Source organism: Rhipicephalus sanguineus, chromosome 1, assembly GCF_013339695.2.
Source record: "Rhipicephalus sanguineus isolate Rsan-2018 chromosome 1, BIME_Rsan_1.4, whole genome shotgun sequence".
Classification (NCBI taxonomy): domain Eukaryota; kingdom Metazoa; phylum Arthropoda; class Arachnida; order Ixodida; family Ixodidae; genus Rhipicephalus; species Rhipicephalus sanguineus.
Window position 1 is genome coordinate 267390009 of NC_051176.1, and position 72089 is coordinate 267462097.

Genomic DNA, 72089 nt, shown 5'->3' on the forward strand with positions numbered 1-72089 from the left:
CGTAAGTAATCACCATGGTTTAGCACAAACGCAGCCACTCAGAAGTTTTGCATTTCGAGCCGTATATATGGTGCAAACCCACACTTTCGTGCTATAGTGAACATTGGACAACTACAAACACACATGCTGACATTTCGACAGTGGCAAGTACGACGTTGGTTAGATTTAGTCACACACACACACACACACACACACACACACACACACACACACACACACACACACACACACACACACACACACACACACACACACACACACACACACACACACACACACACACACACACACACACACACACACACACACACACACACACACACGCGCACGCACGCACGCACGCGCGCGCACACACACACACGCACGCACGCGCACGCACACACGCACACACACACGCACGCACGCACGCACGCACACAGTGTTTTTAAACAAGTTCTTCGTTCTTTAGATCGTTATTCTCCTGCTTGCTCCTACTCATACGCGTATATATCTAAATGCACAGCCCTACAAAGTGGGCTCTTAAATGTGTGTTGGCGGAATTTCACTGTAATCAACGTAACGACCATAACCATAACCTAGCTTTTATTTTATTAGCAGTCCAGCTCCGTTTCAAGAATATTTTGCTGCCTGAACCCAAACACGCTTCAGGTTCTCTGCACTTGAGTTTCTCGAAAGAGTTAGAGAGAATGAAAATAGACTCATTTTACTGTTTACAGTCCAGGAACAACTCCTTCCGACAATGATTCTGATGTAGATGCACGAAGGCCATTAGTCGTCGTGTACTTAGGCTCTTGGTACGTAAATGGCCTTTCCTTGGCGTCACTTTTGCGCCGTCGGTAAACCGCGTCCTTGTCAAATTTAGCAGCTCAAAGCGGTTAAGAGGCTGGTTGGTTAGCGTGTGATATTTTTCTTCTTTGTCTGGCTTTCCTCTCATTACTCGCCGCTGCAACAAAATAAGTTAGCACTGTGAACGAAGGCCATATTTTACAAAGTTCGGCTAACCGACGTTCGCAATCAAATTAACCAGTATCTAACTTCAAGCCAGGCGACTAGGAAATGCTCCGGCCAGGCTACCAACGATTTTCCACTATTCACAGAAGCCCGGAAATTGTCATTTGGTCGCAAAGCCTGCGAACGAGAGCTGTTCAGTGCGCAGTGTGTTTGTTGTTGCGCCATAGTGCTCTGCCCAAGAATAAGCACAAGAATAGCGACATACAGCGAGCTGCTAGCGATTGTTATTGTACGCGGAAGCCGTATGGTGTAGCTGACGGGATAAGCTTGCCTGTCGAAACGCTGCTAGAAGCACTAAGAAATCTAGCAGCTTAACACTTACCATTAAAATGTATGCAATCAATATTGGCTCATCGTTTATGCAGAGTCAACGGATAGAATAATACGGTTCAACCTCCTGGGTTCGTTTCTCTGATGTCAGAACCTTTAAGTGGATATTTCTGACGTTTCACTTTGTGTTTACTCATATAAGGTATCTTCAGGAGGCTGCCTTTAAGAATGTGGTATTTCCAAGAAAGCACCAGCTCCCCCATTACGACAGCAGGGCCAGGGGTTTTATGTGCGGTTACTCATATCTCATTGTGACACAAGCGTGCTAGCGTCCCTTCCTCCCTCATCGTTTTATTTGTTTTTCGATCAATTATAACAACGATGCAAGCCGTTGGGGTGGGTTTTGTATAAACAAGTCATACCGAGAACAACAAAAGTGCTCTTGCAGTCAAACGGGCGGTTGGGTAGTGGTGGATGGTTATAGTTATCTACCTGGCAGGCATAATTCGTTGCATGGCTGGGCAATAACCTGTGAGGTATATTCTTTGTAACTTATCTGTTATAGAGCTCTTCGCGTGTCATATGGGACGCTGTGACGCTCATACAACTAACATGGGTGAGTCTAAGAGAGGGAAAGTGACTTACTTTGAACAGGTACTGAGTACGCAGTAAGAGTGACGCGTTCGGGTACAAAGACTAACACGTAAGAAAGAGGACACCGGCATTTCGCACATGTTGTTCAGGGTTACAATACTTTACGGTGTATCGCACTGAAATAATGGCGCAATCGCCATCTCCGCATGACGGAATGCGTTGCCTAATGTATATAATTACTGTACTGCGCGTGAGAGCGCGGTCATCCTGTTAAACGGCCAAGTTCCGATATAGTCAACGCCCATATAGCCCCTTCCGCTATAGTCAACGCCCATATTTTCAAGGAATCCACCGCTTGCTTTAATGAACATCTTTTTTTATCATACTCGCTGTATTCACTGGGTATTGTACGCCCAAGTGCGCACATGCACGTGTACTTTTTCATTTTTTTTTTCAGTCGGTATTTGCGCATATTAAAACCAGTTGGGATGTTACATGCATTTATCGAATTATATCCTTTATTTGTGCGGTATTTTGATAGCGTCATTATTAATAGTAGTAGTATTAGTTTAACAGAGCTAATATAAAGGGTAGCCGGTGCCACGAAAAGGTAATGGAGTATACGTATGCTTGCTTTCATTTTGAGAGAGCAAGAAAACGAAAACAGGCTTCATTGTGCTATAGACAAGCAAGAGCACACAGTTATGCATATGTTCGTTCCTTTATGACACATCGACAAATTTCATTCAGCAGCAATCGTAATTATTCTGATCATAAGACGACAGAAAGTTGGGCTTGCTGTTAGTGACTCATCATGAATGAAGGCAAGGCGCGAAGACAGCGACGCAAGATAACCAGGCAATATGAACACCTTTATTATGACCGGTTCGTGGGTTAAACCTCTCAGCGCAGGTGTCTCGTTCTTCGCTACAGTGGAATAGTTATTTTGTCATTGCATTATTTTTTTTAACGCGACAGCGTTAAAGAGCTCGTTTCGCAGAAATTCCGGCGTCGGCGTCATTGGTTGTGAGCGAAAAACCTGCGTTGTGTGTGAGGAAAAATTCGAGATAGATGGAAATAAATAAATAATAAAATAACTTCGGTTCAAGTGGTAATCGAACCCAGGACTGATGAGTGGCAACCTGATGTTGTACCACAGAGCCATGCCGGTGCATGATACAGTCTCGAAAAGAAAAAAACAAAACCTATAAGAATGTCATATAGTGCGAGTAGTCTCCTTAACGCATGCAGTGTTGCGTCGCAGAAGCGTGGAATCGCACCAGGCGTCAAAACACGTGAATTGTGTAACGAGTGGTTGGTTTAAAGGCACACCAAACAAAGCGCACTGGCATAATTTATCATCATTATCAGCAACAGCATCAACAAAGTGCTCAGCTGCGCAGTTGCGCGTGTATACGGACGTGTAGTCGGTACTTTGCCCATTCGCAGAAGGAAGAATTATGGCGTAGTGGGCACTTCGCAACTGTACTTGCAGTAGGCATTCTAGGATAGGATAGCGAAGCTAGGCTGACGATTAAGAAGGGGCTGCGAACGGGGCCAAACTACGCTATCGCGTTCCACTTTTGAAGGCGAAGCTCAAGTGTCCTCTATGTTTTTCTACCTTTAACTGCAAAACACACACACATTTGCATGATCGTGGCAAGTTCAAAGTTAGATTGCCACGGTAGGCTACAGTGTATCTAGGTCCAAGTGGACCGAACTTTAAAGGACTGCTACTAGCACCGAAATGTTTTTAAAGGGTTGTATCCAGGGGTTGCATTACGGGATTGCTCGCTTGTGGGGATACTTTCATTTTCACTCGACTTCACATCCTGTCCGACTTCTCAATACACCGCCCGACATCCTGTCCATTGAGTTCGAATCTATGTCGCGGGAAAATAGGGCCCATGATATATGTGCCGTTTCCTTACTCGCAGTGCACCTCCTCTTTCTATGACTAAAGTGATCAGTAGTGAATAAGGCCTCATATCATGCGCTTAAGCTGCTGTTCGGCGAATGACGGATTTGACTCGGCATCATCGGTGGCTTGGGTACCGCTTGAAGTAATTTGCTGAATATTGGCATCAAAGAGAACGCCATTGTACATAGGACTCAGATGACGTACTGATCAATATTGGCGCTTCATCAGTGATTCGAACGACATTCCGCCAGCGCTATCGCCGGGATCAGTCACCCATGAACAATGGTGGATAAGAAAGGAATATAATTAAGTGCTCGAAGTTGGAGCAATTGTATCTCAAAGTGCGACTAGCGGAGAGATGATTCTCACTGGTGTGATGCAATCTTTCAGTAAGCAACGTGTTCAAAGTTCTACTTCTGATAACCACAGGAGCTACAGCAGCTCTCATTAGAGTGCTAAAAGTAAACCAGTAGACAAAGGTTTTGGGAGGAAAGTAACAACTTCGTGGAGGTCATAAGTTACAGTAAGTTGCACTAGGTTACATTATCATGTGCTAGGAGGGGAAACTAACGCAAGAAGCCAAGAACAGACCCTGCCCTGCAGGGGCGTAGCCAGAAATTTTTTTCCGGGGGGGGGGGGGGTTCAACCATACTTTATGTATGTTTGTGCGTGCGTTTGTATGTGTGCGTGTATATATACGCAAGCAAAACTGAAAAATTTCGGGGGGGGAGTTGAACCCCCCAACCCCCCCCCCCCCCCTTGGCTATGCCCCTGCTGCCCTGGGCTCAGTGCGCCATTTTGAAGACTCTGAATCATGATAACTACAGTCTTGGGCTGACTCATGTGATTTCTGGCAGCGTAATTTTCTGCGCTTTGACAATGCGTCAAAAGCATGAATTTACCCTTTAATTTCTGACATTTCGGATTCTTCTGACAGGTGCGGATGTTTTGTTAAGGTCTGCATTGACGTCGTAGCAAAGGATTGTGTTATCTGACTTATTCCGTCCTACCTCAGTCATTGCTCTCTCAGATATTTCGTTTGGAGAATTCCGGATTTCAAGTTAGCTGCACACAAATGAAAACACGAAGAACGTCATGGCTCGAACAGGCATAAACGTAGAAAGGGGTCGGAACCATTTGTTCGCCTATTCATTCTCATTGGTTTGTTGGCCTAGGGGGTGTGTTGATAATGTGGCAGGGCGTTCCAGCTTTCTTGAATGGTGACATTTTCTTGCTTTTCAGAAATCTTCCGAGGCCGCTTATCGACATCACGATGACGTGTTTGAGTACATGGAATCTCATGGTACTACCGTTGTAATCATGTAGAATGCGGGAATAACTCCCAAAAGTCATGACATTGAGCCCGTGGAAAAATATGCCCGCGAAACACACACGTGTGCACATGCGCATCTTCCAACTATGGGCATCGTTTACACTGGGAAACACTGTAAAATACATATTGGAACTGTTTAGCGCTTCGCTGTGAGCACACGATGGAGCGCAAGTTTCCTTAGGCAATGTTAGCATCCAAACAGCGTCGATAAACGGCTTGTAAACAGTAGGTCATCGGCACGAAGCAAGCGGCGATGCGTGCGATGCCACCAAATCGTCCCGGCTGCTTCTCCAAAAGCAAGCTCTTTCTTACGATTTTTTCCCTTTAAGAGGGTGCAACTGAGCGTCAAAACCTGGCATACCAAATTTTTTTTTCTTTATTGCTTGAAGCAAGATGACTGAAGAGCTGATTAGTAAAATTTTGTGAAAACCTCGCTGTTAATTACATCGCTTCGCTTCGCTGTTCGTAACACTATTAAATTCTGAACCTTTACGTGCCAAAACCAGCATCTAATTATGAAGACTGTGGAATAATCGATCGTTTGTGAACGTATCGGATATGTATCTGTTTCTTTTTTTTTTCGTTTGTTTACGTGAAAACTGTTGATGCGTTTGCGAAGGCTTTAATTAGTTATTACGATTCTTTTTAACATAAAAACTGCTACTGCTCAAAGGAGGCAGAGGCCTCCACGGGAGTATGTCCTCGCTTCGCCTTGCCTTAAGAGCAAGCATTGCAGTTTCTGTATTTACACAATTATCAATTATAACGCGTTTTCTTTTGTAAATAATTATTTTGAGAACGTACCTCGCGTTGCACTCGTAACCATGCTACAAACGTGAGTAATGCGATTTTTGTTTTATATTTTGACGCGTCAGCGGCGACATCACGGCGGCGAGGTTAATGTAGCCAAGTGCATCTGCTTCCATAGTCGCGAAGTGGATTGTGAAGGCATGATAGGCACTGGCGCTCTCCATCGTGTAGCGCGCTTTGCTGAAGTTCCTTCCTGTTAAACAGCATCAACAGCACACAAGGCTACGAGGTGTTCGTAGACAGCGATTAGGAATCAGTCTAGGGATGACGAATAAATACAGGTATTTCTGTTCCTCACGAGATTTGCGTGTGCCGTCTCCATCTTTTGCACCGTAGACTATGAAGCCTTTAAATGTGTCGAGCTCGCGTTATAATCGCTATATTACTATCTTCTTTCTTTTTCTTAAGGGCGCATTCTCACCTTTAGTGTTATAGCCAAAGTTGTGTACTCGCCAATTAAACGAAATTAAAAAAAGAGACCACCTGAAATTTTTGAGCATGGACCTCAATGTTAATATACGACCGTTCTTGCATTTCGCCGCCACCGATGCCGGAGTCGTACCTACGACCTCCAGCTCAACCGCGCAGTGCCAAATCCAAATTTTGTTTGTGCGTAAGCAAGTAATCACGCTTTCCCACGCCCTCACATTCAATGCCAGTGCCTTTCTAATAATTAATGCCGGCATCCATAGTGCATCTCAAGCGATATGCAGATGTTACGCGCTTCTGTTAGACGTTAATTTTTTTTGCGGAGTTCATTCTTTTGTTCACTTCATTGAGCTTTCTTTCCTTTTGTCAGACCCGCAGCCGTGGTATATATACGCCCCCTGAACTTTCGTTCTTGTATTGGTGCACTTTTCACCCTCGTAGCACAGTGCGAACAAGGTCATCCGCTTGCGGTGCCAGGAACTTGATCTGTTATTTACGGGAACATTTCGTTAATAGTAACCTCATTAAGCTGGGGTAACAGTGATGATAGGAAATGAAAAGCTAGCAAGGACTGTATGCCGGCACTAAGAATAAGTAAAGGCGAAAGGGAATTTTCACATGACTGGTGATACGAAATAACCTTAAAGCTAAAGGCTCAGCGGCCGAACTTTTAAAACGCAAGCGTTACGACGGCTTTATGCACAGAGAACGTGCAAGACGCTTCAGCTTTTTACGAATATATTACTTCTTAGATATTCTTTTATCTCGACTTATGTATACGTAAGGTGAGCTATTAGAAAAGAAGCAGATGTTCCTTTTGAGACCGACAGAGCAGCTGTTCTTGCGGCGCATGTATCTCTACCCAGAAAGAACTGTTTAAACAAGAATTAAGTTATCAACTTTCCACTGTCAGTGATAAACCAGTAGTCAGTCGTGAAGAACTGTTATGTGCCATATGGCACCAGTGGCGCACATATTATATTTCGTTCGTTAGCGATTTTGGTTTTAGTAATCAGTTAGTTGACTAATGTAACATATCGTACAGAGATGATGAGACGGTATTCTGCATATTCCATCACTTGATTGTACACTATAATAACGCCGCTTGATAATGGCTGTTACTCTGAAGAAGACTCGCAAGATTTAGTGCGTCCTACAGCTGCTTAAAAAAAATGGAACACGGTGTTTGCAATGGTATCGTCGCTATTACTTAGAAAAGTGGTGGCTCTCGGTGTTTGAGTTCATTATTACAGTGCATTACTTAGGAATAGGCAGGCTACAATAACGTTCACAGAAGGGCTTATTTCTCACACTGTAAGGGTTTCACGCGCATATCTGGCATATTCAGTGACACCGTGAGAAGTCTAGGATCGTCTCGCAAATTTAAAACATGCTGTGTAAAAACGAGTTCCATGTGCATTACGGAGATTTCACTTTTTTCAGCAAGATAATAATTCGCACCTCAGGATCAAACCTTCTTTTCTGTTTTGTCGTTTCTTTTTTACTAATGGACTTTAGGTGCTATCTACAAGTGGAAAATCAGCTGCAGAATGCTGCGATGCCTCATTAGCTGTTACATCTTTTACGCGGTAGCTGTTGCATGTCAAAATTTCTGTCATACGGAGACCACCTTTTGTATGCATTTTTCTTATGTTCTTACGCTTATTCGCGATTTCTTTAGAAACAGAGAATGATGGGTATGTAAAGATGGACGCTTTAACTCCTCAGGAAAACGCTCATTGCACACTGACATAAAGGAAGGACAAATACAAACTAATTAAGACAGAAGTGCACGGGAAGATGGAGGCTTGGAAGGATGACTAATCGCCAAAACCAGGAGCAGGACGTACATACATCACACGCAAAATTTTAATTCTAGGACACGGCGAGAATTACACACGCCGCGTATTACGTCAATGGACGCATAAATGTCTCAAAAGGCTTACAATTTAACGTAAACAGCGCAAACATGGCGCCTTTTTTTTTTCTGGCGTATTCCTAACCCACGCGTAAAAATGTCCGCGACCGAATCCACATTGCTTTTTGTTCATAAATTTGATTTGCTACCGAATGACTGCCTTCGCTAACAATATGTCCAATGGTGTGTACGATTGGCTGTCATCTCCGGTTACGAATGGTTTACGTGTAAGAATATTTTTGTAAACACCTGATATATTGTTCTTGTTTTTGTTTTGTTTTCTGTTTTTTTTTTTTTTTTTTTTTACGGCGACAGAGAAGGCTTACTAACGCATACACCATCTTAAAGAAGAAACGAAATGAAATAACGCCGACCAAATGAAATGTTTTATAAACAATAAAAAGACGTTTTGAAATAACGCCAACCAAATGAAATGTTTATAAAACCTTTCATTTGGTCGGCGTTATTTCATTTCGTTTCTTCTTCATGCTCCTTCCCGACGACACGATGATTCGGCAAACCATCGATTTCGTACACCATCTTACTTCTCAATATACACACTTTATATTCGTTTTTTTTTTTTCTTTTTCCGAGGTTGGTGGTGTCGCCAAAGTAGATATGACAGCCACACTTTCCACAATGAAGGGCAGTGTAAGTATTGGGAGGTTTTCCTGGATGTTCTTGGCTAGTTGCGCTTTGTTGAAGGAATGCGTGGTGGCATACCGCAAAGCCCACAACGGAAACTTCGTTATAAACTCCGCCTTTTTGAAGAAGTGGCGTTTTCAGAAATGTGCTGGTGAACGTTACCATTGGAATATCGGGCAAATGTATATTTCCACAGGTGAAGCTCGTTCGTCAAAAGCCTGGCCTGCGAATCGGACATACACAGAACTTTGTTTTAAGCTATCGCTTTTGGCATGTGGCTCATCAGCCTGCAAAAATAACGTTCTCGACTGTTTTCCACGGACTGTAGCGTGCAAAAAGACATCTTCAGGTAATGCATATATAACTAATGACACAAGCAAAAGAGATATATAAGGAGCGAAAAATGGTCAAATTTCTCGCTGCCCGACAAGCACAGATCGAACGCCTAAACTAAGACGTTGTACCTAGGATTCGGGGTAAATTCGTTTTATTTTGTTGGCGACTGTATACCTTGGTACTTTTCTATGCTGCATCTATACGTGCATGTCAGTTTTGCTTTCACGACATTGGAATGTGAAAACGCTTTCACGAAAACGCCAACCATACGCGTCTTGATGCGAGGCAAACTCTTGTCTACAACAAGATTTCAATGAGCGCAGCTACCCCTGTTCTATGTTTGTTATTAAGTGATCATGTATTTTACGGTTAGTTGATTTTATAGCGGGTTCTTACAGCGGCATAGAATGCGGTATACTAATACCTGAGGAATCGGTTGCACTACCGCTTGATACATTCTCATCAGTCGCAGCACAATGTCTAGAGACGGCTATGCTACCGCATACTGCAGCTGCAGGTCCGTGTAGCTTCCCTGCTGCGCAATTTTCGATGTTTGGAATGCTGTCACCGTGGTACATTTGATTCTTGTAACATTGATACCTGATATAAAGACGCCGGTCCTTAAAGAGCCATGAACATCCTTTCTACTTATGTTCGTTGGAATGATGGAATAACATTTTTTGCAATTATACTGCCATACATGACATGTTTACGTAGCCTTGACTACGACATGTTAAAAATGTCGTTATCAGCGTGGATCTTGTAATATGTCTTGCGCATTTGTTTGGTTGCGCCATATTCTGGCTCCTTGGCCATGTTGATACCGTTATTCTTGCGTGTGCTGTATTTTGAATAGAAACAGCGCTAAGGTGCAGTACACATGAAAGGCACATACAACGGTGCCCGTTGTAGGTCTTTTATCAAGTCCCTTTGCGCTGTTCCTATTCTAGTCATACACCAACCAGCCGAAATGCGCACGCTTATTTCTGCTGCGCGTTGTTGATGTTGACAAAATTTATTTTAAAGGGCTACGGGCTCTTAGAGTTCTGTGGGTGTGCAGATTTTACCTGCTGCGTTACAATCACTAATTCCTGCAAACATTGGCAAAATTAACTAATTTGAATGAGTTAATGTTGACACCAAATAACTTTTAAGACAGTTCCCTTTCGCGAAGGTGGTTTTGTCCTAAACATTGAAACTGAATCTAAAAAAAAAAAAATTGCAAGTAATCACACCTAGTGATCGTGTTCGTACACGCAATAGATGAATTTCATTATGTCACCTGGAAGCGACAATAAGCCTCTACACCAAGCCTCTACAGGAACTGCGTGTATTTCCTCAGCGCATAACCAAGCGACGAAAAGTGTGCTAAAGCTTTACTTACCGTGTGCTTTAGGAGCAACATCGGCCATTTAAGATTTGTGTACGCAGCACTGTACGTTATGTATGGCGTGGGCACTGCTTGTCACTTTTGTTTTTCAGCCTTGTGCACTTTTTAAAGGGACACTGAAGTAATGCTAAATTAGCCTCGGTATCTGTAGTATTCCTTCAAAACTATACATTCATTTATTTACGGAACAAGGGTAACAAGGGTACACAACAAAAAGGACAAACTCCTTTTTTTTTCGTTGTGATACCGCGAGGCTTTCACCTAGAAGTGAGGTAACATTTCAATGTAATTTTACGTGTGTCAACCGTTTCGCCGTAGGAAATGTTCTCGAAGTTTACTAGAGTGAGTCCCTCGTTCCTCTGGAATGCAATGCTGCCTTTTTTTTACTAATTAGTGAACTAAACTTGAGCGGACTCTGTCGAAGTTTATGACGCTCACGGCGATGAGGTGCGGGTGCTTCAGGGCAGCATCGCCAATTGTATTTCCTCCCATTGCCCTTCCTCTCTTACCAAGCCTCTTCTCACGGCAAGAGTGGTCTTCCTGCTATTGTAGGTGCATAAGTTACTAATATAGCTCAAGTTATTGTCCTTCTTTAGGTGCGCCTTTAATAATTAATGTCATAGTGAGCACCATAACGTATGGTCTATGAATTAAAGGTTGTACCGCTTATGGCAAATTTCTTAACGACTTAATAAGGATGAACAATCGCAGCATTAATAGAGAACAAAGGGAAGGTGTCAGTGCTCCGGCGTCAATTTTATCGGTGCATGCTCGAGCAGCATTGATCGCGAAGGTAACTGAAGCCCTTACGCCAAAAGCCTCACAGTTTTCATTCGGAGCATGCAGATGCAAGTGAATGTTCTAATAGCGACAAATCACCTGCCTCTGCACAAGTTGCAAGTATTCGAGCTTCAGGCAGCGTCGCATGGAACAAAATGCACGCTGGAAACACATCAAAGTAGGTAGAAAAGGCTGACAAAGGTGTCACTACTTGGTGATTATAGTTTCTGCGTTTATCACCATCTAAACTTCTGAGTCTCGGGAACCTACTAAACTGTACCAGCTTGTGAAGGAGCTTTTTCCAGCGACACATATTGTTGGTAGGCAAGAATACTTTAAGGTTTCTCTACCGTCGGACTTTTAACCAACTCTGGGTGTATGTCAGTTATGCTCGCAAGAACCCGCAGTTGAGGCTTCACCTTTGGTAGAAAGGCGCTAGATACCAACGTACCGGGACGTTTTACATTGTGCACCCTTGCTGGGAGCCCACCAGGACCCTGAGTTTGACTGCTCACAAAAATCAAAGAAGGGTTTCGTGAAAATTCCCTTGCTCACGTGCTTTGAAACGTGTTTTGGCAGAATGTCGCAAGTCAAAGAATGTGCTAGGGGTCGTGAAGGCGTTTATTTAGTCGAAGTTAACAGTCAACATTTCAGTTACCATATGCAAGGGTGAAGTCTGCCTGGTGATGAAAGATTAAAGGGAAATTGCCTGCTTACATTTATTCTATTCCAGAGGAACAGAGGAATACATTTGTCTTGAGTGAAATCGTGTGCTTCTCTTTTCAGACGGTGTTACGTTGGCTGGACTCCAGAACGTTTTCAGTGTTGAAGGTCCTGGGACCGTGGATACATCCGCCGCTGGCAGTAAAAGCTGTTCACGCGCTATTTCAGCTCTTTAAGTGCGTCGGCCTGAATGACGCGCTGCATGCTCCTGTGTGTGCGCATCGTTCACCCTCCTCCTCTTCACCTCTTTCTGTGTCATTTTATTTTACCTTGCCTATTTCCCTACATTTCTACTATTCTCTCTCTCTTTCTATCCTTCATATTCAAATTTTACTCACTACTCACTGATAATGTACGAGTCATTCATGTGTACAGACACCTTACACTTGCACCACGATTTGAATAACATAGAGATGAGCTAGTTGGTAAGTATTCATTCTAAAAAGACAGGGCGTGCAAACACGGAAACAAGAAAGAAATCACGACACCACAAACTCCTTGTCTTTTTAGAATGTACACTAGAGCACTGCACGGGCCCGGGCCGGGCCGGGTAAGGGGTTGTTGGATCGGGCCCGGGCCGGGCTCGGGCCCATGATCTTCGGGCTCGGGTCGGGCTCGGGCCTGAGCCAGGCCCGTATTAGGCCCGGGTCACATACGTATATGTATAATTGCGTGTGTACGTTGTGTGGCTTTGTTTTTGTTGTTTTGTGGGGTTTAATTCCCGAAGCAACCCAGGCTATATGAGACGCCGTCGTTGAGGGCTCCGGGTAATTTAAACAACCTGGAGTGCATTGGCGTGCACAGAAATTGCACAGTACAAGACGTCTACAATTTTGCTCCATCGGTATGCTACACCAGATTTCAAGAAACGCCTAATATAAGTTTCCGCCATTATAGTGAGTGAAAGACGTTCTCGGGTACCGTGTAAGGAAAGCAACGGTAAACTGCCTAGATTAGTGTATATAAGATGTGCGCGTTCGCATCTAGGGAAACATTTCGAGTATGCAGCTACGCTCGCATGCCCGTAGACTGGCCAACGCGACTTGTGAGTCATTAATATCTCAGGAGCTGTTTTTCGTGCATTTTGAGTGCAATATGCGGAGCGACTCTTATCACAGGGCGAACGCCGTTGTTGATTTTGCCATTACTAGTGGTGAGGCGCCAGACCATAGAGACACCAATTTCCCCGAGTGTGGCTCAACTGGAGTGATCAGGCTAGAGAAGCAATCCGGGAGTCTGGGAATAACCAACACGCAGACTGATTAGTTTTATTTAAAGCACCCTTTATTCAACGCACCGTTACTGTACACACGTCTGACACGAGGACGGTGGCTCGCTCGTTAACGGGTGTGCCTTGCTTTGACAGATCTATGGCCCTGCGGTGGCGGTGACTCGGGGAAGAAACTACGTTTTCGTGCTCAAAACAACAAAGAACCTTGTTGTTTTGAGCACGAAAACGTAATGTAGATTGGGTGCAGTTGCCTTCCGAGGAGTCAACACGACAGCTTTAATTTATGTAACGCTGCCCAGCCTGGTGTAATCCTCCCAGAAGCAGCTAGAGCACGTTTTTTTTTCATTGCATTGTGCAATAGATGAAGTTTGCAGGAGACTTTCTACTTTTGCTCAACAGCCCTAGCTCGTATGCAGTTGGTGTAGACTCAACCTAAAAATGTCTGCCATGCTTTTTTCTCCACTTTATGCAGATATTATATTTTGTAGTTGTTCTTTGAAATGCAAAAATGAGATGGCGTGGTTAGCACTGCGTGCGTACATGAAAGAGCCAGCTATGACTCCAATTATATTTTATATTGGCCTGCAATCATTTCGCAAGAGTGTTACGCGCGTAATTTACCGAAAGTATACACAGTACCAGTGAAAGTCGTGACACTGAAATAAGTTCCTAAAACAATCTCTAGAAAATATATTTTGTGCGGCAGGTATCTTCACAATAACCGAAGTTTGGACAGTGCCTCCTTTATGCTCAAGGCATAACTAGCTGAAACGGGCCGGGCCGGGCCGGGCCGGGCCCAAACCTTTCGGGCCCGGGCCGGGTACGGGCCACATTTAAGAACACCGGGCCGGGCTCGGGCGGGCCGGAGCATGGCATTTTCGGGCCGGGCCGGGCCCGGGCCGGAAAATCGGCCCGTGCAGTGCTCTAATGTACACCACGATACGTCACTAACTCGAGGGCATAACACATGCTTAATTTCCGCTCTCGTTTCCTTTAAAGTCGATGTTTGGAAGCGTCTGCCGCTACCGAAGCAGGTATGGAGTTGGTCAGTATTGTTTCGCCACTGCAAGCACTCTGCTTCTCGACGATAAGCTGGTAGTCGTTGGTCTCCAATTTGATGCGCTTGCGAATGAGGTGCCCATACTTATATTGCGTGCGCTGTCTCACTCGTTGCCCACATAGCAGCTTTCGATGCTATCATTGTTGCTATCTTTGTAAGTGCGTATACGCAACACATTCACTGCATCAACAACAGAGTTGCTTGAATTTCAAAATGGCCTCCCATGGGCGTCAACAGGATCTTGTCTTTGGTCAGCCTCTCCTGATGTCCTGAACTCGGAGCCGCAACCTCGACCGAGGAATCTCGGTGAAAAGCGCCCCAGGGGACCATTGCTATCCCTCTCTGGCTCTCTATACCTTTGCTGACTCAGGAGGATTTACGCAGCCGTTTTTTTAACCAGGATAGTAAGTCACATGACCGAAACAAGGTGAACTTAAAGGGCTACTGACACGAAACTTTTCAGTCGTCGTTTCCTTGCGTCGAATGAAAGGCCAGGTCCTCAAGAACCTAGATAATGTACTGGTAAGCTTGAGTGCAATCTGAAAAATTGATTGCATGTTTTCTAAAACTAGTTTCGATTGCTGCTGCATCCTGGCGTCACGACACAATGTCAAGTTCTGATTACGTGCTCGCGCAAGGTATCGTGACGTTTCCAGGGCCGCTCCGTCGTCTGTCTCGGGCCGCACTTGTGGCAAGCAAGTGGGCGTTCAATGATGGACGAAATTTTGTCTAGAGGCTCCGACGACAGTAACGGCTTAGGCAGAGTGCAAGATGCCGAGACTGCCGTCCCTGCAAACGATATCGCATTAGACCACGTCGCAAGCGTGTCAGAAGACGAGTCATCTGGCAGCGATAACGCCATCCAAGGGGGATTCAGCATCGGAAACGTCTGTGTATTCATGTGCACACAAGAAGATAGAGCGCAAGTTCGACTTCAGTCGCTTCACGGCTCTGCTGAACTACAGTGACCGGACAGCAAGGGCAGACAATCTATAAAGCGACGCGGAAGCCACCATTTTGTATGTTTTTGTACCTGACGTCATGACAACTGCATACAGCTGCGTGAAGTCACCAGAACTTGCACTGTAGCTCGACGTCATGCTAGTTGACGTCAGTGTCACTAGGTGCGCCATGCAAAAGTTGACTTTGATTTAGAATAAAATAAAATATTCTGAGCTTCGCACTTGGTCAGAGCAGTCTCTGTATTTGTGCCTTGTACATGTTGTGTCCGCAGACACTACATAAACAGCGTCGTGAAAGCTATCAGCTCAGTGTAATGCCGTTCCCCAATTAGCCTACATCTTCGCTTGTTACTTCTTAATTTTCCGCTGCTTTATACCAACACAGAAATTTTACGCTGCCCCTTTAATGGCTTTCTGACGTGGTAAATGCACACATTTTTACGATTTTTCTGCCCTTCACGAGATAATGCCAAACGACTGCGAACTTAATGGGCAAAAAAAATGGCCCTGGACGACCTAATGTTGTCGAATTCTCACATTTTGCTCATCGTTGACTTGAACTTTGATGTATACATATTTGCATATGTAGTCTTGTTTTAGAAAGCTGCAATAACTTCCGCTTTGTCGGTAGCATCTGAACCGTGAAAGGGTGCTTGCATAAGTACCTTACGCATTTTAACAGTAATAACGTAAATTGACAGGAATGACATTAAGAGGTCGGAGAACGGCAGAATGGGTCAGGGAACAAACAGGGGTTGCAGATATCCTAGTTGGCACCAAGCGAAAAAAATGGACCTGGGTTGCCGCGTAATGCGTAGAACAGTAAGATCAACAGAATGGTTACAAAGGGGGATGGAGAACGCGGTCGAGGTAGACAGTGAGTTCGATGGAGTGACGAAATTAAGAAGTTGGCAGGGATAAAATGGAATCAGCTCGCTCAGGATGGGGCCAACTGGGTATCATTGGGTGAGGCCTTTGTCCTGCAGTGGACTAAAACAGTCTGGGAATGATGATGATAATGAAATAATAAGAATATTCATATTAAGGTTTTCGCACGTAAAACTATATAAATTATTCTTACTATTATTAATATTTATGAATAATACCTTGTGTATATTAAAAAAAAAAACTAACATGTCCTCAGTGGAATGGCTGAGAGCTCAGCCGTCCTGTCTTCAGTGAGCGCAAGCATGTGACAATGGTGGCGCATCTTTGCATTAGATCTTGTAGCTATAGGTTCATTCATTCTCAATTTTCTGAAAGACTCAACTCAGGGCCATTCCTATCGTAAGGGGTGAGATCGCAACAATAGTTAAAGCAATACTACTTAGGTGGGGGATGCGAGCACGCGTGTCATTCTCGATGGTATTTAACCTTTACTAAGGACACATGAAGCATTACTACTATTCAAAATAAAAATCTGGAGGCGACCCTAATCCCTGACTTAGGCGTCTGGTAGGGGCCCTCGTTCGTCCTCATTCGTGTGCCCTGGTGTACTCCTTTAGCTTGGCTTGTGTTTCGCGCGCTACCGAAGCGGATTTCAGGGGCCACGTAGAGCGAAGCGCGTGATTGAGATCTGCTCCGCCAGGTGCCGAAACGATCGCAGCTGCTCGCAAGAAAAGCGTCTGCTCTTTCAATGAACTCGTTCAAACAATTTTCATTAACTTTCGTGACAGTTAATTGGCCCTTATCGTAAGTAAACTTATGCTCCGATATCATATGCATCCTATATAACTCTTAGCTTGAACTAAAACCTTCGATTTCGCACCATTTTTATGTTTAAAACAAACATTTTGAATACTCGGAAAGCCAGAAGTAAGTCCTCTACCGGAAGTACTTGGAAGAGAAAGAAGAGTGGAACTCGTTGCTCGTGCCACAAAAAAAGAGAAACCACAACGGTGCCTTGATCATGTATAATTGCTATCATTGCCCCTCCCAGTCCCGTAGCCAGGAATTTTTTTCGGGGGGGGGGGGGGGGGCACTTGCTGTAGGCTTGGATTATTTCAGAAAAACACCTATTTTCATTATTTTCGCTCAAACACCCCGTTCATCAGAATTTCGGAGGGAGGTTGGGGAGGGCGGGCACCTAGGGGCCTTCCCTGAATACGGGCCTCCCCCCCCCCCCCCCCACCGGAAATTTTGAATTTTGCATGTGTAAATATAAACGCACGCACGAACATGACTAAAGGATGTTAGACCCCCCTCCCCTCCCCCGAAAAAAATTTCTGGCTACGCCCTTGATTGTTCTGCCTTGACTGGTAAGCTCTCTAGGAATGATTTTATGTCGTTTTTTTTCATAGCTGTGATTGTTCATAATCCTATTAATTGTGCAAGGGAGTAGCCGGTGCTATATAGAAGCGTAAACATGTCGTAGTAAACATACAATAATAATAAAAGAAACAGGCGGCGACAAGGAGCTACAAGAGAACATGAAGTGTACTTGTTAGTACGCGTGCTCTGTGTATGAGGCGCAATAACTGGCATCGATGTAAAAGTAAGCAACTACAGAGCCAAAGAAATCCCATTTAATCTGGTTCTTCTGTCCAATTACCTGTTAGTGTACTTCAAAAGCCTTGAGTCGGATGCGCAGCTGTTATGCAGTGTATGCTACTTTATGTTATGTTACGTTACGTTACGTTATGTTACGTTATGTTACGTTATGTTATGTATGGCTGTTATGCAGTGTCATGCATTAACTTAACAGCCAAGTAATTCCGCCGCGACGTAGAGTTCATGTGCGAAAACGACAGGAGCCTCACCGTCATAGGATTTTATAAAGAATATGCATTCTGTAAAAAAAAAAAAAAAGGCACCCCGTAGAGCTCCCTTAAGCATTACCCGTCCCCGTAGGTCTGGTACATTTATCGTCCACTTCTACTGTGCAGCGCGTACATCACTACGTCGAGTTGTTCACGATGTACTGGGGACTACTTGTGCAGTAATACACACGGTATTCCAAAGTTGGTAAGAGAACCGGTGGCCAGTTCAGAGCGACGGAATGGATACCAAGGGATGGGAAACGCAATCTAGTACGACAGCAAGTTAGATGGAGCGACGAAATTAAGAAGTTCGCAGGGATAAAATGGAACAACGTCGCACCAGATAGGGTAAATTGGATATCATTGGGAAAGGCGTTCGTCCTGCAGTGGACGTATTGTTTGCTGAAAATGACGAAAACAAGTAAAAAAAGAAATTAAGAATATGTAGAACTTTCTTCTGACAAGCGACACCCGTGCGTATTTGAGCGCGTATTCAGAAAAGCTTTCTCGCGCTTATACATTCTTTATTAAGTAAGTCCAGAATAAGCATTGCCTGTAATTAGCGCTTACGAACAATTAAAGCGAGATAGTTTTTTTAATTATTATTTTACGAATTGTGTGTTCTACTATAAACCCACCACGCTGGTTCGATTGCTATCGCTTCCACGACAAGGTCATGGACTCGATTCCTTGTCTCATGCAGTCATGTTCGCGTTGCGGTGAAATTCAAAAACACAGCTGCACTTTTGGCCTTGGGTGTACGCTGAAAAAAACCCGCGTGTGCGAAGTCAGTCAGGAAGCTCACCGCCCTCATACGGCGTCTCTCACAGCCAGTGAGCTAGTCTGTCATGATAAAACTGGTTTAACTAAATTTGCATATCATTCAGAAGTGAACATTAATGTACACACCAGCTAATTCGCTTGGCGGCCGTTGTAAAGTATCCGCTTTGCAAAATATTTCGTCACACTCAAGTTGAATCATCTGAGGAAAAAAAAATGGCGTGGTTGAACGCGGCTGGACCAGGTTTGTCGAGCGATCACTCGGTTTTGCTTGCTTTGGGAAAGGACGAGGATATTGGTTTGCAAAGATTTAACTTTACTGCATGTCTTGGTTTAGGCAACGACGAGACTGTGCTCCCGAACTGCGGGATACTGTCGACAAGCCTCCGCGCAGTTCAGCTGCAGCATATTCTCACGCGCAGATGCACATTGTTCCTGCTTGCGGATGCGCATGCGAACGTGCTTTTTCTTCAGCCCGACTAGCGTTTCGCTGAAGCTCTTTGGAGGGCGTTGTGACGACACACGATTCGCGTGGAACGAAGCGCGGGATGAACGCGCTGATACGCTCGAGAAACGCCGGCGCGAACTCATCGGCGAGAACTTCGCGCCATCTGGTGGGCAATGTGTGAACAACTTTCTGCGGCGCTGACGCAGCTCAGACAACACACTGACGTGACCTTGCCTGAGCTTGAAGGTCAGGCTGAAGGAATGAGGCGTTTTCTGGGTTTGTACCTGGAGGAGTAGAGCTATCGCTCTAAAAGAGCAGCCTTCGCGAACACGAGTTCATTAGCCTATATTGGCTCGTTGAGGCGATGCCGGCGCACTGTTCTCTGGCGCAATTGCGTATGCACTCACCAGAACTACCGAGAGGTCTTAGTGATAATAGACGAAATGCACCACTTGATAGACGAAACGCATGCTAGTCATGCCGCAGACCGCTGGGAATTCGCCCATTTTGTGCAATTGTGAAGGAGTTTTCACTCCCAGGATGGATGGAATGCAATGAAACAAAACTTTATTCAGGTCCGTCGGGGTGTGAACTAGCATGTAGCGGGCCACTCCCACGTCGGGACAGATAGGCCTAGCCTCTCAGCCACGTCGTGGGCCCGTTGGACTGCCCATAGTTGTGTTTTCAAATCCGGACTGCGTAGCGCAGCATTCCAATTGGACGATGTAACGTCTTCGTCAACCCGTAACGCGGGGCACCGCCAGAGCACGTGGTCTAAGCTGGCAAAGTATTAGCAATGCATACCAAATGTTTATTAGCTGGTCGACAGGCTTTTCTCAAGTGCCCGACATACCTTTTATTTTCATCGCATCGTGCGTACGCCCGCGTTAATTGAAGAAATATTGCCAATCTTCATAAATGTACATAGAATGATTTCAGTTGTAAAGTACTTTTTAATATTCCATATAGTATTTTTATTACAAAAGCAGTGTTCCATTAACGTTTACACGAATGTGAGTATTACTGTCGCGGTTGCTCATAACAAAGAAAGTCGCATCAGCTGGGGTAGATTTCCCCTGAGATGCGACTACAGTAATGCAAAGCAGCAAATGAAGCGCGTAAGGTTAAGCACCTGTGCTTCAGTAAACTCTGCTAACGGAAAGTCGCACGTGCGTTTTGGAAAAAGCTGTAATTCAGTGAAAAACATCGTAATACTAAATCACATAGAACACGGTGTCTGGTTGCTATTTATTATTATTAGCTGTTTAGAAGCTCCTTGCTTTCTGGATTTAACCCAATACTTAAAGATTGTAGATTGTCCTCAGCACGTAGCAGTTAACCATTGTTTTGTGAGTAGGTATAGCAGAACCTGTTAAGGTCAATACTAACGTCGCCAGGACAAGGGTGGCTGTCCGGTGGGTCGTACGGCTTTCTCCAACCTACGCCACACATACTGAGGTACGACCTTTGAATGACATTCATACCATTTAGTACACTTACTTTCACGCGATACCTCTACCCAAGCTTTCATTGTGATTTGCACGGTTTAAATTTCTTACACGTTCAAAGCAAGAGCTAATAGAATGCTCACTCTGGTGTTTTTGCTCTTTAAAGATGGCTTCACTGCGGCATTACGTAGCGCTGTGGCGAAGCCATCGCGCAGAACGAAATCGAGCACACGTAGCAACTGCGCTTGCTTTGTTCGCTCCGTGAAGACAATGAGATTGCTGGCGACCGTAAAATTGTTGTTGTCTCATAGACCGGCTTCTTATTTTTTATTACAGTAATGTCACGGTAAAATTTTGTCTCAAGAATCTAGTAAAGAGCTTGTGACCGCTGCACATCGGATTGGGGCGCGTCACTTCGCGATGACGAGAAGCCCACTGTTTGACGTATGTGGCCCGTAATTGAAACACCGTGATCAGAAGAAAATCCAGAAGGGTAGAATCATACATCCTTGCTAAAAAATAAATTTAAAAAAAAATGAACACCGCGAGCTAGGGATGCAACGGCTATCGATCTTCTGCGTATAGCGTGTTTTCCTTTTTCTGGATCTTAATTTGGAAGGGATATGGAATCAGGATATATCAACTGATTAGAAGTAGGGGGAAAATGATTTATTGAGAATGTTCTAAAAGTAATGTTACTTTTCTGGTTATTTTTATCAACGAATTAGCAACGATGGTGCTTACACCTACGAACACGTAAAGTACGTTTTCGAAAATAAATTTCTGCCGAAAGGTGTCATTCAGCTTGTGTTCATCTTCGCTTGCATGATTCCCATGTACACGCTCGACTTATTGAGCCTATGCACCTGTCTAAAAAGAAGGAACGTTCTTCCAATGTCGCAGTTGCGCGTTTGAATATATTTAAAAACAACTAGCGCCCGATTTAATTCTCCGTGGGTTCGTTTCTGACATTGTTAGAATTCATCCTGAAGTGAAGCAACATCTGAGGTTCACGAAATTTCAGTATTTTTGCAGTTACGACGAAATTAGATGTGAAAGCTTTAACAAAACTTATTCACCATGCCTGACAACATTCGTGTCTTCATTAATATATTCTGGTATGCGTCGCGAGTCACGCTGTTGTCTATGTTGAGGATAGTTTCGTACAAATCCGTTCAAAGCAAACCACATTATTGCTGCGAGGCTGTTTAATAGCGGTGCCAGTAGATGGGATAGGCGCTGTTTTATTTCGTATACATAACTGCCTTTACCGGCCATCATTGAAAATTAGCATAATCTCCACGCTCACAAGGGTATCAGAGTGTAGCAGCGAAAGAGCATCGCTCTTTTCTGATTCGCATCGCTCGTGTAGCAGCGGCTGGAGACCATAGCCTGGTATGCCAGCTTGACATGTCAAGATGGTAGTCTTGTATTGCACCTAACCGTGGTGAATTAGACTTTACAAAGTAGCTCCGTTAGACAGCAAGTCGAAGTGAGGTCACTGAACTCAGAAGCTTGAACAAGTATATTTACTCTGCAATGATGAACACAGGCAAAACTGTCGCAAAGGTTGCTATGAAAAAAAAAAAAAAACGAAATAGAAAACGTGGCACTAAGTTGGTACGACCGCGAGGCACAAAGAACTCAGCTGCATTTCTCTTTTAACGCGACAGCGTTAAAGAGCCCGTGTCGTAGAAATCCAGGTGTCGGCGGCTTGTTTGTGAGCGAAATATCGCGATTGGTACGATAACCGGGCATTTGAGCCGGAATCGAAACCAGGCCTCGACCCACGTCTGAGCTTGAAACTGTTTCAACACACACACAAGAAAAGCCCTATAAGAGCGTTTTGTAGTGCGCGGAGTCGCGTTAAAAAAAGGTAATATTGCGTGGCAGAAGCGTAAAATCGCACCAGGTGTCACACCTTGTGAACTGCGCAACAAGTGGGTGGTGTAAAGGCCCGCCCATTACAAAGAGTTAGGGCATAATTGATCATCATCATCATCTTCTTCATCAGACACAGCATCAATAAAGTGTGCAGCTGCCGCCAATTTCCTTGCGGACGCATAGTGGGTACATCGCTAATCCACAAAATGATGAAATATGGCGTAGTGAGCACTTCACAACTGTACTTGCAGTACGCACCCTGGGAGGGTTGCAAGCGGCTAATCACAGACGTTCCTTTCCTCGCAGCACGGTTGAGGGGTCCAGTGAGAGGCGAAGTATGGCAGGCGACTCAGAAGGCGATGCGAGCGGTTCCCGTATCGCTATCGCGTTCCATTCTTCAAAACGAAATTCAAACGTCCTCTAAGTTTTTGTTTATAGCGAACTTTTTATGTACTGCTGGGGGCTCTTATGCCACGCCATCTTTTTCTCCCGACTGCAATTTATCTCATTTTATTGAGAACTTGAGAGTGATAATATTTTGCATTCAACTAGTGAACTTCTTCGGGACGTTCCGTCCGCACAGAACAGAAAAACCGCTGCATTCAACTAACTCGAATATTTTATGCCTGTCGCATCTCGCACATTATTAAATGTGCTGTGTTTATACGGTAAATAAAGTGTCTAAACCAATTGAATGCGACACATCCAAATGTGGAACTATTGTTTAAGCACACGAGGTATATGTTATGGTTATTACGTCATTAAAAACTATGCTACGCTTGATCGAACTTCATTTCTTCGTTACCTGGCGGCCTGGCACTGCATTGATGCTGCATTTGGGACAGACATTACACATGTGCAATGTGCTCAGCCAACAGTAACCACTAGAAGCTGCGACTTCCGTGCTGGCGTCCAGTACCGTCACATTGAGCCAAGAAACTGGCGCGCTGAAACAACATCGATCGAGCGTTCAAATCAAAGCAACGAAAAACAGTAACACCAGCTTTGCGCACCGAACGAACGAGCTGCGCTCTCAAATAGTGAGTGTCGAATGATGCAGAAATGCAGTGGCTTCTGTGTTTTACTAAACACTCACTTGTACCAACCACAGACTCCTGTTTACTTTCATCACCGTTCTTTTTATTATAGCCACTTATGTCAACCAATGCCAACTCGTCCACTTAGCTGCCATTTTCTCAAAATAATTCAGCATACAAGAGCCGAAACTTTTCATTCACCCACTAGCGCTTTGTGGCACAACATAGAGGCTACTATCAGTTTTCACCAGCGCGCGCTAGGTGCCTGATCACACTTGGCTTTCGTGAAGCCGAATTTCTGGTCGTTATTGTATCTCGATACACGAGATTTCAAAGGCCGTATATTCGAACAATCCCGTTCGCGCACATCCTTTCAGTGTGTTTGGTATGGCTGAGCCAGTGGACATGATGCCCGCTGCTCCACTGATACCTAAAGCCGCACCCCACGCTACGTGATATAGTATATCCGAAATGGGAGAGAGAGCAAGAAAGCGAGGGAGGGCGAAGTGATAAGCGAAACGCAGGGTGGTTAGCAATCCTGAGCCCGATTGACTAAACTGTATGAAACTGACTGGGCAAAAGCGGCTGAAGGATCAGTAGAAGGAGAGAAAGAAAATGCTAACGGTGCGTATGCCCATTCTGAAGCGTTCACTGCCCAGGCAGGCACGATGCCGTGGTTTAGTGATAGTCAGTCTGTCATATAATTTAACTTAAGGGGTCCGATATGATATTCGTATGATGGGCAGTTACACAATACGTCGTCTTAAGTTTCTTCTATGCCACATGTGCGAAAATCGTCACTTTCTGCTGTTCCAAATTCCAATAGGGGATTTTTCGTGATCTATCGCCACCTGTCGACATAAACGAGAAGCCTCTCCCCACCGCCCTTGGTTGGACGAATCGCGCCGCCGGCGTACGCGCGCGCAGCAAATTCAACGTTAGCGCGCGCGCGCGCTTGACCGACGTTAACACTTTGTGACAGCACAGAGTTTGCATGGTTATTGGTAGTGTTTGGCAGCAGCATCATGTCGACCCTCTGCTGTGTGCCGTGTTGCAAGCAGACAGGAGCTCGCGGCGAGGACGCGCCAAAGGTATGCGGATTGCTATAGCGCTTGCGCTTTCAACGCGGATTCATCACTACTCCTCTGATAACTTCTAGGTGTGCTTCTTTTCATATCCTAATGCTAAACACTGAAAAGAAAGGGATACTGTAGCAACTAAATGTGACGAGGGGCCTTTCTTCACACGGCCGCCGCACTGGCGCAGCGGTTACGGTGTGGAAGGTCACGGGTTCGATATCGGCCGCGGCGGCCGCATTTTCGATGGAAGCGAAAATGCTAGAGACCCGTGTGCTTAGATTTAGGTGCACGTTGAAGGACTCCAGGTGGTCGAAATTTTCCGGAGCCTTGCATTACGGCGTGCTACATTTCGTGGTTTTGGCAGGTAAAACCCCAGCAATTATTATTACCTTTCTTCGACGTGACGAAGTTTACGAAAGTGTGTTCGAGCCCCGAGGCACTTCACCCTCACCGATGAAATTCATTCGGGCCAAACACTGCGGGAAAACAGGCGTTTCTTGCAGACTGTTTGGGCGCAGTCTTCCTCGAGGCGCTCATCAAAAAGAGAGAGAGAGAGAGAGATTCGCAACCTGAAAGCGGACCTCGTCACCGCTGCTGCTACGTGCGAGGTGACCCGTGAATATGGGCTAGCTATCGGCCGCAATATAAATGAAAAACGTCCACAGTTCCGCTACTTGCGCACTAGTGACAAGTAAGCATCGACGACGCGCTGTGCGTGCTCACGCGAGGTTACAGACTTAAGCCAACAACTCAATGCAGTGGCGGTGCGCGTCCGTGCGTTAATTAGAGGTGAAAGAAGAGGAAGTACAAAGGGCAAGAATATGCTTGTATAAGGCACATCAAGATCTGCAGACTGCGGCAGTAGAACAAAACCGCCGAGTTGAAAATTCTCTGTCGAGTGTTTCCAGGACAGTAGCAGAAGGGGGCCTCCAGGTTAAGCTATAAAGCAGCAGCAAAAGTAGCTCAAGAGAACGGTGGTTGGCGCCGTCCTTCCTCGCTGCTCATTCACACGTGCAATCACCACTTCTTTGCAGACTAGTTGGTTCATATTTGTAAACTCGACTTGCTGCGCAACCAGTAGGAAAGAAGGAGGGAGATAGGAAAGAGCACAGACAGGAAAGAGTTCACAAAAGTGCAATCACTGATGTATCCATGACGAGTGCTGATACCAGGAACTCCTTTTTTTTCTGCCTACGATAATAAAGCGCGCGCACATCATCGCGCGAGAAAAAACAAAGAAATGTGTGGTTACGGAGGGAACACTACTTTGTAGCCAGGCACTGGTTTGCATACAGGTGCACATGTAAATGCGAACGCCAGAGCGTGTGACCCGACCACACTCACGCGCAATGCAGCAACTAAACTTAATCATAGTATTGATATCTGGGGTTTACGTCGCAAAACCACGATATGATTATGAGGGACACAGTAGGGGAGGGCTCCGGAAATTTCGGCCACCTGGCGTTCTTTAATGTGCACCTAAGTATAAGTACACGGGCCTCAAACATTTTCGCCTCCATCGAAAATGCAGCCGCCGCGGTCGGGATTCGATCCTGCGACCTTCGGGTCAACAGTCGAGCGCCATAACCACCACCGTGGTTATGGCCACGCGGGGGCCAACTAAACTTCGTTTACATGTTAAGCTGGCGTACAGTGCGACGCTGTTCAAAGACCGTACGCTCCGGCGTTCTCAGTCATGCTTAGTGCCACTGTTAATTTTGTTTGGCGTAAAATAACGCGCGAGCAGCCACTTAGATCTTGATATTTCCCAAATGTATGACGACGTTTCGGTGGAAGCGGACCGAATGTAGCTTTCCATTCAAAACTTAATCCATACTCCGTTTCATACATGTTCTGTCCTATCAGGTGCAACAGGGTAGAGGCTATAGGGAGGCTCCTTGTGCTGAATGCGTTCGCACCAAGAAATAGTTCGAGGTTTTACCACTTCTCCTTTTTTAGCCTGAGTAATCCATGAAGACGTTTTGTGCCTTGCAAACTGGCTCCGTTGTACACCTATTAATATGTTGTTTCACATCACTTAGCGTTTTGTTGTTTACAGTTTCTGGCATTTTATTTGTTGCCGGTCGCGACGTCTCAGAGACACGCGGAGTTCTACATTTTGCTGACCGAACTTCTTGCAAAGCTTCGACGACGTTACACCTGATATGTGAAACGGAGTATACGTTCTTCGTTACACTTTCCGAGATTTCCTGAAGCACTGTAAGCTTCCATTTTTTTGAGCGTGAGATTCCTCTGAATAGCTGGGAAGTTTTGAATCACGAAATCATCAGCAAAACTAAGAAAAAGGCGCTCAAACGTGCACTCTACGACACGCGTGCCAGAGACGTCGCTCAGCTAGCCCAACTGATGGCGGACAGAGGGCGAAATCAGTGTTGCCAGGCTTAATGAGGAAAAACATATTGATGAAAGAGGAACGCAAGTGCATAAAAGAAAGTCTAGTTGCCAGCAACACAGCTAGGTTTCCGCACGTTGAGTAACACTGTGTAAAAGTTTGTGGCATTCAAGGCGTGTAGACGGCCGTTAGGTTATTTATTTATTTATTTATTTATTTATTTATTTATTTATTTATTTATTTATTTATTTATTTATTTATTTATTTATTTATTCCATTCGGGGTTTTAACACGAGGATGAGGAACCAAACGATTAGATAAGGTTCACAAAGAAAATGACTGCGCTGTGTAATATAAAAAAAAAGACCTTGCTAGTATTAGTAACCGTAGTAATGAATACCCTGAGTAACTCAGTAAACAAAATGAGGCAGCAATTACAAAGTTATGCAGACATCAAAGGTAACCCAATTTGGTGTTACAAGGCATGCAAAAACAAAACCCATTTGAACAATCGCAATAAAATTTTCAGGGTGCAGAGCGCAACACCGTATTTAACACCGTATTTAATATTGCCGGACTAGTAAATAGCTCTCATTTAAGATTGCGATGTAGTCTAAAGAAACGCTACTGGTAACGCAGGAAAACAGATCGTTCCATACCCAAACTTGAAAATCATCTTTCAAAAAATATTTTCCAATAATGTTCAGTGGTTAGCACAACCAGTATTTATTAGTATGTAAGCGTCCGTTCTATTAAAGTCAACAGAAATATGAAAAATCGCCAGTGGCATGTAACAGAATTTGTCAATTTGGGTGAACTGAAAGGAGAACATGAAAGGAAGCACGAGACGTCAGAAATGTACAAAGTACTAATTACCAACGTATTGCTATTTAAATTTGTATTAATTACCTTACGGCGCGTGTTGCAAGCTAAAAGTTGTAGCCGCTGAGTTCTCAAGGCATGTCTAATTGAAACGTATGCATCGGATTACATCAGTTTCGGGGCTTGCTTTCCGTTAATCGTGGCCAAATACCTTGGTGTTACTATTATTTATTCGCCTAATTACGTAAAGCTTTTTATTGGAATAAAAACTTGGAGTACGCTTGAGTTTCGCCTTCAAGAGTAGAACGCCATCGCCTTCTCAATTGATAGCCTGGTTTCGGTTCTCGGTACACGCCTCAATCATGCCGTAACGAAACGAACGACTGTGCGCGTAACATTGGCCGTCTCAAACTGTCATAGAATGCCTACTGCAAGTATAGTTGCTAAGTGCCCACTACGCGTTCGTAAGGCAAACGCGATCCTACGCAGCCGTTCACTTTGTTGATGCTTTTGCTGCTGATGATGATTAAATATATCTGAGCGCTTTGTAATGGATGGGCCTTTAAAACACCCACTCGTTGCGCAATTCACATGTTTTGACGCCTGGCGTGATTCTACGCTTTTGCCGCGCAATATTACATGCGTTAAGGAGACTCCTTCCGCTACATTACATTCATATAGTGTTTTTTTTCCGAAGGAGCTTCAAGAAATAGGGCGGCTCTGTGGTACAACACCTGCTTGCCACGCAGACGACCTGGGTTTGATTCTCACTCAAACCCGACGATTTTTATTATTTATTTTATTTGCATCTTTCTCCATTTTTCGGTCACGGACAAGATGATGATTTTTCGCTCACAACCAACGACGCCGACACCAGAATTTCTGCGAAACGAGCTCTTTAACGCTATCGCGTTAATATGTAGATAAACTTCGCTTTTACCGTAAGCTTAGCGGTTCTTATCTCGAAACTGGTGCTAGTTTCAAAGTTCGTTTCAAATGGCCGTTCCTCGAAAACTCAATGGCATTATTTGTTGAATTCCAGCAAGGGTCCTTCAGTAACAATTCGTAAATTGCAGTATGTGCTCTAAAGTAATAACAAAAAGTAATAATTTTCATTTTCTAAATAATGCCTTTTGATTCCTATTATACTGTACAAGTGTAAGGTCCGCGAATTTCCTGCTCTATTCCACCGGCGATTTTAACAATTCTGCCAGTTCGGGGTATTTCCAATGCGAGCTTGCGTCATACCATTACTCTGCTATACGTAGACGCTGCATTCCCGGCCAGCTTTAACGGTGTGGTGGTTTCAGTACACCATTCGTCGCGAGTCATCCGTTCCCAGATGTCCTTATGGTCGTGAAGACTGTTGAGAGCCAATTCTAAAGATCAAGCGATTGTTGTATATTGAGAAACATTCCTCTTATTTTTTACCAGAATGTATCCTTCTATTTTCTATTTTCCTCTTTGCCATTTTGATATTTGATATTTTTGTATTTTTTTGCCTATCATAATCTGTTGTTTAATCAGGAACATTGTTTTGCCTCTTTGTACTTACAAACTTGTTCGTTATTTTTACCACTCCCCTCTGTAATGTCTGTTGACCCTGAGGGTAAAATAAATAAATAAATAAATAAGCTACTGTCGCAGATTAATTTGTTTTACTTTTTTGTTTATAGATGACGACACTTACCAATTCGACACTAACACGCTCCCTTGCATCCACATATGCACGGTCTTATTCAGCCGTGGCTCAGTGTATCTCGTTCACCGTGATGATGAACTGATGTACCGAGTTTGTCGCTTGAGGTGCCCTAAGGGATGTAATTGACATAACTGCGTTATCTGTTCTTGCTGCCGATTTACTCTCGCAAAACAGCTGCTCCTTGCGAGGGCCGAGCTACAATATTAATAATGAGAATAGTTTATTTTCACCACGAGGATGAGGATGTGGAGGACAAAAGCTACAATGTGCTTGATGGACCCCGGGCCTTTGCGCACACAGACAACAGGATGGAAAAACGACATGATAAGGACAATAAACCTTTGTCAAAAAGAAAACTACAATTATTACCTTAGACGTATTCGATCTAATCCAAAATAAACCTACAGAGCATGCCCATAATAAAGCACCATTTAAAAAATTCACCGACGATTGCGATACTGGGTAATGCGAATTGTGAGCGCAGCTTCGTGTTGGGGCAAGGCCAACTGTGTTTGAAGTTTCGGCTTTCCCCAACTTGTCGGTTACGCCATAAATCATAATTTTTGTTAAGTAGGACAGCACCCACTAAGCCATTATTCGTATTTCTGCGGATAAGAGAGGTACCCGCTACACATCTGTAAGGCGTTGACGCTGCATGTGGATAATGACGATGAAGAATTATGGCTGAACACTTTGCGGTAGGTGGGAAGCATTAAACCACAAACTCGTTGCGCAGTTAGCATTGTGTGATGACCGGTTGTTATTTTACTCTTCTTCCACGCTATATGACGTAGGTTAACGCGATTACTTGCCCTACATGACGCATGTACATGGTCTTTTTGCAAATGAGTTTCAAGCACCAGCGTGGCTCTGTGATAGAATACTCGACTTCCAAGCAGAGGGCCTGGGCTCACCCGGGGTATTTTTTATCATTTTATTTTTTCATGTCTATCGGTTACATTTTCATGTCTAGTGGTTACGCCACCGACTTCGACGGCAACGGCGACGCCGCTCAACGCAGGAACGGGCTTCTAATAACTGCGGTCTAAAACAGAAAAATAAGTGTCTGTGTGTGTCACTGGCCTTTCCATGGGTGGGAAGGGGTTCAAACCACGATTTTTAAAAATTTTGTATATGTATATACATATACACACACATACAAACGCACGCATGAATATGCATAAAGGGTGGTTGAATCCCTCCTCCTCCCCCCTCATTAAAAAAAAATTGCACCATTTCCCGCTAACGGGGACCATGAGGCGATGCGAAGCCGGAGCACTTGCACGATCGCGTTCCGTTGGCGTTCGCTTGGGCATGCTACCGACCTCGCGTCTTGCAACGCGAAGAGGAACGCTACGCGCGTCTTGTCTTCTCTCTAGCCTGGCCGTTAATTCTCACAGGGCGAGCGGGGAACGCGGTCGACAGGCGCGCGAGAGGGCGGCAGCGTAGGAGAGGAGAGAGAGGGGGAGGGTACGCACATGCCCTGGTCCTCATCGCGGCGTTGCGCAGGAGAGAATTTTGGCATGTCTAGCCTGCGTTTCAAAGATTGGAGAGGGGAGAGGGGAAGGGAGAGGAGAAACGGGAGAGGGGAAGTGGAGAGGAGGTGGGGAGAGGAGGAGTGGAGAGGGAAAGTGGTGAGGGGGAAATGGGAGAGGGGAAGTGGAGAGGAGGAGTGGAGAGGAGGTGTGTGGAGAGGGTATGCGCATGCGCAGTAAGGGTGGTCACGCCGCACACCACCACCACCACCACCACCACCACCACCACCGGATTGAACTCCGCTATAAGATGCTTCACATCTAAAAATTCTGGCTACGCTACTGGTGTGTGGTGTAAGCCATCGCTGGTGACTTGTAAGGCTACACATCAGTCGTACAAATGCAGGCTATAACGAGAAAAATTCTGATAGATGTGTGTTCTCAAAATACCTTTCGGAAGCGAATAAAAATTTTTGCTGTTGGTAAGATTAGAGTTGTTCAGCGTAGTTTGCGCGCGCTGTTGTATCAAGTCACGTATAAAATTGTTTGGTGTATAGGCCGCGCTAACAGATGTTAAAGAGTTCAATATATTTAAATGGCTGTTATTTAGTCGTAGTTCCTTCTTCCTTCTATAACATGAAATCAAACTGAAATTATAGAGGGCGAATATCTTATTGTATTAGTATTTTGAAAGGTCTTGATAGTGATGTGGTATTTGCCGGGCTGAGAGAATTCCCGATAGCTTTATTTTGCAGCCTATCAATTTTGCCGAGGTCACTTACTGAGGATGTACCCCCCACAATGTCACAATAATTTATATGTCGACAAAGCAAGTAGTTGTATAGCATCTGATTAAAATTAAGGAGAAGCAACAGCGATATTTAACTGACTGACAGAACGCGCCAGTTTCGGTGAGACGTCCATGAAAACATGTTATGGCTCCATGACCTCTTTACATGCAAAATAACTCCAAGTATCTTAAATTATTTGATAATTTCAAGTTGACCAGGACATATTCCCAATGCCATCGTAATATAGACATATTTGTTTTTTTTTTTTTGGACTCAATATTCGACGTTTCGACAGGAGTCCGGTACCGATAAAGACCTGACTTCGGTCGAAATATCGAATAAACCTTTTCTCTCTTGTTGCTGTTACCGAGGGCCTTCTATTTGAATGCTACAGTGGCTACCTGTGCGCTGAGGCTATTCTAAATTTTATTTGTACAATTTAGTTAGCTAAATATGTTATTGAAAATATTATTTTCATATGCATGTTTCTACCGTGGGTATTGGCTGCCATTTTGCCTCGTCTCCAGTCTCTTATTTACAATAATTAGACTCAGTCATCGATGAAACGGGCTTACAATTACAATAAAGAAGTTCATTCCAACTAAACCGCTCAGTCTGACTGAATAAAATATCCATGACTGCAATTTCGAAAGGCGGAGGAGAACCCGTAATGTAGCTGACGGAATAGAAAGTTAAGAACGTTTTTTTTTTCAAAAAATGTTTTATAATAACTAAACGATAGCTCGTTTCATGATCAAGGCTGAATTCACAAAACTGTTTGTTCGTGATGATATTTGTCTTTGGCCTTAGTATAAATCCAGCATTATGGTTGACTCCAGTTCTATCTAACCAACATTTTTTAGCGGATGAGCACTTCGTGAATATGGGCCTCTGATTATACAAGCCTCTAAAGTTTTCTAGAGGCCTAGGTGGCCTTATGATGCTTAACTAACGTAGTATGAAAGATTTTGTCCTCACCTGTCATCGACGTTCCACAAAAGCAGTCAAACTTCCTTCGAGGAGTTATTTAGAAGGTGTGTTTTTAAATGAAGCTTCTAGTGCTTAGGTGATCTACGCCTTTAGCCCGGCCGCATTCGCTCATAATATGTCCGATGACAGGATTTGCTGAAATCTTCTCTTACTAGCGTTTCTAGCGCAGGAGATTTTTGTGAATACGATTTCTAGGTGATAGGCTGGTGTATTGAAACGAAACAATGTGGTGTTCATATACAAGCCCTTGGATTGAACAGTCTGAAATATTTACAGCCAAATTTCTATGCTTAGCGTGCAATCTATGCTTAGCGTGCAATGCTTCCTAGATTGTTTTGAAAAACTGAATGGTCAACAGCAAAAATTAAGTGAATTAACAGCTTCGAGTCCACTGCCACAGGTGTAGCAGGCCTCGCGATATGTATTAACAGAGTCCATCATAACAATAAAACTCGCAATAGTTGTTTTTAGGTATATTCGAAGGTCTTAACGTTGTTAGTCACGGTATGTTACGAAAGAAAAGAAGTTGCAAGAAGTTGTTGTCAACATTATTAGTCCTTGTTAGGTACACGTCATATCGAAGAAATCGATGATCGGATTTCACTTCTCATTTGTCGGCGTAACTCACGGCACGCATCAAGTCTAGATATTTGTACAAGTGACCTCCCGAAAACCTTGTTGAACCCTAATATCTAGCGTACGAGAACGACATCGCTCTTCGAATCCGTGGGCCAATTGCTCCCGCAGTTGCGAAAATATAATTACTGAATTTATTAATGTCCTGGGATCAATGTCCCGAATTGGTTCTTGAAGGCTCAAAACAGTGAAATGTCGAGAAAACAAAGTTCGTAATATATTATCTCTAGAGGAAAAGATATTTAAACATTTCTGAAAACCTGCTGTTATGGGATAATTTGGTTCCGGGTCGAACGATGCAAATGTATGGGAATCATTTTCATGAATAACTTCACTCTGGAAAGAGCAATTCCACGCATTGTCTTGTTACATACGCCTCGTATAGTCCGCGCTGCTTCAGCGATTACGAACTTCAACCAGCTATTCCAACTCGGAAAGAAACCTTTTGAATTCCACGACGTTTGTGGAAAATTGGCGTTAGCTCGTTTGGCCTCAAATAAATCGCAATTTTTCATCGCGTATGGCTTGTTCAGTACAACATATTTCATGTTATTTCACAGACATATCTTCTGTTATAGAGAATTGCGCAGTCACAGCATTAGATTGACTGCTAATCGATGAATACACGCGAAATATCGCTTTCAGTGTCACTCTGCTAACGAAGTTTATCAGCAGTTAGTGAACACGACAGTATTTGTTCTGTCCTATGCACTTCGGTACGACTTTTCAGCTGTGCATTGGGTAAACATTGTATGTGATTATGGCTGTGACCATCGACCTCCCTCTTTGAAAAAACACTCAGAAATGACCGACAAAGCAGTCACACAAATGAGCCCTCATCTATTTTAAAATATGTGGTAAAAACAAAAATATTGGTATGCAACTAAATAATCGTGATTAAAGCCACTTGCTATGCTTAATACCATATAGATTGTATATGGGCAACTCCCATCTCTGCATGTGTAGCTCGCGTTTGATTTTCTTTGTGTTACTTGTGCGTTTTGTTGTGAAGGTATATGCATGCAGGACTTATATGCGTGTTCCCAGACCACACTGTGCACTTTCACTGGTTATCGGAACTGTGCGAGTCCCTTCCGTGCCCTCATTTACTCGTGCACGGAACTCTTTTTTGATATTTGACTATCTCATATTCTTTTAAAATTTTTTTTTGGTGCTTTTAGTTTTGTTGTCACGAGAAAAGGAGTAGCCGGCGCCCATAAAAGCAGAAATGTATGCTACAAACCATATCGACAAAAAAAAAAAAAAATAGAGAAAACTTCAAACCTATATTGCTTATCCTGACTGATGGCGAGTAATTACTTCCATTCATTTAATTTATTTTGATTACCTTAAAATCCCCATTGGGGCATTGCGTAAGGGGTGGGCACACATTCGATAATAATAATTGTTGGTGTTTCACGTCCCAAAACCACGATATGATTGAGGGACGCCGTAGTGGAGGGCTCCGGAAATGTCGAGCACCTGGGGTTCTTTAACGTGCACCTAAATCTAAGTACACGGGACTCAAGCATTTTCGCCTCCATCGAAAATGCGGCCGCCGCGGCCGGGATTTGATCCCACCACCTTCGGGTCAGTAGTCGAGCACCATAACCACTAGACCAGCGTGGAGGGCCATAATTCCTTTGAGTGCAGACAAATAGTAGAAATAACGAAATTGGCACACAGTACGTTTTACTCTAAAAAAAATCGCCGTTTTTTCTTTCTTTCATTTTTGTATTCAGGAAGCTGCACAGGTTAAGGCCGTGATTCGGTGGGACAGGCGGTTCCAATCTGTCACTGTGCGGAAAAAAACGAACCTGAAAAAGTAGTCGTATGAGTGCGAGGACGGCGCACTTGGTACATGTGCCGAGTGCGATGTGATGAGTGGACAGCGAGATTAGTGTGAGGTGCCTGATTAAGCGAAGTATGATAAAACTGATGAAAAATATACGGGGATGGTATGTGACGATGAGTAGCAAGGCTGAGCAGACCTGATTCGTTTCTCAAGACTCGCTGGCATCATACGAATATTTAGGGTGCATGAACCTTGTAACACGGTTTCGCACAGATTCGAGAGCGTTGATTACTCTTGAAAGGAGCTCCATACTGAACATGCATATTCTACTTTAGGTCGGATCATGGTTGGTTTGAAAGGATAGTAATGACAGATGCTTAGGAGCTTGTAGTAAGCAAAAGGCTGTGCAAGCGCTACTGCGCGTTCTGCGTTCAACCGGTCTCTCAGAACGGCTCTCACTGGAAGTCTTGCTTGTGTGTGTGCACGTGTGTGTGTGTGTTTTTTTTTTCATTTTATATCTCTCTCTCTCTCTCTGTCCCCTTTCCTACCCCTATTTCCCCACCCCTGTGCAGGGTAGCAAACCGGCCACTCGCGCCAGGTTAACCTCCCTGCCTCTTCCTTTCCACCTATTTCTCTCTTTGTTTAATGAAACCGAGTGCTTTATTAAAAGGTGATATGACGTTAGTAATATGCGCGTTCTAGGATAAGTCTTTAGTAAGGGTAACACCAAGGAATTTGTAGGACAGTGCAGCTTCTATCGGTGCTTTTTATTGCGTATATGATTAAGCCAGTGGGTTGCGTCGGAAGGAGAATACCACAACTATGTATTTGATTTAGTTTATTGTAAATAACTTTATTTTTTGTTCGATAGTTTTTATTGTATAATGTATTATTTTTAGCCAGCAATCACACTATTGTTGCCAACAGTTAATATTTTCCTAAAGAGAATTTTTTATACTTAATAGTAATTGTTTCTTAAATGGCGCAGTCATCCGTAAACATGCGAATATTACGGATTACATGCACTGGTACGTCGTTAATATGCATTAAGGACAGGTGATGCCAGAGAAGCGAACCTCCACAAGTCACTAGTAGGGAATGAGGTCAGCTGTTGTTAATAAAAATTAACTGTGAGCAGTTATTAAGGAATGCTTCAATCGATCGCAAGATGTCGGGGTGCACATTTGTCATGAATAGTTTTAGTAACAATTGCTGATGTGGCACCTTACCGAATGCTTTCGCGACGTCTAAATTCATGGCATTTGTCTGTGGGTTAGTATCTAGATTAGTGTGACGATCATGTAGGAAAGCTGCCACTTGTGTTTCACAGGAAAAAACCGTTGCGAAATCCAGGCTGTGAAGGAGGAAGAAAGATATTTGAGTATAAAAGTTTTCAGTAGAAATGACATGGTCCATTATTTTGCAAGGTACGCTTGTTAATCATGTGGGCCAATAGTTAAGAAGGGAGCGCTTGTTGCCGGATTTACGTCTTTGAGCAAATGTGAAGCTGAGGAAATGCTGAGATTTTATTTTGACATTGAAATAAATTTTCGCATGGCGCACCTACTAACATCAACGCTAGCGTGACGTCAGGCTGCTTTACCAATTCTGGTGACTTCATGCACCAGTATGGCTAATTTTATTGGCGTCAAGTACTAAAACATGCACAATTGACGCTTGAGCGTCACCTACGTCACCTACGGAGCCACGGAGCGGAGTCCGCGGAAGCGTCACGATATTTTGTGCGAGCACGTGGCGAGAAGCTCATACCGTGTCGTGACGTCACGGTACTGTAGTAACCAAAACTAGCTCTTGAAAACATGCTGCAATTAATTTTTCAGGGCGCACTCAAGCTTTCCAGTGCATTTTCTAGGCACATGAGGACTAGGCCTTTCATTGGACGCATAAGAACGACTGAACATTTTCGTGCCCGTACCCATTTAACATGCATGCATTGCTAAATACGAATGTTCTTGCATTTCGTTTGAAATGATGATTTGGTGGCGCCTGAAATTTCGAACAGTTCTAGTGTAAAAACGTTTTTACTAATAGGGGCTCGTACTTTAATACTTCACCTTCCTGAATACTCTTAACTCTAATACGAAAGTTTTGTGAAATGCTCTTAGTAATAAATTTTGGGTAAGACTATTATGTATTTATTAAAGGAAACACGGTAGATTCATGTTGGAGGCGAACAAGAAGCGATTAAAAAAGTCTGCCCATTTTACCGGAAGCCTGTCTTAAAGAAGCAATAAGAAAATAGCATTTGAGCGCACAGCACAAGTATTAAAAACAGACACATATGTGGCGTTTTCTTTTTCTAAAAGAGCTAAGTCCACTTTAACTGAAACAGAGAAAAACGCATTTTTTTTATACTGACAATAAGGATGGGCCGGCTCCAACAATTTTGCCAGTGTGCTCATGTCACCAACATAGCTCAAATTTATCTTGCGGTTAAAATCTATTTAGCCCACTGTCGTCGGTATTCAGGAGTAAAACTTGAATTTGACCCTTATAGATTGGAACATTTCATTTTGGCTTGAATTATATAGCTCGTAAAAGAAGTGTAAATCGCAACAAATGAGCGATATAGCAATATTTTGCGACAAAATTAACACCATCCTTGACCTTCCGTTGGTGCCTTCCTTTGTTGCATTGGCTTAATGGCGATGACTAGACTTGGAGAGCGAGTGGTCCTTGCAGGTAAAAGGCGCACCATTCTGGACTGTCGGCAGCGTTTTCTTGTTCTTGGCATCTTTTGAAGGCCTTCAAAATCCTTCAGCTCTTCTTCTTCTTAGCTCGTTTTATGCCGCGCCGTTTCGAATCGCTTCTTCTTCAAAGAATAGATTGGTGCCCAATGTCTTTATTTCAGTTGTCTTCTATTTCAAATATACTGTCTTAGAGCGAAAGAAGGACATGATACTGAAGCGCATAACTCGAAAAAAAAAAACACTAAATGGCAGAAAGGATTGTGGAAGTTCGCCTACGACTGTTTATATTCGAGTTTTGCCCTACAGCAGTATGTCCTTCTGTAAGTACCAACTCGACAAAGAAAAGCTAATTGTGGAACGAAAGCACGATAGAAAAGCAACTAGGACCCAAATGAAACAGATTCGATGCGGCCATGTTGGTTATTTTGGTCACGATTGCTGACGCAGCGATGGTTTTATGGATCTGGCTTAGTTTGATTGAAACAGATGCAGGATTTGGCTCATTTTTTATTCGAAACTGCCCTTTTAAGTTCACATTAAAACAAGGAATTGCCCCATTTTGATTAAGACTGTTTTAAAAGTGAGAGATACTCAGGTGCGCTTTACACACCCGTGAAATTTAGCCCAGTTTCGGTTTCTGAATTTGGTTCTTTTAGGGAAAAAACGCCACAAGTAACTAATCTTCCATTTTAACTATTTGAAGAAGCTGTTTATGTAGTTTTATCTGGATAACTATGTTCTTTTTATTTCCCATGACCTTGCGCATCTGTTGACTGTCGCGAAACTCCCTCTTCATTTAACTTCGTCAAAAATCCTTCAGTCTTCTCATGTTGGAGCTGAATTATTCTGGGAATTATAATCTGTGTCACATGTTAACACAAGCTGTTCTTGTAGTGTGATCATCACGCGCTTGCTTCGTGCGCTGTTCCGCTGTTTACGTTCGCTTTTTGCCTGTCTCAAGCTTCAGATGAATGACGAAAACAGCATCGATAATGTTCCTAGTAAAACGACAAAAATGTTATATGCATTTTTTCTTCACAGTCCCCAACGGTGCCCGTGCGCCGTCGTGCACGCTTTGAAATGGGTGATCAGGCTTGTTGTGTCGCGCTGCCAACTTCGGGGATGGGCCTGATTCCCGACCACAGCAGCTGCATTCCGACGGGAGTGAAAAGCAACATTCCTCAGCTTATATACAGGAGCACCTAAACAATTCGAGGCGGTCAAAATTGATCTGCAGCGTGTCTCATAATCATGTCGCGGTCTTGACACGCAAGATTATTAGGTTGCGTTGTTCACGGGCGATTCCTTTAAAAAATATGATGGCTTCGCCTCCACAAGTGTTATTTGCATCGGACGCATCCGCGATCGGCGGACAGCATTCTTGCCGGTGTGCCAAGCCCCGCGCACGATTACGAAAGCGCATGCAGTATTGAGCTTCGCAAAATATCTCGAAAGCACTCGACCGAGAATAGTGCCGCAGTTGGTGTGTTTGTTTTTCTTGTGTACTCGCTCTCTCATCATGTTTAGTTTCACGTTTTTCTCGCAATAATTTCGGGGCTTCATTTCATAACATAAAAAAGTTGAGGTTAATTGCGGGAACTCCTTATTGCTGTCAGATTGTGTCTTCATGCAGCTTCGTAGCAACGGCGCTGTTACACTTGTATAAGTACTAGTTTAGATAGCCAACTCATGAATTAATTTTTTTTTGCATTTGATATACCCCTGAGCATCATGAACCTTTGTGACGTGACGTGCGAGACCATTAATTGACTCATGAAGGCGAAGGACGTACAAATAATACGTGGGCCACGTCACTGAGAGTGCCATCGAAACAGTTCAAAACGCTCATTTCGACTTTTAGGCGTTTGTTTTGCAGACGATTGTTATCAACGGTGCTCGCACGAGAATTTAACACTACCGCTCGTGACCCGGCGTTTGATCGGACCAGCAGTTCATGCAAATCAGGGTATACGGCCACATAATCTCAGACGATTGTTGAGAAGAAATGTTTACATAATCCAAGTATACTAACACCTCAGAATTTTCGAAACTATTGTGTGCGTGGCAGTATTGTTTTGGGCGTCTCTCATAATCATATCGTGGTTTTGGGACGTTAAACCCCAATTATTATTATTAGTAGTATTGTTTTGTTTAATTTCCCGGATGTATTAAGTGATTCTTTACGATAGACAGATTCATCCAAAGTCTTCTGTAGCAGAAAGCGCAATTCTGTCAAATCACCTAGAATCACCTAGAATTTGTAAGTTATGTATGTAAAGGCATAAATAACTTGTATGATAAGCCGCAATGTAGTCAGTGAATTGAAAACGTCCTAATTTAATTTGCAATCTTCGGGACGCGTGTTCTAACCGTGGAGTCTACGCCACGTTGTAATGAATTTAGAACCATTAGCGTAAATTTTTTAGCACCGATGTCTTGGAGTACGCGGTGAAAAAAACGAATGTCTTGCTCTCGTGCATCACCATTTTCACGGTGAAGCCTCCGTTCGGGCGGGAATTCGCCCATTATAAGCTATATTATCCAAACTTTCTACAGCTTCCTAAACTTTCGCTAGTAATGTAAGCTTCTACCTTCTACCTTGAGAGATTTGCATCGCAAGAATGAGCAGTAATCACCACCGTATCGTGAAAGAGCGGGTACACGGCGGGCGCAGGAAAAGGCGATCTTCGGCCGCGGAGCAAGCGAGTCCTTGCCGTGACGTCACATCGCCGCGACTGCCGCGCCGCCAGTGTTCGTTCTCGGGGCTATATCGCGAAACTCAAAATTCATATAAAATACCTTCCAAGCTTTATTCGCTATCGATATTTTGCAGATGGTACACGCACGTACCCGGGAATCGATCCAGCAGGCTATCTCGGCCGCGAAATTTTCTGCCAGTACCCCTTCAACGTTCCGCCTGCAAACGACCATATAATTCCGCCACGTATGCTGCGGCTTAAAGGGTGACAAGAGAGCGACTATGGCGGTGGCAGTGCGATGACGAACCTTTTGGACAAACGATAACCGCTGCGTGTTCTTATCACAGTCATGAACCGCCGCAAGGGAAGCATATCATGTTTACGCGGAATGTTAAGGAACACTGCAACTACGACGCGCAAGCGGGCGTGCCACGTGGCATCTTTTTTTATTTCGTGGACATCCGCAGTAAGCAGGAAATTATTAATACATTTTAAATATAAGATTAGAAACTGTCTTATCGGATGTTTTGCAAACAAATCTATAACATTCTAAATTGGAATCTTTTGCCTAGCTTCGTTGCTTTAGAAGTTAGTTAACCCCCTTAGGTCGCGGGATCGAATCCCGGCCGCGGCGGCCGCATTTTCGATGGAGGCGAAAATGCTTGTGGCCTGTGTGCTTAGATTTAGGTGCACGTTAAAGAACCCCAGGTGGTCGAAATTTCCGCAGCCCTCCACTGCGGCGTCTCTCATAAAGATATCATGAATTTGGAACGTTAAACCCTCTACAATTATTATTATTATTATTATTATTATTATTATTATTATTATTATTATTATTATTATATTATTATTATTATTATTATTATTATTATTATTATTATTATTATTATTAGCAACATTCATTTGGTCCTGTCGTCACAAAGTGAGTCGGCATATTTTTAAACTGTGGCTATAGGGTTAGGTGGGGCACCCTGTTTAATGATACACGCCGTTGTGGGTTTCTTCGGATTAATTTTCACCTATATAGGGGTTCTTTAACGCTCATCTAAATCTAAGTACACGGGTGTGTTTGCATTCCGCCCCCATCGAAATGCGGTCACAGTGGCCAGGAAACATAGACTAGGGCTCAGCAGCGCGGCACCATAGCCTCTTAGTCACCGCTGAGGCTTAAATAAAAAAAAAAAAAAAGAGGTCCTGCATCACTGCTTTGGACTTACGCGCTGCCCCGTTTTCGAGTGCGCGCAAAGCTCTAGCAGGCAGCCACGATAACATCTTTCTAGCTCTGTACACATGCCCTAATTGTGTCCCCCGTGAAGGTGCTCGTTAATTACATTTACCGAACAATCCCATGACACCGTGCCCAGATACTCTATGAACCACCAAATCGTTTCTTACCACCAGACTCAGCCTTCGCGTTTTTCTTACCATCAGTGACCCGCAACTTCCATAGACCCCTCTGTCGTTATTTCAAGATGAGACTAAATTTATTTGCTCGCGCAATGAAAGCCCTGTGCGCAAAAGAAGAAAAAGCATTTGAGCAGTTGTACTTTCTGGTATATATATACTGTACGGGGCTCCGTTTCTGTGCTTCTTACGCTACAGCCTTCCGCTTTTGAGGAATATGCTAATTGAACACTCGAGAGTTTATATCACAAGGCAGTGCATATACGGGTTGTGAACGACATCGGAGGGCTTCGGCTCATTCGAAGGAGTTGATCGGCATTGGCCATCGGATGCCAATCGCAGTGACGTCAGGGGAGATATTGAGAAGTTTTCGTGCCCCACCAAGGCTGCGTTCCCTGAAGCTTTACACCAAAAGTGAGTCCGCGGTCTCTTCTTTCTTTTGTGCATTCGAATGACAACTACGCCACACGATCCTCGAATGTCGTGGAAGGTAAGGATTAAACAGCGGCTGTTCACCGGATAACACATCCAGATACAAGCCAAGGAGGAGAGATGTTTATTTGTAGAAAGGCAGAGACGTTGGCCTGAGCAACAGTCTGCTCTGGCCGACGAAGGGAATATGGCACATTGACACATATGGAGTGGTCTTCTCCGCAACTTCCACATTTGTCATTTTCGTCCCAATAGCACTTGTCGTAATGAAGTTTAAGCTACCCCGTATGAGATACCCATGGCAACAGAAAGCGCAGATCTTCGTACTGCTGCCAATAACGTCCTGGAACAACAATTCTGGATATGAGTCGCGTTTTACGACCCAAAGGCAGCCTTCATTGTTTCCAGTCAGTCCTACGACGCAGAACGCATGAAAAATCGGTATCTAAAATAGACAAAGCTCCGCATCGAGGCTTCTGTAATGAACATGATATCATTCGCCACCGACTATCATTCGCCAACGCCAGCAATGCTGCAGTGAGCCATGGCTCACTGCGGCATCGAGCGTAACCTGATGTTCGACAATCGGCCCATAAAAAAACCTGGACAGTTATATTGATAACGGATGTCACAAAACATTTTCGACTTTCTTTATCATGCCATTGGAGCAAATTTTCTACGACACTCCCAGTGTCGTGACCTGCCGTCTTCCCTTCGTTGAAGCGACAACTGCTGTTGAATATATTACCGTGCGATGCAACTTTATTCCACCTTCTCTGGCAAGTAGAGCTCTTTACGAAAGTGTTTAACGTTTCTAGGCTATTTTGAGCGACTAAGGTTTTCAGACAGTGGTTTCATACCTCAGATATTTACAAAGACGCCTAGGCATTGCTACAGTTCCTAAAATCGACTGGTCTCAGCGTCCAATAGTGGACGTGGCTGGAATCCTTGCGTGGTTGCAACCCTTTTTCCAAGGTATTGAGTAAAAGCCGCATGCTCGTCTGGTTGTGTTCGTCATCTTTCTTTTGTTTTCTACTGCTTCGCGTTTCAATCCACGCACTGACAATTTCGTGTGAATGGGGCCTTCCACGTGATCTCAGCATGCTGACCCACTTTCCCTCGAAGAGGCACTAAAAAGAGATGGGATAGGAAGAACACAGGGAAGAAGTTGGTAGAATATACAAATATAAAAATATAAAACCACCCTTTTCTTATGTTCGCGCGCGTGTTTGTATGCGTACGTATATGTATTGGCGAATGTTTGAGGCCCGTGTACTTAGATTTAGGTGCACGTTAAAGAACCCCAGGTGGTGGAAATTTCCGGAGCCCTCCACTACGGCGTCTCTCATAATCATATCGTGGTTTTGGGACGTTAAACCCCAGATATTATTATTATTATTATATGTATTGGCCGCGAGGTCGAGCAGTGTCGGCACCTAGCGGCGAGCGGACGAAATGGCTCCTTGCGTCGTCTGATAGCCACACCGTGTTCGCATGTGTGCTACGTCATGCGCGTCCTCAGATTACAGCTTATTCCGCTGTGCTATCGCAGTATCAAATGCGTGTACGTATGCCTACACGATATGCATAACCATTTCGCCTTACGAGGCTTGTACGTGTTCTAATAAGCGAGTGCATGCGCGTGTCGGTATGGCACTAGGTCTAACCATCGTACCGTCCATTCGCCAAAATCATTTCAATGTGGGTACCACTTTGTCGTTCAAGCACATCACATAGTGAATTTGGCGTCGTCTTAAACGAAAAAAGGTACCAAATGTCGAGGTGTGAATGCAGAATTTTAGCGACACCATCTCGTGAAGTGCTGGCGATTTGGAAATCCTTGTGGTACCGCAAAGCATGAACTAGCGTCTGCAGAGGCCGGTTAGCGGTAAAAAAGACCTGAAGCCACGTATTTCTATAGCGGTACGCGTATTCATGCAAACAGAAAAGCAGAATGCACAAAGTTCTACTTCATCTAATTACGCAGAAATACAGGCTCTCTTTTTTGGAGCCGCAATAGCCAGAAGTAAATACTTAATTGGCTCAGTCGAGCAACACTACATTTATATTGTGGTATAGGCAAAACACAATTTATACACGTGCAAATAAAGCAAGAAAAATCATCGAGCACAGTACAAAACACGAATGTGACCGAAGGCCAGTTACTTCATGGATTGGCAGATTGCGCTTCTCTCACACTAATAGGAACGTTAGGCTGGTTTCGTGCATTAAGGTGGCAGTGGAGGGCGTATACATCACCATTAGGCTGCAGTGAACGCGCTTTATTCGCCGACCGTCGACTCAAACCGCCTACGGCGAAGCGCCACTGCGTACATTTGTATACGCACCTCCGACCGCCTATCCACACAAACGCGGCGACGGTGCTGCCACCTATAGCCCGATCTCGCGGGGATATTATTAAAAAGGGGAGAGGGGGTTGGTTAAACACCCCCTCCCCCCACACCTGGCTGCGCCAGTGCCAGTAAAACCTTTCGGGTCTCTGGTCGCCACTAGTTTTTCTACCACACCCCCAAAAGGCATCGCCAGGCTAGCATTACTGACCAAATAGCATGTTTGAGTGGCCAGCTGTGGTGAGATGTAGACCATGCCTATTTCATTCTAAAAAACAATCCCCCCCCCTCCCCCAACTAGTGCCCCAGTCCACCGGGACTCTAATATTCATGAGATGAGAATTAGGGGTGTGGAAACTACGCAGAATGTGTGCTTCAAATTAGGTAATATTTGGGTACGACGATACATGTGCCTTAAGACACAGATTCCATGAATTGTGGGAGGGCAGCGTATTGAGGTCAGTTTGCACTTGCGCAATCGATAAGGATCAGATGGATGATACCCCAAAACCGCAGAAATACGCTAACAAAGCTTTGTTTTAAATCGTTCAAGGCCTCCTACACAATATGTTATGGTAGAGTGCCCTTTACAAGCCACAACCTGTCCAGAATGGTATCACACTCAAGGCGGCTGTTTAACCACAGTCCGTTTACTCGCCCTAACCGTATCTACCAGCTCGACTTCTTTGAACTAAACCAGCTATATCCCTCGAAATAACAGGTAACACAATGTTTATGTCGTATGGTATACTATATTAAAAGCTAAACTTTAAGGTATAGGTGTTGTCTTCAAGTACGTAGCCTTCATTGTTATTGAAAAGCCAGGATCACTCGGACAAAATTTCTTTTTAAAGCGTTGATCGTTCTGTTAGGTTTGCACCAGGAGGGTGCTTCCCTGTAGTGCACGTAATCGCCGAATAAAAGTCACCACGCAATATTGCATGCGTTAAGGAGAGAGAGAGAAAACATTTTATTCAAAATATATAAACCAAGCACGTGGGAGGGAACCCTAGTCCGGGGTCCCTATGATGATCTCAGCGACAACACGGGCCCGTCCAACCAAGGCCTGGTGGACCTCGGGAAGCCCGTCGCAGAGGGCATCGTCCCACAGCTCTTTGGTGCAGAAGGGGCGCAGGATGACTGGAAGGGGAGCGAATAATTTTGCGGTGCACACCACCTTGACATGTACTTCTCCCGCTACATGACATTCTTGTAGCGTTTTTTTTTTTTAAAGTAAAGTTCGTAGCACTGGCGTGGCTCCTTGGTAGAAAACCTGCTTGCCACGCAGAAGGCCTGTGTTCGATTCTCACTCGAACCGACGTTTTTATTATTTATTTATTTGCATCTATCTCGAAGTTTCGCTCACGGACAAGGGCGATTTTTCACTCACAACCAACGACGCCGATGTCGACACGCGAATTTCTGCGAAACGAGCTCTTTAACGCTATTCGCGTTGCAAGTGACGAAAAAAGAAAACATAGACAGAGAGGCAAACGAGAAAGGCGCTGATAAGTATCGATACTCCTACTGTGTACATCTTTAGCTCTAGTTTTCTAGTTTGCGTTGTGTTCTTATCAACTAAGTTCAACTAAAGATCGAATTGTCACTCCAAAGATCGTGTAAAATTGCTTGAGGAAACGCTAGCTAGAAAACCAGTGTACCTTACAGAACATCTATAATAATTGTTGCTGGTTTTATGTCCCAAAACTACGATATGATTACGAGGGACACCGTAGTGGAGGGCTCCGGGAATTTTGACCATCTAGTGTTCTTTGATGCGCACTTAAATCTAAAACAGGGGCCTGAAGCATCTCGCCTCCATCGAAATGCGGCCACCATGGCTGAGATTCGATCCCGCGTAGTTCGGGTCAGCAGTCAGTACATCTGCATACATCTCAGTACATCTGCAGTCAGTACATCTGTGGTTACAGTACATCTGCATATCGGGAAAGGGTGTTGTGTGTGTGTGTGGGTGTGTGTGTGTGTGTGTGTGTGTGTGTGTGTGTGTGTGTGTGTGTGTGTGTGTGTGTGTGTGTGTGTGTGTGTGTGTGTGTGTGTGTGTGTGTGTGCGCGCGCGCGCTAAACGAATTTCGCTCAACTGCTGACCAGTTCGTAGTTTCATACTTCCAGCCCCTTTGAATCTCTGAGTCATTTGCGGACTTTTGTTGCGACAGACGCATGCCTCATCCTGCTGCGAATATTTACTTCGGTTTGTTTTTGAACTGAGCCAGCCAACTCGACTTATTACCGAGTTAAAAGCGTCATTTGCTTGAATGCCAGTCACCTTTATGAAATACCACCTTCGTTCCAGCAGTTTCGAATGAGTTAGTTTGTTTATTCAACGGAATTGTTTGGCGTAGCTATGACGCCTCCGCTTATTAAGTTGTACCAATGAGCACTCGAGCCGCGCATGCCTCCTTCCAATGATAGGATTAAACTCACGATAAGCAAAAGGTTCTGCTGATTTTTCGCTATTGACACGCGTGTTGGCACTGCTATGGTGACTTCGGTAAATGTCGTCATTGATTGACGACAAACACACGCGAATACTTCAGCCTAACGGCGATGAAACTGCATCATCAGAAAGAAAACAAAGTTCAGACAGTGCGAAATGCAGCGCCGGAAAACAAAAGAGTATATCTGCGTGGGGTTTGTCAGGGATCCAGAGAACGTAAACACCATTCGAGCCGACGTTCGAAGCGCAGCGCTCGAGTGAAACACCTCCGATGGGCGGGTTTAACGCGCGAGCGAGATTGGTCTTCGCCGGCGATGACGGACGCTTCTTCGCCTTTGACGCCGCCTTCAAGTGGACACGGCAGCTCTCCGGGAAAAGTCAAGGCTTCACGACAGAAGCTTTGTGCGGACGATGTCGCCACGCGGGCGAAATGCCGCCCTTATTCAGTGGGAATGACCCGGCGAACTGGCCTTTTCGCTCAGAATCGCGCCGGACATGCGTTAGCATTCGGACTGCTGCCATTCCGCAAAGAATGCACGTACGTGTGCGGCGTGCAACGTAGTGCTTGCCATTTTCACGGAGTGAGCAGTGATTGCTCACTTTGTTCTAGGCAGTGGTATTTGTGAGCGGCGACGAGGTGACAGCGTGTGCACTTCGCGGTCCGAACAACGTCTCCTAGAAGAAGACTAATTTGCGTATGCGTCTCGGGTACACACGCATTTCGAAAATAAAAAGTACGACCGAGAGCTTGGCTAGAAACTCAGTTCTCTTAATTCGCTTTGATAACATCATACTGACCTTCTCATCAAAGTGCACTGTGAGCGACACTTCTTAACTGTGACAATGTTCAGTATATGACTGCCTTTACGCACGGCACAGAAATAATTTTTTATGGGTGCTTAGTTACCTATACATTATAGTATTCCACCTATTACAGGGTACCATGTGTGTGTATATATATATATATATATATATATATATATATATATATATATATATATATATATATATATATATATATATATATATATATATATATATATATATATATATATATCGTGATGTTGAAGTTATTAAAGGAAGACGGCTGGTTAACAGAATACAGTACTGGCAAACGAAAATAATAATAACAACAATAATAATAATAGTTATTATTATTATTATTATTATTATTATTATTATTATTATTATTATTATTATTATTCAAAAGACACAAGACCCGCATTCCCAAAAGTTTCGTATATTCGGCACCTGGGCCATATTGATAAGGAAAGTCACAGCTTCGCCGCGAGATCCAAGTCGAGAATGCGGCAGCAGCATGTCGGAATGTTATACGAAGTAATGCTGACTCCTTTAGGATCCGACCTGGCGTAGATCAACAAAATGCTGGCGCATTGAAGCGCAGTCTGCAGCGAGCGAAGCGACCTTCGGTCTGTCTATCGGTTCAACGAAACTGAGCGGTGAGCACGCAACACCTTCAAAGGTACAAACCGTCGGCTAATACCCTTCAGGATAGAGCGCGCGCGACTGCGACCGGGTGATTAAGGTGCGCAGCCCCTGACGGAGCCACACAGCTCCTCCTCCGGGACCCCCCAACGGGCCTTTCGCGCTACGGAAGACGGCCGGCTAGTGTTGCGGAACTACCGACAGCACTATCCATACTATCGATAGTTGAGCCACTATCGAACTATTGATGGCAAAAAAACTAGCCATAGCACTATCGATAATACACTCGATAGTAGCATCGATAGTGTAAAATCAAGCACGTGAGCCCATTGCAGCGTAAACTTGGTTCCCCGTGTGCGTAGCATATGGTGGAGCAGGAGGAGAAGACTAAAGGACAAGAAGGTTGACGCGCTAGTGTTCCTTCACCAGAGTACTTGGCTGACACTAGATAATTAACCTGTTCAGCTGTAGTGTAAAGGAAGCCGTTACATGTGGCAGAACTGTGTGACTTCAAATTTATATTGCACTTCTTGAATGCACGATGAAACTATCATGAACAAAGTTCTTAATTGTAAGGGGCGACTGGTTATTTTGAATATGAATTTATTTATGGATATATTCCGGCATTTTCACTTTCGCCAAATAATTGCTCCCTAATTAAGCGAACTGAGTATTGCTGATATATAGTAGGCTATCGCAAATGTTTTCGCAATATCGTCGGCCAATAACAGCATAATTTTTCAAAGCAGTATCGATAGTATAATCGGTACTAATACCACCGATGGTACTATCGATTGCACTATTGATAATGCTATCGACAGTTTATCGATAGTTTCGTTACGCTATCAACAGCTTAGAAAAAATAACGATGCTATCAATAGTCAATTTGCTTCAGTTTTGCATCACTACGGCCGGCGCGTTTCCTCCGCACTTGAGCCGCGATCGTCGGCCGGCCCCGCACGCTTTCACTCGCACACAGAAGATAAGACGCGCGCGACCCTCATGGTGGCGTCGACGGCGACGGCAAAACTGTGCGTGGAGTCTCCGTATAGTTGCTATTGCAATAAAATCTATATTGAAAAACAGCGCTATACTAAAAACACGGAAGAGAAAAGAACACACGTCTGAATTTTTAGCAGCGTTGTTTTAAATGCGAGACATTTCTTATGGAACCAAAAGCGGCATTTTGACTGTTTCTATCTATCTATCTATCTATCTATCTATCTATCTATCTATCTATCTATCTATCTATCTATCTATCTATCTATCTATCTATCTATCTATCTATCTATCTATCTATCTATCTATCTATCTATCTATCTATCTATCTATCTATCTATCTATCTATCTATCTATCTATCTATCTATCTATCTATCTATCTATCTATCTATCTATCTATCTATCTATCCGCCTACGTCTGCGTGCTCTCGTGGTTGCCTCCTTAAAGGGACTGACAACTGGCCAGAACGTGTGATTAGATCCTGGTGTAAATGAAGAGACCGTGAATTACAGTGATAGATTCAAGTTTCCTTTTCGCTATTTGAGTAGGATTATATTTTTAAATTGCGTTTAAAAGTCACAAAAAGCCGGTATGTCGTGCAGCCTATAGCGGAAGAGCCTCGATGCTACACTATGGATTCGTTCCGTTTGCTGTACGTCATAGAGTTTCTTACAGTAACCTAGAGAGGAAACAGGCGCTGCGGTCGTTCAACTACCATAGGAATAATGGGAAGCACGGGCTTCGGATTAGATAGCGTTAGCTATCGGACTGTCTAGGGATCTTATTCTACAGTTTCAGTTTCGTTCTTTGCGCTGCGTGGGTAGTGGGGTGCGTTGCAAAGCGCTCAAGCACTGCCTTTGTTGTTCAAAAAGGCTGAAGACCGCTAGATCTCTTGGTTTGCTGTAACGCTGCAGCTTTACAGATTGTATTTGACAGTTTTAGCAAAGCGTCGTGCACTCACCGCTGCGCATAGATGTAGCGTCCTATGCCAGTGCAGGAAATTGCATAGAGCTCACGTTTTCTTTAAAGACGATAGTCTTTCTTGGGGAACTTAAACACAGAAATTTTGGTCTGCCTGTCTTTTTGTTTGTCTGTCTGTCACCCGATTCAGCCACCCGGCCTAAGTTGCTCAACGCCCAGCCATGTTGAACTGGTACCGCCGTTCATACTTGTGAAGATTGTCGATCAAAAAGCAAATGTTACGCATATCTGAGACGCAACATCAATACATAAGTATTAGATGGTGTGTCACTTTACTAGAAAATACATAGATACGTTATTCTAAAGACCCCAGTGTTTCTTAGGCTCCGTGGAAAATGCTAGTGTTTTTTGTCTGCGCTGCAAATGCGACGCTATGAGCCAGATGCGGCGATTGAACATAAAGGAGGAGGACTCATGTAGTACGTGCAGAAGACGGCTATCGTCTTTCGACTACATTTGCAGCGCAGCATGCAGATACGCGGCCAATTTTTTATAAGCGCGTCTTGCCAAAACTCGTTCAGATCGGCTGCAAAACGACGGCGAAGCTAAGTAGATTCACCGTCACGCTCCTCTGACTCACAACAAAACGAGAGATGCGTTAGGGACAGGCCACTTGGACTGACGCACCTGGCATCGCAGCAGATGATACGTTAAGTGTTTCTCACTCAATGCAGTGCTGTTATTTCCATAAAATAGATAATGCGTACTTTCGAAGGAAAAACAAGCGTGTTGTAAAAAAATAATTCGTTATATCGTGATGCCAGATCTGGAATACAATTGCAGAGCAATGCATACCCTGGTGATTGAATTTCCGCAGGTTTCACTTCCATCTCATGGTCACGCAAACTTTTTGCAATAAGTTTTACGTACAAAAGAATCAAACAAGTTTTAATTGGAAATAACTTCATATCACTTTGTTTTACACTCAGCAAACAAACGTCTCGAATTTCAAGAACCTCATCCATCCGAAGCAGATCCGAAGCCTGTACTTCCCATCATTCCCATCGTGGTTGAAGCGCCGCTCAAGGAGCCCACATAGACACTATAACACCAAATTCCGCTCTAGGTATTACAGCATGAAACTCTATGCTGTACGTAGTCTGACGCTTTTATGCGCACTATAATTAATGCTCAAAATTAGAGTATGTATATTATTATCCATCCCCGCATTATTCTGTGCGGTTTTTGAGGTAAAAGGAGTTAACGCTGAGGAGCGGGACTGCCTTCCTCGCAACTATATATAGTGGCGCATGTTGAGCCGCGCCGCATGCGTGCCGATAGCGCGCATGCGCAGCAAACTGCAGCGCACGAAAAGGAAGCTCTGTCGCGCTCACCCCCCACTGTTTTTAGCATGTGTTGTGTGTACGACTTCATAGACGCCGCAAATTGAAAAATTCGGTTTATAAATGTTTCACTGCGTTTTCCGCGTTACCATTACGTGATTACACGCTCTGACCGGTAACCTTTCAGTTGCGCTAAAGAAAACATGTACCCTGAGAATTGGTTGTCGGTCCCTTTAACTTGTCATGCAGTGCAATCCACTTACAACGATATTGACGAAACCGTAAAATTCGATCGTTATAACCGAATATTGTCACATATGGGCCAGCACACACACACAAAAAAAAAGAGAACATACGCAGATATTTCCCGGTGCATCTAGGTCTCGTTACTGACCAATGATGAGTAAAGCAGGTAAAGCATTGTAAGTCATGGTAAAGAACATTGAGTGCGTTATTGAAGACTTTATAAATAGCGATAAAATTATTAAAGCATGCGAAAAAAGTCGGAATTATGCGAAAAGTCGGAGTTCCTGTGGAAATCTCCAGCCTCAAAGATCGTTGAAATCGTCGACTGCGAAAGCCCATATTTTTTCGTGAGGCCTCCAACCTCGAGACACTGCCGGAAATCCCCACGAATTTGCTGCTTCACCTCAACTCATGTCAATTTGCTCGTAGTCGTCGGCATCTTTCACGTACGCACAAACGGGAGGAAACTCGCGTTAGAAACCGTTGCCAGGCGTTGCGCGGCTGCGACCAAGCCCTTCCCCACCTCTCTCCAGCGACTGCGATGATGATAGCGCGAATTTGCCGCATGCAACGTCCCTTCACAAGTTCTTCGACGGCGGCCTCTTTGAGGCACCTGTAACGAGTGTTCGCGTCGTCCTCTTCAAAGTACTGTATTTTTATCGAACTTTCAGAGAAATATTTGTAGCACGTGCCTTCCGGGGGGTCAGAATTTCATCGTTGTATCCGACACGTCGCCGAAAACTGTATCGTTTTATAAGGTTTGCATTTACATGGGACAATGGAACAATTGAGAAACCTGAAGAATTCCATCATTATGAGTCATATAATCGTTATATCAGGTATCGTTATACAGTGCAATCTCGTTGATACGATTCTCACGGGCATAAAAAAAACAAAAAAGTATTATCCTAAAATTGCGTTATCCAAAGCAGGGCCCAAAAGATCACAAACGGTACATATTTGACACAGAGATTGTTTTTATTAATGAGCTTTAAAACGTCCGTCATTGCGCTGAACTTTTTGTTTTTCGGTATCCCGCGGCAAGCTTTTTTGGAACTCGTTGAAACTAGTAGCAGTTTCATGACTGAACTGCTCACCTGGCCAACGATCGCGGGTGCAACTTCCCGCGTCTACGTTGTCGTCGCCGCATAACCGCAAGCGCTGGGATGCCTCTATGGCCCAGCGCCGCGCGGACGTAGTGACTTTTGACGCGAAAATTGAAAACACGCGAGTTTTTCATACGTTTTCGCGACTGTATTATCCAAGCCCACGCGGAAATACGCTCGTGTGAGCCGTACGAAAATGCACTACCTCTACGGGGCGTTGGCCGGGAACAGAGAAAAAAAAAACTTATTATGCTGAAAAACGTATTAAGCGGGATCGTATCATTGAGATTTCCCTGTAAGTGGATTACATGCATACCAAAATTTGCATAGGGGGACATGAGCGTATGGCGAACATGACTGACAGGTCACGTAATGAATAAAATGACACTCCTTCCGCGTACGCCACGAAACCCTTTCCCCCCGTCACGTGTAGCGTATACCCGCATACCGCGGCCACTGGTATGTGGGTATGCGCCACACGTTATTCATAGTCACCCCTGGTACAGTAAGAAGAGACTTTGAAAACTTCATACGAAACTTTCACTGGGTTAGACAGGAGAAATAATATTTGCTGGTATTCTACGTGCCAAAATCACGATATCATGATGAGGCACGCCGTAGTTTTTGACTCTGGATTAATTTCGACCACCAGGAGTTCTTTAACGCACACCCAAATCTAAGCACAGGGGTGTTCTTTGCATTACTCCTTCATCTAAAGGCGCCCGCCGTGGCTGGGAATCGAACCCGCACCCTCGAGCTTAGCAGCGCGACACCTTAAGGGCTAAGCTACTACGGCGGCTAGACAAGAAGAAGATAAAGTGAAATCTCGTGGATAAGATCCCGCTGGCGTTTTTCGGCATAATACGATTTTTTTTTCCCCGTTCCTGGCTGACGTCCGTACGGCTAATACGATCGTATATCCGCGTGCGCTTGGATAACACGATGGCGAAAACGTCTGAAAACCTCGCGTGGTTTCAATTTTCGCACCAAGAAGCACTACGCCCGCACGACGCTGGCCCATCGAGGCTCCCCAGCACTTGCGGTGGTGCGGCAGCCTCTGGGGTCAATGTTCGCCGTTTCGGATTGGATTGACTCACCCTTTGAAACGGGTGGGCATCAACCCACCCTGACCTCATCTCTCCTAAGGCAGAGTAACTCAGTTTAAAATCACATGACCAAGCAGTTGCGATGGACGCATGCATTAGCGTTGCAGTGTGGGCTTTGTGCTTTGTCTTGGTGCCAGTCCTGGCTGTTTCACTCGTTTTGCTTTCCTGTTTACATTTGTTGGTTTTCTGCTTTGGTGACGCCGTGACGCGTTTCAACATGTAGAGGTAGCTGAAAGCGTTAACTCTGAAAGAGAAACTCGACCTCCTTTCAAAAGTGGACGAAAAGCCGCGGAATAAACGTGTGGACTTGACACGTGAACTTCGTTTACCCATTTCCAAGCTGAACACGATCGTCGGCAAGCTAGAGGAAATTAGGGAGATCCAAGTCATCAGTGCCGGTGTCAAACAAACAAGGGGCGTGCAGCATAGCAAGATGGAAGAGATCCTCCTGGCCTTGGACGCTCCTGGCCAAGGCCAGGAGGATCTGAATAATGGCATGGAGCAGATTTGGCGCGCCCCTTTAGATGATTAAGGGGGACGGCCACCCCTCCTGCGAACCTCCCCCCCCCCTTGCGCACGCCTATGCTCCTATGACTCAGCAAACTAGTCATAGGAGCATAGTCTAGCGTTGCTCGTTCCCGCAGGAATGCGCGAACGAACGCTGCTTACACTTCGCTTCGATAAAAGTTGAGTCTGTGTGTAACGTGGGTGCCGGCGCATACGTCGCACCACAAGCTACCCTTTCCAGGCCAGTGTAAGTCGACGTGCCTGGTAAGTCCACAATATACGCCTGCAACTGCTGAATTTACACAAAGACGTCGATCCACCTCCTAGGACTTCGATTTCATGCTTCGTGTGAAAAATGCTTAAGCGATAGACTGGCGGACAATATGACAGGTAAGTCCGCCCTGCTGGAGCATCACCACAACGTCACGACGAACAACTCTCCTAAAGCATGTCCATGTATTTCACATGCTTTCTGCATCCTTCTAACTAAAGTTAGGTGAAATTATTCCGAAATACATACGGATTCCACAACAGGGATACGAAGAGCTTGCTAAATGTAGTACATGAAATGATCATGCGTGTGAATTCGTCTCCCCAGAAATATTCGTATCAGCATAACGCCAACCTACCTCATGCGCAGCATTCGCCTACAAGCAAGCTTCGTTGTGGCACGTTTTCAGGTGCTATATAAGCTGCGTGGACTGCGTATATCGCAATTAGGCCAAGTCTTTTTCTTGCAAACCTAATATTTAGATTAAAATGGCAGAAGACAGGCCGTATTTAGTTTCTTGGCAAACTGTAGCCACAGAAGTATACGCCGACATTTTTGTTGGCCCTCCAGCTCGTACGCTTTTATTATAGGGTCTAACCTGCACGCAGAAGTCGTTCTGCGGCTCACATCAGCGATTTATATGTGACGGGATCGGAAATACTGTTCAAGGTGAAACTGAGGAGGGTACAAGGAGAGGAAGAAGTTTTCTTTTTTCTTTTTTTGTTTCTCAATGATTACTGGTACACGAACCGTCTTTGTGTTGGTTGGCGACGTATACGCTAGTAGTTATGGCAAGGCAGTTCTGAAGAATTCCACAAATTGTTTTTTTAAAGATGATAGTCTTTCTTGGGATGCTTGAACGCAGAAATTTTGGTCTGTCTGTCTGTCTGTCTGTCTGTCTGTCACACGATTCAGCTACCCGGTCAAAGATTAAGCATTTGCCGAACGCCCAGCCATCTTGAACTGGTAGCGGCGTTCATACTTGTGGACATTGTCGATCAAAAAGTAAATATTACGCATATCTGAGGTGCAATATCAATACGTGAGTATTAGGTGGTGTGTTCCTTTACTAGAAAATACCTAGACACGTAATTCTAAAGACCCTAGTGTTTCTTAGGCTGCGCTGAAAATACGACGCTATGAGCGAGATGCAGCGATTCAACATAGAAAAGGAGGACTCATGTAGCACGGCCGGCAGAAGACTATCGTCTTTCGACGACATTTGCAGCGAAGCACGCAGATACGCGACCAATTTTTTTTTCACTGTGTCCGTGTGCTTCGATTTGTCCATTGATTCACCCTCGCGCTGCCAATTGCTAACCACCTCGTTATCTCAACTGGTAGAGCGACCGCCTCAAAAAGGCGTTGGTCCCGGGTTCGATCCCAAAAGGAACCAGGAAGAATTTTTCGCCAAACTGTAGGAAGCTTTACTTTCTCAGATATCCGCATGCATTTCTTTATAGTCTTGTGCTACAAGTGGGTGGCTCTCAATTTCCCTTTCGCCCTGGTGGTTAATAAGTGTCAACACCTATTTGTGACGAAAGGGTTTAACGCAATGCTGGAGGTGAAATTATCCGGCTCGCCCAGGTTTACGGAATGGAGGGGCCATATGCATTTGTGATTCTTTCAGGATGCCCTTACAGTTGCCTTAGTTCCTATGTGGTCCCTTCTCTCTCTCTCTCTCTCTCTCTCTCTCTGTGTGTCTCTGAGAGAGAGAGAGAGAGTTGATAGTAAGGGTTCATTCACACCAGCTACTTTTAGAGGTCGTGCTCAGGCTGGTCGCAAAATGTTCTAGCGCGCCCAAGTCGCAAATAGTCGCAATGAATCGCTGTACTCGAAAATCGACTGTTTTAGATCAGTCGAGCGATTGCACAATTGAGCAGCTAGCGAAAACAATACCTTTTTCAGCAAAGTCGGTCGGTCACGACCGGCCCCTTGCGACTTGAGTGTGCTGCAACATTTGAGACCAACTTAGTCGCACGACCCCTGAGGTTCACTGGTGTGAATGAGTCCTAAGAGGCCGGGTATAGCACGCTTAGCTACTGCCCGCAGATGTGGTAGATAGAATTACTCGATCTATGCTTAAATTAACGTGTGATGGTGTCATTAGGAAGATTGCCGGTTTTGTATGGTCATATGTGCGACGCGTTTGCGCGTGAAAAGATGGAGTAGGGTGGAGAACGCGGGGTTTGCAGGCTTCTTTGAGCCGAGCGCGGTAAACCTTACCGGGACGTACATTTTGTCAGCGTAGAGTGCGAGGGAGGGGGTTGGCTGGAGAAGGCTTAAATGTATGTGTTTATCTTAAAACGTCAGGAAGCAAAGGTTGAAAGCTGTGTCACATTTTAACAGGGTCGACGACATCTGGGAGTAGGTGTGCGCTTGTGTTTGCAAACGGGGGGCGGGGTCGGGCGGTGGGGGTGTAACTGACACCAGTCATAGTGTCCCTCCTTGCAGTGGGCATGTCCTTAGTACACCTGTGTTCGCGTGGGTGCTTGATGTCTTCGGGTACATTTTGCCGTCTTGCAGAAAGGGTGCAAATCTTGACGTATAAAATGTTCGACAATTAATCTTAACCTAATCAGCCACGCTCATTAATTCGAATTTCCCGAGACAAGTGGAAATAACACTGCGTTAGTTCCGACATGTAGGTCACATCTGCACCTTAAAACGAACTTACCTAAAGAACGTGGGCTGCATATCATGATTTAAAAATTTCACCTTACATCAGGGGTCTCAAATACGCGGCACGCGGCGCGCACGTGACTGCCTTCGCCCCGCTTTTTTTTTTTTTTCTTAATAAGTATGTTCGTGAGCTACACAGGCATGACTAGTCTAAAGCATTGTTTTCGTGAGGCACCCCGTGTGGTCACCATGTGTTCAAACATAACCGTGAAACAAAAAAGATATTTCAGAATTGGCATCCAGACTTTAGTCATTTTGGAGATCGGCATCGACATGTTGTTGGAATCCTGGCACCAAACCTTCTTCAGAAATTATTCGTATATGAGTTATAGGAAAGGTTTTCTTTCAAATGGCAACGCATGCTGACAATTTGTACATACACCCCTCCCCCCTTCCGCTTTTACGTTTCACTGCCCCGGCCCTTGCAGGACTAAACTGCGCGACTGCGGCCCGCTGGCTGAGGTTAGTTTGAGACCTCTGCCTTATGTGAACCGTGGCGCTTCACGAATACGGCGCGCTTCACTCAGCAGTAAAACACTACTTCCAGTTTCACCTAAAATGTTTAATTTAAAGGATGGTGGATAGCCGGGTTATATTTCATATATATTCATGGCATGAGAGTGAAAACACAGACGCAGCTGCATCTCTGTCATCTGTGTGTGTGTTTGCACTCCCGTGCCATGAATATTTCACTTAGGTTACCGTAAGAAGGCGTCGTATGGAGCCGAATCCGCACAGCTTCTCGTTCGCTCTTTTCTATTCGCCTGCCGCTTTCGCTAATACGCTATAAGCATCATGTGGAATTATCTTTCTAACGATTCTAGCGTAAAGAATTTTTTTTTGTAAATGCGGTCCCCCATTAACACAGTTCTCGTCATAGCTCGAGCGGCATCTGTCCAGCTATAGCATTGCTCTCCTTTGCGTGATATGCTCAGCAAACAATGCACTGTGCGGAAGTAAAAGATAATGAAAAAACGCCTTCATTGTTCCCAGTCGTACAACGTTACTACACCACATACATCTCTAATTGCCATGTCGCGCGTCGTTTAAAGACTTCAATCATTCCAGAACAAACACATAAGGTAACATTCGTAAAGGGGCTTATATGGTTGCGGTCTCCGTGACCGAATACGCATCATAAGGAAGCTCAATTTGAGAATGGTGTGTCCTTTACAATGAAGTGATACATACGGGTGCATCCGAGGGTAAAATTTAAAAAGAAAAATAACGCCATTGCGCCGTAATAAGCATGAGCACCTACTTTTCGAGTAGCCCAAGCGCGCGCTTATACGATTCCATGCACCCCGGTGGCAACACTATGGAACGCCCGGCTCGCGCTATGCGCTCGTGGATGCATGGTGCTCACCTTTGGCTAAACGGTGATGTTTAGTGGGTGCTCTTTAGTTGCGTCAGCCTCTGGCCTTTCGCTCATTCTGCGAGGCACTGAACGCCAACCTTTAAGTAAGAAGGAATGTGAGCATGGATACATCAAAAATGCTGCGGATAACGCGCACTCTGACCGACACATCGCTGTTTGCGGCGTCAAGTGCTGAGATATGTAGGGTTCGAAACGATCAACGCGTAACCTTAAGCCGACGTGCGAGCTTTTGTGCGGGAGAAGTGCGAAAACATTTTAAGCGAAGCTTCCCTCGGCGTTCCGCTGCTGCTGCGTTGCCTCACAGCGCACATAGCTCAGTGCTCACACATAGGACCAGCATATCCCTTTCTACTACTTCTGCAGGTGCGCTGCTGCTGCTGCTTTTGTTTATAAACGGAATGAAGCGCTATGTATAAATCTTATCTCTCTCTTTTTCTCTCTTTAGACAAATGTGGCAGTACGTAAGTATATATTGCAAAAAAGGGAGTGAACGCAATAGTATACCACTTATTTTGAATGTATAATCTGCACGTTTTGCCTTTAATCTTTAGCCACGACTTCAATATGATGAGTGCACTCTTGCCATGACAAGAGATTAAAGAGAAAACTGAAAAAAGAAAGCGGTGGATCCCGCATGATCAGTCAAAACAGGTACTATGCAAGTGGAGCTTTCCTTCATGCTTACTGAAATGTCTACAATTCTTCACTTTTGTGTAGCTAAACACCTCGCCATTAATGCATGCTCTTGGTCCAATTTGTTCATAAAGCAAACGTTTCTATGCCCGTTTTTAAAGGGTTCGTTGCATGCTCGCCTGATCGTCCTTTCGGCGAATGACATGCAATTTGCTATTGCATATAAGCCCTCTGTATAATGGGCGCCCCTCTGCGTGCGTCCAGGTTGACTGGATATGTGCAGTGCGCATGGTCACACTGCGTATGTCAACGTACTTCCCAGTTCTACCAGCTCTCCTTTCCTTCTTTTCATCTCCCCTTCCCCCAGCGTAGGGTAGAAAACCGGGCGTGCGTCTGGTTGACCTCCCTGCCATTCCTTTTTCTCTCTCTCTCTCTCCACGGTACCTTAGCACGCAAGATGTCGCGCCGCCGATCTCGAGCACGCGGGTTCCATTCCAGGCCACGGCGGCTACATTTAGATGGGGGCGAAGAGCAAGAACATCTACGTACTTGGATTTCGGTGCATGTCAAGGAACCCCAGGTGGTCAGGATTAATCCAGAGTCCCTCACAATGGCATGCTTCACTATCAATATCATGGCTTTCCCGCGCAAAGCCCCAGAAATTAGCTAATCACTTAATCACGGGTTTTATTTGATGAAGTGCTGCCTTCTTTAGTTACTTTCAGCCTGGATTCTGGACTTCGTTGTTACTAAAATAACACCACTAGAAAGAAGTAACACTTTCGCGCAAGGGCGAAGCAATGAATGCGATAGCAACAAATTTGAATGTTATACGAAGTATAAGGCTAGCAGTTCACTCCTTTAGCATCTGATCTTGTGTGACTCTACAATACGCTGGCATAAGGGCATACGTGTGCTCCAGCGGCCGAATCGGTTTTCGTGCTGTCTGTCGCTTCAACGAGAAGCAAGCGGCGAGAGCACAGCCCGTATGGAAAGGTGCAAGTAGTGTACTGATATCTGTTGAGATATCACGCGTGACCGCGCCCTTTTAATCGAAGTTCGTAGTTGCTATACGTGCTACTCAGCCCCTCCCCCCGTTTCCCACTCCACGGGCCCCACCACACCACTTCATGCTACTTTGCCCGACGGAGCCGGCCGGCGCGTTTCACCTCTGATTGAGCCGCGCCCGTCGGCAACCATCGCAAGCATTCACACACAAATAGAACATACGACGCGCGGGGCGATGTTATCGATTTGCACTTGATACAGAAGATGATGGCGACGGCAAAGATGCACCTCGAGGGTTCATAGAATTGCTAACGCAATAATAAACATTGCTATGTTCCCGTGGCAACGCAGGTATACCCAGAGCCGACCTCGAACTTTTGCCGGTGTTCACAAAACTCTTCTTACTTCGCATTTCGCTACTGGGAATTGCGGGAGCGATGTTCTCATCATCATGTCGATCTCCGTCATGAGGGCCTGGAGCCCCCAGAACGCCAGCCCATCAGGGAATCCTGCTTCGTAATGGATGTTTCTTTTCTTCTTTTTTTCCCTTTTTGTCGGGTATAGAGCTGTGACTGTCATTTCACAGGTGTCGAGCAAGCAAACCTGGGTCTGTATTCACAAAAACAGTACTTGCGTTCGTAAGAGAATGTGCAGACAAATTGGGCATATTATTAAAGAAGACAGACAACGGCAAACGTCTCTTTCAAAGAAAAGAACCTGTGAATTCGGCCCCTTGACTGTGTCGTCTTTGTGGGAAAGCGTGCTGTGTGGACTGTAGAGCGGTCAGTGTAATTCTATGGGGTCTCGGCAACAACTTTCGGCTTCGCAGCTCTTTCTGCTGACCGTTGTCAGTTTATTCGAGCATTAAATTGGCACCAATACATCAAACACAACAGCCGATGTGTTGTGTTTTTTAAATCGCCTATCGTATGCATCGTCGAAAGTGCTCCGTTATTCATCTTGCCGAAACTTGTTAATTGGGGGCATAATTAACTCAGTTTTGAAAAACCTGACGCACCAATGTGCGTGGCGGGCTACGAAGAAATGAAACGCAATAAAGAAAAAGCCAGTAATGTTGCAGGGTCCCTCGAGGAATGTTCGGTGCGCAAGCTATCGAATCTCCCAGCCATCGGAGTGACAGACGAGCGGAGAGCAACCCCATTCGCCACACGACAATCGCGACACACCCGTCGGCGCCGCCTGCTGCAGTCTTGACGTCCTCCAATGCGGTTCTTTAGCCTCGCGTTGCGGACGAGCGGTGTGGCTTCGGTCGCCTGCTCGAGAATGTGACAAGCGCACGACAGGCGCGACAAAGCGTCCGGAGGCGTCGCGATATAATTTTTCACCGCTGACAGCCATTGTGTGGCTCCAATCGGCAGGCTCGGTCAGGTGCCCGTCCATTGGTTCGTAACGGATGTTGCGGCCACTTTGTCACGGATACGCTTGATTTGTCATCGCAGCGGCCATCAGCGTCGCGTTCGGAAAAACTCGCTCTCGCAATTTGTTCGCGCCAAAGCACGTGATGGAAAGTGTTACATAAGCAGGTGGACAATTTCTGGGGTGACTATGGCCACTTATAACTGCTGGCAACGCCGCGTTCGTGGACAATGTGCCTGATTTCCCGTAGTACAATAGAGAATTGAGCAACCAGTCACACACGGCGAATAGAGCTCGCGGGATGTACCGCTGTCTATTGTGTATCCTTTCAGGTATAGTAGCGGTAGAAAGATGGCGAAAGTGGTGGCTTTCTGCTTATTATAAAAAGATGGTGCTCGTTTGCATGCAGCAGTACCCTCGCGAAGCTGCAGTAGCGTCTTGCTTGCGGCTTATTTGTCGATAAAAGACGAAGTGAGAGCCAATGCAGCTCAGTTTGGTGTAATCACCAGTGGGATTCTAGTACCATACGAACATGGTAATAACGCATTGGTAAATTGTAGCGCGAAAAGAAACAGGAACAGAAGAAACAAGACTATTTGTCTTCCTGCGCTGCAATTTACCAATTTGTTGTATACCAGGCCAATATAGCCGCATTACTGAATATAACCCCCCCCCCCTTGAACTGGTATGAACGCATGACAGTAATTATAAAATCCGCATTTCCCATTGTCTACATTTGAGAATGAATTACAGGGCAGCGCTAAGGCAATATCCTTGCGTTTACCCTTATATCTGTTACTTTAGGGGGTTTTTACTTTACTAACATATGCAGGGCTCGTCACAGCTGCATGTCTTCTTAATCTTTGCTTTCAGTTTTTTTTCCACAGTCATTGTTTCATCCCATATTAGCTAGTCGCAACTAGTATACATTACGCGACGCTGATAGGCCCAATTTTAATACCACTTGCCTAAGGCAAAACCCTCTCATAATCACCAAGCATTAGCTATCATGCCGTGCTGAAGTTTTCATATCTTATGAGAACGCCAAACGTAAAGAATAGTCACGCGCAATTAGAAATAAAACACTAATTCATCGGCCGCATTATGAGGTGATCACTTTCGGCGATGCTTCCACTTTGCCGAGACTAAGCCCACGAGAACAAATTAGAGCTCCTTTCCCTCTTTGTCAGACCTCTGTGCGCGTGCGTCCTAAACCCTCACTTGTTCTTGCAGGCCGAGTCAAGAAAAGGATACTGTTTCAGAAAGGGATTGTCCCAGAATGCGGCCTCGGATTTTATTAAGGCTAAGTTATCGCAATTCGCCGATACTTAGTTCCAAAATATCGACTCTTTTCAGCGTACTGTTATACTTGCGATGTGTTCTCACCTGAACTAAATGACTTTGTATTTGAAAGGAATTATGAGAATAAATGCTTGCAATTTCAAATTATATCGACACTATTGGAATGCATCTGAAAAATTGAAAGAAATTAGATTTTCGTTATGCTGCATTTCGTTGGTCAAACGATTGGCGCGGTTACCGTATTTTGTATTGGCCTTGCAGTAGTATAGCCATGATTTAAGTGTGCCGATGCGTTTGTTTCAATAAAAGAAAAAAAAACGTGGCTTTCGGGGGAGGGATTGCGTTTTCCGAAGCATCGGACGCCCTACGCAGCAAAGCTTGTTTCTTTGTTGTTTCTTTACTAAAACAAAGTGCATATTTTTGTGGGCAAAAATGTTATACCGATGAAACGACAAATAAAAAAAGGCTTTTTTGAGAATTGTCATACGTGTCATGTTTACTATGCGAACAGCTCAAGTTCATCTGAAAGTGACAAAGCAGCTATCAAAATTAAATATAGTTTACTCGAATTAAATTTCTTGTTTCGCACATTTTCTCGAATACAAGTCTGAAATGTCAGTAGACATACGTTTGGAAATCTGAAATCATGATACGAATACACAATACTTCTAGAGGATAATAAACTATAAACTTTTTGGTCGTAAGTGCCCTCTGGTATTTGGTGGCCCCTTTTTCTAATAGAACGTCCGTTGTCAGGATTGGCTGGAAATTGCCCACAAGAATCAACCTGGAGTATCAGTTTTCTTTGTGAATACGTTCTCTAGGCCATAATTCACGAAAAAAAAAAACTTAGCCTAAATATTTTCATATGAACGGATAAAGGCATGATTTTGGACATATTATTGGCGAACGCGGCGAGCAATTGGGAACTATATACGCGTATACGACAAAAAACTTTGTGAACTCAGCTCGGAGTCCAAATCACAAATTATTTCCTAAGAAGGTGTATACTCAGCGCCCGGTCGCCTTTGCTAATATTATGTGCGCAGTCATGGCTGGCCGGCGGATATCCTTATACGAACCAGTTGCGCGTCAGCGTGATTTGCAAATATATGCACGTACTCATGAAAATGTCCTACGCTAAATATTTCGTAATGCGATATTTCAACTAATAACAGACATATCATTAGCCAGGCCGGCTGAACAACGGGAAAACGCACTTACGAAAGAGAAGTTTTGTGAATTCAGCACATGGAGCGCAGTTCGTAAGAATTAGTTATCATCAGTCCACGTTGGCTATGCGCGCGGGTTCTCGATCACGCTGGCCGCTCCGATATAGCGGTCCTTACAAATCAAGCTTTCGAGTACGAACTGCTTCGTGAATGCAGAAAAAGCGTCCGGAACCTTTCGGAATTTGGCCAATGCAGATGCTTTGGCCAAATTCCGAAAGGTTTTCTTTTTTTTCGTAACAACTTTTTCTTACTGTTGGACGGCCTTCACAAGGATCTTTTCGCTGTCTCAATGAATAGTATTTGTAATAGCCTGTACGTGGCCTGCGACCTCGGATGGAGCAGCGCCATGCGCTCCTCGCGAGCACAAGTGCCGAGTTTACTATTTCTCTCTATATAGTCCGCACAGAATAAACTGTAGTGGATTTGAGTGTTCTTTTGGGGCGGCCGATGATTCATAGCCACTACTACGTTGTAGTGCATATTTTAAATGCTCTTGTGGAAGACGAGGCCGTCGGCTGCGTTGTTGGTGCCGTCTCTCCCTTTAAATGCTTGCCAGTCTGCGTGCTGGCATCTGACAACGGGAACTGGCATTTTGTTGCCTCCACAAAGAGAGCTCGTATTCACTAAAACATTCTTACGCTACAATTCTTCATAAGAGCAGGTGCCAACTGATCGCGATGTCGGGCATATATGCCAGCCGGTCAGTGGCAAAAAGCCCTCGTACAAAAAGTTCGTTCATTTCGGCTACAGTTTCCTATATAGTTTTCCGGAGCCCAATTCACAAAACTTCTCTCTCGAAAGCGCTTTTTGCCGTTGGCCGGTCGGCTTCTATCATGGCATATCCAGCATCTTGAACGGCTTGAGTGTTCTCTCGTGAACGTTTTAACATGAGACGCTTTTGTGAATACGGGCGCTGCTCTTCATTATCCAAGTTTGAACGCAGCGTGGCGGCCAGCTCGTGGTTTTTTTTGTCCCGAATTTCCTGCAGCAAACCTTTCGTATGTCTGACTGCATTCCATCCTCATCATTTTCTGTGCGGATACGAAAACGGATGTCGAAGACGTTTCCTTGAAGTGAGCGAAACGGAGAGCACAAAAAATTTAATTATAGAGATATTTACGTGCCTTAAATTCGATATGATTACGAGGCACGCCATAGTGTAGGACCCTGAATTTGGCCCCTAGGAATAATTCTTTAACGTGCTCTTTTGCTTTCATCCCCATCGAAGTGCGACCGCCGTTGCCGGGAATCGAACCCGCGTCCTCTAACATTGCAGCGCTGCACGTAAACTGGTTAGCTACTACGGTGGCTCAAAAACAAGCTGTTCGAAATGCAAGTTAAAAAAATTATTACATTGCTCCTGTCCCTGATATGAGCTCAAACACTGTAAGTGAATGTAACACGCATAACGCGGTGTTCGTCAGGCGATTTTGACCATTTATTGTATGTGTAGCAGGCTCCAAGCACATTGGATATATAGGGAGTGGCGGGCAAGTATTTTGAAATTATTAATTTCGGACGCTTGACAGTAAAAAGTGCATCTTGCAGGATTTTAGATTTCGTTCAGTCTATCAATAATCTTCGACTAATCATCCTTTTTCCTTCGTGCTATACCTTCTTCATAGTCTTACCGCTTAGAGGTCTTTATATGCCATCGTCGCGGCGTAGTTTTTCCGGCCACATTGCGAACCTATCCAGCATCCTTTGTTGCGGCCCAATCAGCCTACCAATCGAAGGCATCTGTGTGTTATCGATTTGATTCTGAACTTAACATTTGAGCAATTCTTTCTCATTTGCACGGCAATATGTACTACAGGATCGTGTAGTGGCCAAGGATTGTCAGGGCAAGTCGTAGCCAGCATTTACAAAGCAGTCGCTGCAACAAAATGCGGCGCCTAAAGGTGAAAACAGACGTGTAAGTTGCTTATTAATCTAAGGCACCCGACAGAGGTAGGGGCGCCCATTAGTACCATATCAGATCAAGTTTGTGTCAAACACGGTAGTGTGTTATCTAAAGCAACAAAAAAATGTGCTTGGTATTGCTCTGCGCTCTAACGTGGGCATACGACATCGCTTGTCGACACATTTGGATGCCACTTGCTTCATGTTTTACCGGACTTACAAAAACCAAAGTTGTGATGTCATATATGTATCGGCCTTCGGTAAATTGGTTATAAATGGGTTACGTTGGTTTGCATGCAACGTTTATAGAAGATTTCTTGTTTCTTTTTTGTCTTTTTTTTTGCACATATCGCATGTTCTTGCTTTCCACGTATCCCTCGCTCTGTCGTCACTATGTCGTTCATCACTGCACTTTTGCTCCGCGAGCGCGTTGGTGCCAAGAAAGTTCCCGTTGTTTGCCTACTTGCAAGTCGGTGACCTGCGCAGGTCAACAACCGCTTCCACGTATTCACGCACGACATGGTTTTGAAATCAAACTGCGGGTTCAGTTTTTTTCCGCCACCGCGATCGAGGATTTCGTATAGGTGCCTGGCAAAGCCTCTCTTCTTCGCCTTCTCGCCCCTTCCTCCTGGCATTAGAGTTGCAGTGCAAATGTCACGTCCCTTTTCTGCGGAAGGGGAAAAGGGCTCGCAATAACTGAGGTTCGTTCCGTGTGGCTCCAGTCTTCTCACCCTCGATCGATGCTCCACGCCTCCTCACATTGGCGTGCGAGGGGACGCGTCCGCACGAGGAGACCAATCGTGTCACGCCGCTTTACCGGTTTTGCCGCCCCGCAACAACCTTTAAGAAAGGTGTGTGTACCATAAACGCGTCGCTATATACCCGCAAAATGCCAACGCGACAAAAAAAAAAAAATCTTGGCGAGTTTTTCACCCGTCGCACGGCAACCAGTCCCTTCATCAAGTGTATCTGTCCTTCTCTGTTCTGCTCTCGAAGTGACATCAGCGGCTGCTGACCGCTTCCCGTGATTGACATTTTAAAATGTCATCACGAGAAGAAACATTTTAGTGGGACGACATTTGTGCCGTTCTGAAATAAAAATAATCCTCTTCCGCCTTGCCGCGGGGAAAAACCTGCGGTTTGGACAGCCAGACGTCACCGCTTTGCCAGAAAATTCTTACACGTGGCTATGGATTCGTTTCTTGTTTGTCCAGAATGTCGACCTATTAAGGGCAACCCTAAGACAAGAGAACGCTTTCTAATGATGCTGCGCATTTATCAGAAATCTTAAATAAAGGGCTTTTCGGAGTACATGGTCGTGTATTTAAGTCGTACCGTTGAAATATATAACGCATTATGACGTGTTTTGCAAGATCCTGAATGGTTATTGCTAAAATTTCGCCAAACTTCTCTTTCTGTTAATTTTAATGCCTTACTTTACCAACCTCTTCGATCATGCTTCTTCAGGACTTCCGTTAGTTTCGGGTATTTTGTTATCACTTATCAAGACATACTTGCATACCTGTACGTACAAAGAGTGCCGGTTCAATCAGTAATACTTCTTGCTTGGCGAGTAGGTTGAAAGCCTGTCGATGTTTTTTAAAGAACTCCGATGGAATTCTACTGCATGCTTGCTTCTATATCATTACAAGAATGACCCATCGTGTAACTTTGATATGCCGCGACACCTAAACAGGCAAGATGAAACATGCTTGCACCGCATCAGACTGAACGTCGCATACACCAACTACTTCAGGAGCAAGATTAAGCTGTCGGACTCACCAATGTGCGTCCAATGCAACGCCCAAGAAGATCTACATCATGTTCTTTGTGAATGCAAGCGATACGCATCAGAGAGACAGTCTCTGAAAGCAGCCTTGCATCTTCAACGGGGATCGTGCTTAGAGTTGCGACATGTTCTGGGCCCATGGCAAAGTAGCACCTGTGCGTTACGTGCCACGAAAGCGCTGTTGAATTTCTTGCGGGCCACGAGCCTGAACCAAACTTTGTAAACTTGTGTGACTGTATGTGTTATGTGGTTATCACTGTATATATCATAATCGTCCCCCAGCACCTGGAGTAGCATGTCAGGCGAACAGCCAGCTTCATTAAAATGTTTATCTCTCTCTATATATATCATGCCAAATTATGAAGTGAAAGCAGTTTGTTTGCACCCTTCTTGCAAAGACGGTCATATTTTCGTTGTCATGAATTTTCGCGTCATTTTCGCAGCATCACATTGGAATAATTCATATAAAAGAAAAGAATCATCATAACCGCAGCACATACGTTTGCCACTTGAATTGGCAAGATGGCAGACTCTTTCTGTTTGACTGGCGCAGCCTGCTCTTTGGCCTGCGTACATACCGCACAACCCATTCATTCATTCATTTTCGGAAAAAGGAATACATAGGCATCTGGTACGGCCCCACCACGTCGTCACAACTATAATATACACATGTTGGAGCCAGTGTGTCGGAACGGAACGAAAACCAAAAACGAAAAACAAAAAAAAACGATATTTTTGACCGGAACGAAAACGTAACCGTAACTTTATCTCTTATTTCGTTCCGGAATGAAACCGAAAAATTTTAAATCGTTTTTCGGCTCACGAGCAAACTTGGCGATCCGGAAAAACTGAGGTCATGCAACGTGAGCAAATATGCATATCTCAGGGTACAGTATTTATTTAGCGGGTTCAGGCAGAAATTCCAAAAATATGCTGAAATTGTGTGAAGAACGAGAACAGTGGCAACCAGACATGTTTATATTAACGCAAGTGGACTTTTGCGCGCCTGTCACGCAGGCCAGCGTGGAGAGGGCATTTTCAGCGCTGAAGTTTGTTACAGCGAAAGCTGTTATGAGATCAACAGCCGATTTTGGCGCCATAGTTGTCCGCTGCCGCCGGTGTCCGTAACCGCTATCGCGTGAAATAAGAAAAATGAATTAGAAACAAATTTCTAGGATCGCATGGGATTTTAACCCGCGCCGTCTGCGTGGCAGTCGAGTATTCCACCACAGTGCCACGCTGCAGGTGCTGCTAACTCCTTCGCAAAAATATTCTATACAGGCGTCATGTCGGGCAAGGAATCGTGTTAACATACGTAATATGGCGTGGCAGAAGAGTAAACTAACAACCTGGCGTCACACAATGCGAATTGCGCAACGAGTCGATCGTTGAATGCTTCAAACCCGTTACAAAGGGCTCAGCCATAATTCTTCATCGTGATCAGCCACAGCACAAAGTGCACATAATGCCTTACAGATGTGTAGCGGGTACCACGATTCTCCGAAGAATGACGAAAAATTGCATACTGGGTGCTTCGCTACTTCAGAAAAATTGCGACAATTTATGGCGTAGTGGGTACCTTGCATGTGTACTTCTATTAGTTGCCCCAAGAAAGTCTACAACGGGCTCTAGAAAGGCTGCTCTTGCAGCTTTCGCTGTGACTGTGCTGCCTGTTCCGCGCAGGCCTGACGATTTTTTTTATCAGAACAGTGGTCTCGCACATCAGAAAGTACACTCAATGACGTGCTGCTTCCGAGATCGTGCTCACTCCCTTGACACAAAGCATCGTGCCTGCTCAAAATATTCGTAATTGACTTTTGAGAAAATAAAAACTATGATTTTGAAGGGTATGCTGGTTTGTGCTAGTTGGTAGGAATTCGTGGTACAGTTACTTCCGCTCCTCTGAAGAACGTGGGAAGAACGTGTTTTACCTCTGTCCCACTTTCTTAAGAGGAGGGCAAGTAACCACATCACAAATCCAATGTTTCTTTTATTGTTATTACTTTAACTTCAAATTTTTCCCTACAAAAAGAAACCGTTACCAACCGTTACGGAACATTTTTTTTTTTTTTCGTTCCGGAACAGAAACGGAACGGAACTTTTCGCGGTGGAACGAAACTAAAACCGAAACGAAAAACATTTCGTTCCGATACCCTGGTTGGAGCGCACAAGAATCACGAGTTGTTTAGAACTATTAAAAAACGTTTGAAAGCATGTGGTATACGCGGCTGTCATTGCACATACTCGTGATCTCCCGATGACGCTATCGTGTTACGTTTTTTTATGAACAAGATGCAAGACGACAGGACAAGTCCTGTCGTCTCTCATGTGTTCGTCTTTGTTAGCGCAGAAATCAAGATGGGGTTAACTATATCTGATGGTTCGTTACTGCTCGCTTCTAACTCTATTCGGCTAACCGTTATCGCAATGCTCAGTTGGCTTGCGTTGCTCTTAAACCACAAAAAAGCACGCCACAATCACACAAATTAGAATATCTATTGAAGAGATTGAATTGGACGCGCTTAGGATCGCTGTACATTTGCATGCGGAAATTTAGATATAACGGTTGGAAAAAAAAATATGTCTAAGTCGGTTCACCGGGGCTTTGCGACGAATGGAGGAAGATGCATTGACTTCTTTATTTCAACCACCGCTTGCATATGCTAAAAAGCTAAGTTTCGCGGCATTTTCTGCTAGACGGCGCTTCAGATACGCCATTGGCCATCGGTTTGCCCGGAAGAGTAGGTGCCAGCCAATCGGTGCCCTCCATCGGAAAGCAGCCTTGACGAATCAAAACGTTTTGTGAATTTAAGCTCTGGAGGTGCGTGTTACGATTTTTCGTTTCTCATTTTCCCATTCTTTTTGCATTCGTAATTACTTCATCGCACGAAGTCGCGCCCCCGCGATCGCCGAGGTTGTTCACTCGACGCAACTGTTGCTGCGAGGGGAATCGAGAGAATACTATTCTTAGGAGATACGCCGCAGAAGACATAGCCAATTGCATATCGCGATCTCGTGCGGTATTGTGGGGGGATTATTTTATGACGGCGGCAAAGAAGAAATGTCGTGGTGCCGTATGAGACCTATAAAAGGAATTAAGAATGCGACTAAATTGCGAGCGTGGGAACATGGGCTGCAGCTATCTCTCTACCTGTTTCCATAGTCACTGCAACGCTGGCAGCACGTGCGTCAACGCAGCTGGGCCTGCGTGCGTCGATTGTGCCATCGTGATTCCGTTAACTCCTGTGTACACCCTCCTGTTTCTGCGGAAAGGCATTACAGAGTTCTCGACTCCCCGACGATGGAGCGGCGCGGCATGTGTGAACAACGAGGTGATTTCGCTGTATGCGTTTTCCCGGAATAGCTTTCGTCGAG

General features: G+C 44.7%; 2 long non-coding RNA genes across 2 annotated transcripts; both read right to left on the bottom strand.

Moving 5' to 3' along the window:
- Positions 1–687: 687 nt before the first annotated feature.
- On the bottom strand, positions 688–2083 carry LOC119378916 (uncharacterized). The gene is made up of 2 exons (XR_005181075.1): positions 1927–2083; positions 688–943 (listed from the first exon to the last, which is right to left on the bottom strand). It is a non-coding gene; the product is annotated as an uncharacterized LOC119378916 (long non-coding RNA).
- A 25783-nt stretch (positions 2084–27866) lies between these two features.
- On the bottom strand, positions 27867–36728 carry LOC119378917 (uncharacterized). The gene is made up of 3 exons (XR_005181077.1): positions 36642–36728; positions 29714–29834; positions 27867–28018 (listed from the first exon to the last, which is right to left on the bottom strand). It is a non-coding gene; the product is annotated as an uncharacterized LOC119378917 (long non-coding RNA).
- Between the last annotated feature and the right edge of the window lie 35361 nt (positions 36729–72089).